The sequence below is a fragment of the Lissotriton vulgaris genome, chromosome 5, assembly GCF_964263255.1.
Source record: "Lissotriton vulgaris chromosome 5, aLisVul1.2, whole genome shotgun sequence".
NCBI classification, from domain to species: domain Eukaryota; kingdom Metazoa; phylum Chordata; class Amphibia; order Caudata; family Salamandridae; genus Lissotriton; species Lissotriton vulgaris.
The window spans coordinates 1,555,601,890-1,555,673,978 of record NC_141693.1 but is presented as its reverse complement, the minus strand read 5'-3'; positions in this window follow the sequence as shown (position 1 = coordinate 1,555,673,978).

Here is a 72,089-nt window from a genome sequence, read left to right as displayed (position 1 = left end):
AGTCACTTTACGTGCAAATCCTTGCTCCATCAAATGTATGAGTGTAATAAACATGCATAACCCAGATATCTTGCTTAGGTGAAAAACCAACACAAAATCTCACATTTGTCGAGGGTAACCATGTCATAGTGGGGTGGATAGACAAAATGACCAACAAAACATAGTTACACTTCAATTATTGCTCATGGAACACTGGTGGACTGTAACACCGTTGACGCAGCGGAAGTGTGTCAGCATGTTTCGGCCATACAACACAATTTCATGGGGCTTTCATCTAGACCGAATTTTTTCCAATAGAATATATGGCAAGAAAACAATACTGCAATATTGAAGCAACACATACCACAGAGGAAAACGACAAACGACAAACGATAGCGCACCTTCCAGAAGAGAACTCTATCACTCATCACACGGCAACAAAAAGAGTTATCCATCTGTTGAGGGGAGTATCACTACAGGGTGCTGTGGAGAAAACATGGCTGCCCTTGCATTCTCAGAGGTGCTCTAACGGAGCAGTGCGGGCCTATGATTGTCATAGTCATTAATATGATGTGCTATTAGTCGCTGCCTTGCCCGGTTTTAAAAACAATGCCTTGAGCACTGAGTGTTTAAACAATGACAGCCCAACTGAGAGCAGAACTAATTGTAATTTATGTAATTATTCAATTTTTCTTAGCCCTGAGGAGTCGCAGGAAGACTGTCCCTTATGCGACGAAACACTTGTCGGCTGGTTCTCATGAACATTAAAGACACCTTTTCCGATGACTGTTTCCAAGAATACCTGTTATTTGTCTCTAAATGAATAGGCTGTTGTCTCTAATGTGTGACTTGTCCATACTGACACTACTGTTTAATCATTAGATTGTGCATTAGTGTATGTCTTGTTTGAACTTTTCAGAGGCGGTGTAATATTACTTTCCTGAGGCATGTCACAATCTGACACCAGGTTCCTGGAGGCACAGTCGGCAGACAATTTCCTCAGAGTCTGATGGTCATTTTCCTTGAGTTTGTCTTGAAGCTCTTGGAATGAGCTGCATTTCTTGCATCAGGTCCCTGAGATGATAACAAAGCATGAATTCAGGTTCTGGAGTGATGCCACTGTCTGCCCACATCTTCCTGTGGTGATTTCACAAGCTGAGTCAGGGTTCTTAGAGTGATGTCTAAGACTGAAACAACAAAGGCAAGCATCAAATGACCTTTGCCCACTCCGCCCAAAATAGAAGGGGAGAAAACAAACCTGTGAAATTTGACCATGAAGAGCATCCTGCAGCTTGTGTTTGTCAGCCCGGGGAATGCCATTCAGGTGGAACATTTCAAGGAAACTGGTTTCTCCGTGTTTTTTTTTTTTTTACAAAATCACATCCCACCAGAAGGTAAAGATGGTCTTCTGCGGTCTCAAAGCACTAACTCTTGGTGATGAAAAAGAGTCTAGGTTGACAGGTCAGATGGGACGATGCAGCAATGGCTTCCTTTTCATAGGTTTTCTTCCAGATTCGTTAAGATCATTTATGTAAACGTGGTTCATTCGTGCAATGCAAAACAGTCCACCTCTTAATTGGTATGTGTCTGATTTGGGGCTGTTATCCCTCCTGCCTGGAAAAGGCTTCCTGCCACGTGACCCCAGTCATTACCTGCAGCTTGGACCTCAGTTGTTACCCTCTATTGCTGCCTCAGGCGAGGCTGACAGGGCCCTTGAGTGTGTGTCAGCGCAGCTGTGCTTGTCTGCTTTGAATGAAAGAAAGCACAGCTACAGCAGGCAGGGACGGGGGTGGGGACTGGTCAAAGACGGCAGGTAAGGTTTTATTTTTTTCACCTTTTGGACAGGGATACAAAACAGAGGGCATGTTACATAATTCTCACCCATGACTCCTCCCCCTGCATAGCAGCTGAAAGCAGCAGCAGATGATTTGGGGGGCAATACTTAACATAAAATTACAGATGTGCAAAAAGTGAAATACAGAGATGATTTTCACTTTGGGGTTCTGAGTGACATCATAGACAACTTGAGCTTTGCTCTTGTTTGTCTATTTGATGTCACTCAGAACCTCTCTGTGAAAAGCATCACCATAATTCTATGTTACCCATCTATAATTCTATATGCTAACCTCAGATAAGGTCAGTAGCCCTCACGACCCCTGGCATACTCTAGTGTTCATCCGCAGTTGGCAGTACTTTTTCCCCACAGATGGACATTTGCATGACTTGGCATGACTACGAACAGCTTTTTCTCTTGACTTATAAAGCTTTCGTTAGCCACAACCATATCCTTTTCTTTGCATGCTAGCCAAGCAAGCAGCAAACTTAAAATTGTATACATCTATATAAACTGAAAAGAACATACAATGTTTCTTCACATGGTAGTTTCTGTGAGGTGGATTTACTCTCAAAGCACTGATACTGAGGAAGGAAATAAACAATGTGGCATTAATAAATATTCTCAGACACTGGCAGTACGTATACAAATCATTATGGTTTGTTCCCTCAAAGATGGCGGGAGCCAAACATTAATGAAACAGAGCTGTCCATCTTTTGTTCACCCTTGTGTGGGTAAATATCACGTGTTACCTCATGATCCCTCCCTCCTTTTAATTCATTGCAGAATGAGGCAGACCTACCTTCCAAAATACCAATTACCAAGTAATTAACTGAGTAAAAAGACTCTCCTATCTCACTTCCTTCTGTTTTGTCTCACCAGAGTACTCGTCAGCCGTGTGCGGAGGTGCAGCTGTTTCTGGCTTTGTTGGTTCAAATTGGTCATATATTGAGGCAGGTGTGCGATGCAAGGGCTTCAGACCACCCACCCCCTGTCATCTGCTGTGGAGTGCACAAGTAGTTGTTGAACTGACCTAGGTTGGGGCTGGTCAGGGGCTGATGACTCAGACTCGTCTCATCTAAAGTACTTTCAGGCCTTCAAAAGACCATTTATTAGTTCAGGGGTCTTTGTGTATTTTAATTGCTACCGACCCCAATGCTATCCCCACTCTTGTTAAGGGTTGTTGCTGCCTAAGTGGGAGAAAAGATTTAATTTGCAATGCAAATGTGGCCAAGTAGCACAATAATATATAGTTCCCAGCCATTGGCCTGGTTTGCCTCTAAGCTCCAAAACAGGGTCTGAGCCCTCTACATGGTATATAATAAATCATTTAAAAATCTACCAAAGACTCACATTTCAAAGGGGTATATTTCTTTAACTCGGAAGCGTTTTGCTTAAATACCCTAAAATTAATTTCTGCATTGACTGACATTTATCAGGATTCATAGTTTCCACATCTACGATGACAAATCAGGGCCACTGGAATTATGCAATTCAATAATTTTTCGGATAAAATCAGATTTGGTGCATCTGCCACATGATACTTTGTCTTGTGCATAGTCTGTAGAGTTTGACAAAAAATATGGTTTCTAGCTCAAACGGATCACAATGTACTAACAACTCGGCAATACGTTATTCTGCGCTCTGTACGGGTTTTTTTGCGGGGTGTGTTTTGTGGAGTTTCATAAAGCGCGAACAAGACCCAAAGGTATCAGAACGCTTTACATGAACACCAGTTGCATTACAGAGGGACACATTCATATTGTTAGGCACAGGGAGATTAAGTGATTTGCCCAGAATCACAGGATGTTGAGCGCCCCAGCCAAGACTCGACCCTGGTTCCCCAGCTTCGAAGTTGACCGCTCTAGTCATTAGGCCACATGCTCTCCCCTCATTGGAACTGAGAAGAAAAAGCAGTGGTCCTTCCCAAAAGTTGACTGTTCATATTTCAGTTGCTTAAAGTTGTATCTAGATGTTAAATTGGAATTAATAACTTTCAATCTTTCAGAGACAGTGTTACCATGTGTAGAAATGACAAACTAATGAGGTAGTACTATCACAAAATGTGCGCATTGTGCCACATAATTTGCCTTTTCTTAAATCATAATTTTGCCAACACTGCTGCATAATTTGAATCCCTTCTGCCACATAATTCCAGTTACCCTGGCTAGAAGTGAACCAAGAGGCAAGTCAGTTGTCATGTGAACCCCCATTAGATTTTTTGAACATATGGCGCAACATTCGTCTATTAAAAGATAAGAAGGTGAAGTTCTGTAAAGAGCTCATGCTAAATTGCGTTTTTTTAAAGTTACTCTCACAAAGGACAATAAAGACTGGGAGGCACAGTAAAATAAGGTAATTGCCCGGGGTAAAACAGATTTTATCTAGCAGGTATACCATGTTTGAAAAAATCGAACACAAAGGAGAGGATGGACGGAGCGCTGAAACATTTCAGACACTGGAATCAAGCTATCATGGCTGAAGAGGGGTGAAACCCTGAAACCGGCCTAGGTTGCTTGGGGAGGACCTGGCTTAGGGAGGACCTGGCTTGGCAGTTCGGGCTGGACTGTTCCCATGAGGCACAGGGTCAAGACTGACTTGCATATGTCTGGGTTCAAACTGGAGTAGCATGGTGAGCAATAAAACAATGGATTGAGACCCAGATCTCTGTACTGTGGTGAATGTATGACATTGTTCTGCATTCTGTCCATCAACTGTTGTTTTTGCATACCGTGTTTGAAACCAGGTATCGGTGCACAATTTAGCTACTGGATAAGGGGGCAGTGTGTTTGTGACTGATATAAGGGTGCGAGTGGCAGAATCCACAAGAAGTCTTGGCCCGAAGTTCCAAGAGGAGTTTTGCCAGAGCTCAGCATCTGGTTCTGGCCTTCAATGACTCTTCCACCTTATGAAAAGTAACTTTAGACATGTCTAAAAGGCTGACATTTTGTTGCAGGATCAGCTTCGATAACCATTGTTCAAATTACATCTGCATTCTCAATTGCCAACTGCCAAGGATAAGATGAATTACTTACTTCTATGGTCAAATCATACTGCATTTACACAGCTCACACTACACTCACATAGGCTCCTGAGTCATCCTTCGCTCACACAGGCTCACCTTTTACTCTTCCCATCCACACACAAGAGCACGCTGGTCACAGGAGGGCATATTTACAAGCCCCTATTGCCACCATAGCGTCACTTTCAGTGATCTTGTGATGGCGACAGGGGCTTCACCTTATTTACAAGGCAGCATTAAGCCACTTAATGTGGCTTAACGCTGCCTTGTAAATAAGGCACCCTTTCACGCTGTAATTAGCGTGAAAGGGGAGGGCAATGGGTGTTGCAGTGAGCGTTCCGCCGCAACACCCATTGATATTGACACTGTCCCCTATTTACAAGGGTAACGTAAACAGGAGGCCGCCAAACAATTAAGACCAGGGAAAACCTTCCTGCACATAAACAATCTTCCTCTCAAGGCAGACACCCTTGCACTATGGTGCAAGGGTGCCTGTGTTGGCGCTAGGCTGCTAAATTTAGCACCGGCGTAGGGGGAAACGCAGGGCTGCACCACATTTTTGTAAATATGGTGCAGCTCTGCGTTTCTGAAGTTGCAGAGTGCGACGTTAAACCAGGAAGGCTAACATACTCCGTCACTTCACTGTAAATATACCACAGTGTTCTCACAAATGCACAGCACTCACTCTGCACTCACACCTCTCACCCTGCACTTACACAAGCATTCCTTTCACCCTACACTCACACTGTTCACCCTGCACTTACACCACTCACCGTCACTCAGCACTTTCATACCAAACCTGTAACACAGCACACATTAAACTACCAAACACTAGTGAACATGCATATGTCTACAAATGTAGTCACAGAATATCTGTCCTTTCCGCAGTTCTAGATGCTTATTCTACAGGTGCCAAGCAAGAGTGTAATAAGACTGTGGGGTGATACAGGAAAGGAGATTGAGCTGGGGCTGTGGGGGATGGTGTGGGAACCGGGATCAGTGTTAGGCTGTGGGGATCAGCTAAGAGGGAGTGGTGAAAGCAGGCAAAGGCAGAAGGACGAAGAGCAACACATAAGACTAAGGATGAAGCACTGCAGCTGTAGCTGCGATCTGGTATGGGAGTTGATTGTTACTGTAGGTTAAGGTTGTAGCGCTAGTGGGGGAAGAATTTACAGCTGAATAGGTACTCGTTGGTCCTACACTGAGCCCCATTGGTATTCATAACAGCCACTGTGAAGAAAGACGGGGATCACCAGTGGCTAGACATGCTGTTTTTGCAGCTTCTGAAGCCTTGATGTAGATCAACATCTGTGAGAAAGTGGCTCTATATATACTGGACCAGAATAAGGTACAGTGTGTATAGAGTCCACAAACCCCGGAGGTATAACAGAGGTGAAAGCCAGGTGTGACCTTACTCTCTAAAGTGGTAGCTTGGTCGAGCAGTAAGGCAGTACCAGAGGACAGTGTAAAGCATTTGTTGTACACAATCAGTCAGCAAAAGGTTTCACACACTCAAGACTGAACTCCAGGCCAATTGTTTTTATATCAAAGATATAGTTGTTTTACTTCTAGAACCAACCGGTATAAAAATATACTGTTCTCAATATGAGAGGTCTCAAATGAGTACTTTGCAGTAAGGCAATAAACTTTGTAAGCACAATAGGTACAGGGGTTGCAGTAGGCATCACAATTCTACACACAATTTAGCATTGAGCGCAATGGATTTTCTTATATAAACACAGTTGATTACTTTGTAGATTACTTTGGTAGTTCCAGGACTGGCTCCTAGATTCAGTCCTGGGGTCTAAGCTGAAAACAGTTTAGTAAAAAAAGGGGGGACACAGCGCACTCACCGGGGTGCAGCGTTGCTGGCGGAAGGGACCGCTTGCAGCCAGGAGCCAGGAAGGAGCTGCGGCGCTCTCTGCCAACGAGCGCCGCCGCCGTCCAGCGGGGAAAAACTACATCCCCCAGAGTGCCTAGCGGGAGGAAGGAGCGGACCACGTTTTGGCCCCAGGCGGCGCATAAAGCCCAGGACTTCCCCCGGCAGAGCGGGGGACACAGCGCACTCACCGGGGTGCAGCGTTGCTGGCGGAAGGGACCGCTTGCAGCCAGGAGCCAGGAAGGAGCCGCGGCGCTCTCTGCCAACGAGCGCCGCCGCCGTCCAGCGGGGAAAAACTACATCCCCCAGAGTGCCTAGCGGGAGGAAGGAGCGGACCACGTTTTGGCGCCAGGCGGCGCATAAAGCCCAGGACTTCCCCCGGCAGAGCGGGGGACACAGCGCACTCACCGGGGTGCAGCGTTGCTGGCGGAAGGGACCGCTTGCAGCCCGGAGCCAGGAAGGAGCCGCGGCGCTCTCTGCCAACGAGCGCCGCCGCCGTCCAGCGGGGAAAAACTACATCCCCCAGAGTGCCTAGCGGGAGGAAGGAGCGGACCACGTTTTGGCGCCAGGCGGCGCATAAAGCCCAGGACTTCCCCCGGCAGAGCGGGGGACACAGCGCACTCACCGGGGTGCAGCGTTGCTGGCGGAAGGGACCGCTTGCAGCCAGGAGCCAGGAAGGAGCCGCGGCGCTCTCTGCCAACGAGCGCCGCCGCCGTCCAGCGGGGAAAAACTACATCCCCCAGAGTGCCTAGCGGGAGGAAGGAGCGGACCACGTTTTGGCGCCAGGCGGCGCATAAAGCCCAGGACTTCCCCCCGCGACGCGGGAGCGCGCGGGAGCGGCCCGGGAGAAGCCCGGGACAAGGGCGGGACAGTCTACGGCAGTCCACGGCAAGACCAGGCAGGGCTGGGCCACCCACCGTACATCTCCTGCAAATATGGGTAAGCGGAAAAGCGGAGCTACCGCAGATGATGGTGGGAAAAAGGCTAAAGTGGCAAAACAATCTGACTCCATCTTGTCCTACCTTACTTCTGCGGTGGGGGCTTTAACTAAAGAAATCGCCACAGCACAGCAAGAACTGGGTATATTAGCTAAGTCCCCTTCCTCATCTATATTACCCGAAGCACAAGCCATTCCTTTAGAGCCTGATGTCATCATAACGAAACCCACTACTGCTACTGTTTCCACCTTACCACAAGCTTGTGCATCCCAAACTTTGCTCCCAACTGTGATTCTGGACCCATTGGGAAATTCAAAATCGTCCTCGAAAAAACGTAAGAAGAGGGAGGCCCCTCCTCGAGTCAGTCATGGGATGGAGGAGTCCCTGAAGGACCTTATTGAGGCTCCTTTTGAGGAACGGATTGAACCCCTTTTAGTGGGAATTGCAAAGGACATAGTAGATACTATGAACACATGTCTCGAAGGCTTGCTAAAAAAATGTGTCTTGATAGATGATATAGCAAAAAAACTTGATAGCTTGTCTTTTGGCGATAAAAAGGTCGTAGATTGTCACAGCGCACAGCAGTTACCTTTACCACTTCTTGAGGCCACTCCCGAGCCCATGGAATCAGATACAGTAGGCCTACAGGCCCCCCAACCACCCATACCTATCACCCAACAGGAGGCCCCCTCAACATCAGGGGAAACTAGTTACTTGGGAAGCAAGATTCATCTAAATCCGCCCCCTGCGGTAGTACCCTACGTAGCTGTTTTTCTAGGGGTGCCCCCGTTAAGGCAAGGCGAGGAGGAGTCGACTCCCGCACTTATAGGAAAAGCAAAAAAATGGTGCGATGATCTAAGTAGCGGAGATTCAAACACATCCTCTAGCATCATAGCTGCAAGAAGGGTAGGATGGGTGGGAAAACGGGCTAAAAATGTGAAAGGTGACTGTGTGGTGATAAACTTTAATAATGACCATTGCCCGATTACCCTGTTCTGGGATGGATCAGATATTAAGGAAAACGACAGTCTCAGGGCGGTTCCATTAGGTTTCTTTTATCCCCCACAGCCCCACTTCAACTCACACAGGATGGCCCCCCAAATATGGTCCCAGCAGTTAATGGGTGGCAAACTGTAACTAGGAAAGCGAGTCGAAATTCATCAACGTACCATAACACAGGCCCTATTATGGACATGGTCAATCGTTTTAATCCCTTAAGTGATTTGAATACAAATGATTGACTACCTACACCCTTAACATCACCTATAATAGCAAAGCCTGAGAGGGTAACTTCCCTACCATGCACATTCATGACCTGGAATGTTGCAGGAATAAGAGCTAAAAGATCGGACCCTACTTGGATACATTATATTTCTAAGCATAAGGTTATAGCTCTCCAAGAAACGTGGGACACCTCACTTTCCTTTTCCCTAGATGGCTTCCTAAGTTTCATAATACCTGCTAGTTCTAGTAACGCGGGGAGAGCAAAAGGGGGGCTTATTACATTGTTTTCTTTAGATTTAGCAGGAACTTTTAATCTATTGAATTCAGGTTCCCCAAACATCCTAGCAATAGAATGGACAGTCTCCCCGAGCTGTATTATACTAATAATTAATTTTTATAACGCCTGGGGTGGACCAAATGAATTTGAACACTTGCATTGTTTGGTGAACTTGTTAAACAAATACAGTCAAAATTCACATACTCCTTTCGAAATTTTTTTAATGGGTGATTTTAATAGCCACAAATGTCAATTGCCCTGTCAACCATTAGATGCAGATCCCCCTGCCGGAGTCTGCATTCCTCACTTTGAACACACCAAAATGGGGGAGTCACTTGACCTATTGTGTGCCAATTTTAATATATATGAATTATACAAAACTGCTACTAATGAGAAGGTCCCCACCTTTAAAGGTACAACTAAGGGGTCGATAATTGATTACATATTTATGTCTGTAGGCTTAATTTTAAAGACAAGAGACTATAAAGTTACTGTCTCACCCCATAGCGATCATAACCCTCTGTCAACTGAAATACACTGGAGTGACTTATGGCGCAGACAGGTGGATCAACCCCGGGTTTGCGCCTTGGCGGTGCCCAGTGATCAGGGCAGACGGCTCAGATGGGGTATGGCCATGGAGGAAAGGTTTATGGAAACCTTACTTCCTAAAATTGAGGGACCGATAGAAACTTGTCTAGATCAAACTGCCTCGAATCTTCAGGTTGTCACTGCTTTTAATTGTATTTGTGCACAAACCGCCAGGGATCTTACAAAACCCAAATCCAAGTACCCCACGAAGCCCCACAAATGGTTTGATAGCAAATGCTCAAGGGCACATAGAGAATTGAAACTGGCCCTTAAGACCAAGGATAGGGATAAAGAATCAATTTCTCACCTGAGACGGGCCTATAAAGCCAATGTGAGGGCAAGGAAAAATGAAATTAAAAACAATGCATGGAACGATCTACTTAATGTAGATGTTCTAAAAAATAGTAAACAGTTCTGGGAAATCATTAACCACTCCTTTTTTACAGGGGAGAACAATCTGAATACAGATTGTGTAATTCCCGACGAGAGATGGGTACAGCATTTTAGCAACATTTATGGGGGTGAACCATCAAACTGCCCAAGTACTACTGAGGTGGTCCACTGTGCAGCCACAGTGGTGTTTACGGAAGAGGAGGTCCTTAAAGCCATTATGGATACCACAAAAAACAAGGCACCAGGCCCGGATGGTGTCCCGGCAGACTTTTTTAAATATTGCCCAGTACTCTGGAGCAAAGTACTGACCAGAGTGTTTAGAGCAGCAACCGAAGGATCCCTACCTCAAACTTGGGCAACATCCATAATAGTTCCCATCTTCAAGAAGGGAAATCGGGAGGACCCCGGGTGTTATCGCCCAATCTCCCTTATCGACTCCACTTTTAAAATCTTAGGTAGAGTCCTTTTGGTTCAATTAAGGGAAAATTTAGAACTGAATGGGGGACTCTCGAACATGCAATACGGCTTTCGTGAGAACAGGGGGACGTTAGAACAATGCTCCAATCTCCACCTTCTAGTCTCCAGGTACACGGTGGCCGGGGAGGGGTCAGTTTATTTGGCCTTTATGGACCTCTCCTCGGCCTTCGACCTGGTGAACAGGAGTAAGTTATGGACTATTTTACTAGAGATAGGCATAGAGGAACCCTTGGTGGCATTCATGGCAAGGTTACACCAAGATCTCAACGCAAAAATAAGAGTTACCAGGGATGGAAGGTGCACGGAAAGTTTTAAATCTGAAAAGGGGGTGCGCCAGGGTTGCATCCTGGCCCCCCTTCTTTTTACTATTTATATAAACGGTCTGGGGAAATACCTAGAAACAGGACTGGCTGATGTTCCCCGTGTAGGAGGATCCCAGATTCCAGCCCTCCTATACGCGGACGATGCCGTCCTAATAGCACGAACAGGGATTAGCCTACAGATTCTTCTGGACCGCTTTGGCTCCTTTATGGAGAATCTAGACTTGAAAATTAATGTTTCCAAGTCCCACACTATGATTATCGGTCGTAGAGTAAATATGTTGCAGAATAAATCTTTTATTTGTAAAGGGGAGATTCTTTCTAGGGTACCAGTTTTTCCTTACCTGGGAGTTCTTTTTGATCAAAGAGGGTCCTGGGTCCCCCAGATTAAAGCAAAGAGCCTTAGCTTAGCACGATCTTCATCCGCCCTGTTGGCCTTTACAAAAAGACTGGGAGCTAAACCAATGGAGGCGGTGATTAAAATATACAACAGTAAGTGTGTTCCAATCGCCATGTATGGGTCTGCGATTTGGGGTTACGCAGATATGGCAAAAATACAGAGGGTAGAAAATGGTATCATTAGGAACATTTTATCTGTCCCTGATTCCACACCCACCTTCTCTATCCATGAGGAAATAGGTTTACCATATATCTCTGATAAATTAAAATTAGCCCCCCTCCTTTTCTGGGCCAAAACATGGCTGAACCCCGAGCTAACGCTAAACCATGCCATCCTTAAGGACGTCACTGCAAGGGATAACGCCATGAGAATTCCCTGGCTAAAATATATTAAATCTGCATTACTCACGCTGGGGAGACCGGAACTTTTTAATGACCCAACCAACATCAGAAGGGAGGATGTCAGATGGATTAAGCAGATGTTTCTGGAGAGGGCTCGTATGGATAGAGAAGAGTTGGAATTGAGGAAACCCATGGTGAGGGCACATATTGTTTTAACGACTTCGCCCACCTTGGAACCATATCTAAAAGTTGTGACTAATCCTCTTCATAGACTCCTACTTACTAAATTCAGGATGAACTTAATTCATTACTCCCTAGGAAATTTCCCGGTGTGGTCAAAACCTGAAGATGGTCCGCCATGCGGATGTGATCAATTTTCAGTTCAAGACACCCTCCACTTTATATTTTTTTGTGGCTTTTATAGCAATGAAAGGAAAAAATACCTATTCCCTGTTTTGAAAGCGGCGGGTTTTACTCAAATAAGGCCAGCCTTAATCGCCCTCCAAATGTTAGCAGATACTCACACCATGTTTAGTGTTGCTTGCTATCTAACCGCTGCATTCAGATCTAGGAAGAAAAGATTACCCCAGATAGACCTGTTTTAATACAAATTTGTTTTTAAAGGAAACTTTTTAATATTTGTAAATAGATCTGTAAATTTTGGTACTTTTGTGTAACAATCTGATGAAATGAAGTCATTAAGTAGACAACTTTTGTAACGAGATCAAGTGATGTTTTTAAAATAATTGTACTTGTATTTGCATTGTGCCTTTTATGATTTTAACAAAAATCGAATAAAGAGTATTTTGACTGACTGACAGTTTAGTAAAAACGTTGTAGGTATTGCAGAGATTTTTCAGGAATATAAAGCTATTTTAAAAGTTCACACTTAGAAAGTTTTCAACAGAAATCTGGCAATGTTATCCAACGGGAGAAAATTCAGGTTGCAGGTAAAGTACAATGTCGTTACTTTGGTAATCCAGTATTGGGCTCCAGGGTCAAACACTGAGGTCTCAACTTAAAACAGGTAAGTAATTTCGTTTCAGTATTTCGTATGATTTTTAAAGAATATTTCAAATTTTCAAAAGTAGACACTTAGAAGAAATTTCATAGAAAAGCAGACAATGGATTCCTAGGGAGAAAATTCAGATTACTAGTAAACCCGGTAAGAATTACTTTTGCTGTTCAGTACTGGGCTACAAGGTACAGTACTAGCTTCTTTCCTGATCACAGGTGAGTACTTCGGAATTCGGTTGATTTTATATGAATATTTTAAGTTTCCAAAACTTCACACTTAAAAGATTTTTCGAGTCAAACCAGTCAATATTATCCAATGGCAGGTAAGTGAGTTACCGGTTTAAAGGTGAGTACTGGACTGGTGAAGTTGTGGTTCTGGGCATAGACTCAGGGGTCCCCCAGGGTCAGGTAGGTACAGTTGGTTCACCCTCAGCGGCGCAGGGGCGGCTGGGTGCAGAGGTAATTATTCCCAATGTTATCCAAGGAGGGACAGGGGGCCTCCGGTTGGTGGCTGCTGGCTAGCTGGCCACACAGCTGTGGGAGCTTGGCTCCTGGTCACTTGCTCAGGGCAAAGGGGGAACCAGGATAAGGCAAAGGTGACACAGTCAGCGGTACTCGGGAGGCTGGGTGCAGAGTGCTTTTAAGCCGTCTGGTGCTCAATGTTATTCAATGAGGAACTTGAAAAGGGAACAGAGGCTGCAGGCTCGGGGACGGAGGATCTTCTGAAGCGACCAACACTTCAAGGGGAAAGTTGGGATCTTGGAGGATAGGTAGGCGCCCAGGAGTTGGGCACAAGGGGCCATGGGGCGCCGGGTGCAGGGGTGTCTTTTGAAGTCGGGAAATCTTACCCCCTGCTGGTCGAGGTCAGAGGGGTCCTTTGTCCTGGAGCTGCAGGCGTCATTGGGGTCATTGAGGAGGGTCTTTGGGCACTGGACTTTGGGTCCCAGTTGCCGGGGGGACGTCCTTGTGGTCCTGGATCACTCGAGCACAGGCCGGGATCAGGGGGTGCAGAAATGTGTTGGTCCGGAGCTTTCTGGCTGGCGTCAGGGGGGTTGTTGCAGCAGAGCCTCTGCTAAAGGAGTCCCAGGCTTTGAGAGGGTCAAGCCAGGCAGGTCCTCTGGGTGTCCCAAGGTTGCTGTCCGCAGGAGTCACCGAGATTAGGCAGTAGCAGGTTCCAGGATCGACAGGCCGGTAGGGCTGGGGACAAGTCAGTTGTTGTCATCCTGTTGTTAGCAGCTGCATGGCGGGTCTTCTTCTTCTTGATCTTCTTTCTTCTTTTCTTATCTGGATCGGAGGAAGAAAGGTTCTGGGACCCCCTAAATACTGAACTTAGGGGCGTTACAGGTAGGGCAAGGGCAGGGACCAATAGGTACCTGTCCAGGGTTGGGTAAACCCCCTGGCCTGCTCCTCTCCTGTGGGAGGGGGGCAGGAGCCTAGCTGTGATTGAGCAGGGCCCCCCATCTTCAAGATGGCCAGAGCCCGAGGTCGTGCTTCACCTCGTCACCCCCACCTGAGGGGTGGGGTTGGTTCAGGCTGGCACCCCCCCTTTCCTGACTTAGTTTTTCCCGCCAGTCTTCCCGCCAGAGTGGGGGTCAGGACTGGTGGGGGCCAGTTGCTGGGTACAGCAAATGGCCAGGAGAAGCTCACAGAGGTGGCATGCCTTTGAAGCTTCCCCCTACCCATCCTGGGGGAGGAGATCTAGCACCTCGCCCAGGATGTGCATTGTTGCACGCCCAGGAGAGCGGGGGCCTCTCCACCCAGGGGTCCATCAACATATCTGCTATGTGGCAGCCTCTGCAGCCACTTAGCCCAACTGTGGATTGTAGGTTAGGTTTTCAGGGGGCATCTCTAAGATGCCCTCTGGTGCATTTTACATTAAATCCCGCACTGGCATCAGTGCGGGTTTAATGTGCTGAGAAGTTTGGTACCAAACTTGTCAGTCTTCAGTGTAGCCATTATGGTGGGCTGGAGTTCGTAATGACAACCTCCGAGCACCATACACTCTCAATGGCATCACTGCACTTACAGTGCCCAAGAATGGCCCTGGGTACTGTAGGGGCACAGGGCTCATGCACCTCTGCCCACACCTCTGGCATAGAGCACCCAGCTAGAGTGGTGACTGAAGTATGCCAGGGCAGTGGGTTCCATGGGCATGGCACACAGGAATGTGTGCCATGTTGACTCTTTGTTTAGTTCTGTACTTAGGCACTCAGCCTGCAAAGGCAGTGTGTGGGTGTCAGGGTACAGGGCCCCTGAGGGTGGCACAATAAGTGCCACAGTCCTCATTGGTCTTCTCTGGTCACCATGCCCTGGGTACCTAGGGTGCCATTTACTAGGGGCTGACAGGTGACCAGAGATGCCAATTGGGTTTTAGGTTCAACACAGTTTTAGGGAAGGAACACAGGCCCTGCGTACCTGGTTGGCAGGAACCCAGGGCACACTGAGTCAAAGCACATCAGCAGTTCAGAAAAAGTGAGGGCATTCCAATGCAAGAAAGGTGGCACTTTCTCACACAACCCCCCCAAACGAAAGGGGATGAGACTAACCTTGCCCTAGGGAGTCTTCATTGTCTAAGTGGAAGAACCTGGAAAGTCCATCTGCATTGGCATGGGCAGTCCCTGGTCGGTGTTCCACTTCAAAGTCGATACCCTGTAGGGAGATGGACCATCTCAATAGTTCTGGATTTTCCCCTTTCATCTACATTAGCCATCTGAGAGGTCTGTGGTCAGTTTGAACCAGGAAGTGAGTTCAAAACAAGTAGGACCTCAACTTCTCCAGGGACCAAACCACAGCAAAGGCCTCCCTCTCAATGGCACTCCAACTCTGCTCTCTGGAGAGTAGCCTCCTGCTTATAAAAGCAACAGGTTGGTCTTGGCCTTCCTCATTGATCTGGGAGAGAACCGCTCCTATCCCCAGCTCTGAGGCATCAGTCTGCACTATGAACTGCTTGGAGTAGTCTGGGGCTTTTAGAATGGGTGCTGAGCACATTGCTTCTTTCAGGGTGTCAAAAGCCCTTTGGCAGCTAACAGTCCAGTTTACTTCCTTGGGCATTTTATTGGATGTGAGTTCTGTGAGGGGAGTCACAATGGACCCATAGCCCTTCACAAACTTCCTGTAGTATCCAGTCAAGCCAAGGAATGCCCTGACTTGGGTCTTGGTGGTTGGAGCTGCCCAGTCCCGGATATTCTGGATCTTGGGTTGTAAGGGTTGGACCTAGCCTCCACCAACAAGGTGGCCCTTGTACACCACAGTGCCCTGCCCTATCTGGCATTTGGATGCCTTGATAGTCAGTCCTGCAGATTGCAAGGCTTGTAGAACCTTCCCAAGGTGGATCAGGTGATCCTGCCAGGTGGAGCTCAAGACAGCAATATCATCAAGATAAGCTGCACTAAAGGACTCCAATCCAGTCAGGACTTGGTTCACCAACCTCTGGAAGGTGACAGGGGCATTTTTTAACCCAAATGGCATTACAGTAAACTGGTCGTGCCCATCAGGGGTGGAGAATGCGGTTTTCTCTTTGGCTCCTGGGGCCACGCCAATTTTCCAGTACCCTGCAGTTAAGTCATAGGTACTGAGGAATTTGGCTGCCCCTAGGTTGCCTATCAACTCATCTGCTCTTGGAATGGGGTGAGCATCTGTCTTGGTGACAGAATTGAGCCCTCTATAGTCCACACAGAATCTCATCTTTCTCTTTCCACCCTGTTGATGAGGTTTGGGGACCAGAACCACTGGGCTAGCCCAGGGGCTCTCAGAGGGTTCAATCACCCCTAGCTCTAGCAACTTGCTGACTTCAGCTTTGATGCTTTCCTTGACTTGGTCTGATTGTCGATAGATGTTGTTTTTGACAGGGTTACTGTCACCAGTGTCCACATCATGGGTACACCAGCTGGTCAGACCAGGGGTCAAGGAAAATATGCTAGCAAACTGTTGCAAGACTTGCTTGCAGTCAGTCTGCTGTTGGGGAGAGAGGGAGTCTGAATAGACCACTCCATCCCCTGACCCATCTTTTGGGCTGTAAGAGAGGAGATCAGGGAGAGGTTCACTCTCTGCTTCCTGTTCCTCATCAGTCACCATCAGCATGGTGAGGTCAACCCTGTCATTGTAGAGTTTAAGGCGGTTCACATGGATAACACTTTTGGGTGTCCTGCTGGTGCCTAGGTCCACTAAGTAAGTGACCTCACTCTTTTTCTCCAGGATAGGGTAAGGGCCACTCCATCTGTCTTGGAGAGCCCTTGGTGCCACTGGCTCCAAAACCCACACCTGTTGTCCTCGTTGAAATTCAACTATGGCAGCTTTTTGGTCATACCAGTGCTTCTGCAGCTTCTAGCTGGCCTCAAGATTCTTGGATGCCTTGTCCATGTACTCAGCCATTCTGGACCTAAGGACGAGCACATAGTCCACAATGTCTTGCTTGGCTTCTTGGAGAGGCCTCTCCCAACCCTCTTTCACCAGACAAAGGGGTCCCCTTACAGGATGACCATCAGAAGTTCAAAGGGTGAAAACCCCACTCCTATCTGTAGCACATCCCCATAAGCGAAAAGCAGGCATGGTAACAGGACATCCCATCTCCTTTTGAGTTTTTCAGGGAGTCCCATGATCATACCTTTCAATGTCTTGTTGAATCTCTCAACAAGGCCATTGGTTTGTGGGTGGTAAACTTGAACTGCACACCACACTCCTTCCACATGTGCTTCAGGTAAGCAGACATGAAGTTGGAACCTCTGTCTGAAACCGTTAAACAGACATAATATTGATTCCAAAATATCGTTTGGACAAAATATCGAGTAAAAAATATAGACTAGCAAAAATATCGACCAGACATAATATAGACTACAAAAATATCGAGTAATATTGATATTAATAGCCAAAATATCGAATCAAAAATATAGACTAGACATAATATCGACTAGACAGAATATAGACACAAAAAAAATCAAAAATAAGATAGTTATTAATAATTTTTATTAATTGTGTAATATAAATCTGTAGCGGGTTGTGGGTTTATAGGGGAATAGGGTGGGAAGTAATTTAATTTTAAATAATTAATTATGTAAATTATTATTAATTGTTAATTAATTAATAATTGGTAAATAATTAAAATGTAATTGGTAAAAATAATAAATAATTAATAAATAATTTTTAGTAAATTATTTTCTGTAGCGGGTTGTGGGTTTATAGGGGAATAGGGTGGGAAGTAATTTTATTATAATTAATTAATTATGTAAATTAATAATAATTGTTAAATCATTATTAATAGGTTATTAATTAAAATATAATTGGTAATTAATTATAAATATTTAATTGATAAATAATTAATATTTAGTAAATTATTTTCTGTAGCGGGTTGTGGGTTTATAGGGGGATAGGGTGGGAAGTAATTTAATAATAATTAATTAATTATGTTAATTAATAATAATTGTTAAATAATTATTAATTGGTAATTAATTAAAATATAATTGGTAAATAATTATAAATATTTAATTGATAAATAAGTAATATTTAGTAAATTAATTTCTGTAGTGGGTTGTGAGTTTATAGGGGGATAGGGTGGAAAGTTATTTAATCATAAATAATTAATTATGTAAATTAATAAAAATTGTTAATTGTTAATTATTTCATAGTCATTTTAACCCCTATGCTATCCAGCGCTTTCCCTACTGTTGCACCCACTGGAGAGGGAATAGTAATTTTAACCCCTACGCTATCCAACGCTTTCCCTACTGTTGCACCCACTGGAGTGGGAGTAGTAATTGTTACCCCTACGCTATCCAACGCTTTCCCTACTGTTGCACCCACTGGAGTGGGAATAGTAATTTTCACCCCTACGCTATCCAACGCTTTCCCTACTGTTGCACCCACTGGAGTGGGAATAGTAATTTTTACCCCTACCCTATCCAACGCTTTCCCTACTGTTGCACCCACTGGAGTGGGAATAGTAATTTTCACCCCTACGCTATCCAACGCTTTCCCTACTGTTGCACCCACTGGAGTGGGAATAGTAATTTTTACCCCTACGCTATCCAACGCTTTCCCTACTGTTGCACCCACTGGAGTGGGAATAGTAATTTTTAAACCTACGCTATCCACCGTTTTTCTACTGTTGAATTCACTATAGTTGTTACACTAAATTTTAAACAATTTGATATGCTACGGTAAAAATATTATATATGTTTAGTTAATAATATGTATTTATATATATATATATATATATATATATATTTATTATTAATATATATTTTTTTAATTTACATGAGTTATTTATTTATATTACATTTATTTAATCCTTTTAACTAAGTTTATATTAAATATATTTATTTTTATATTACTTTCAACTTAATTTAAAGACATATAAAACAAGCATTTACAATGCAACGGTTTCGCCTTTGGAGAAGTTTACATTGCCAATAGTTTAACCTCTCACAAATGTGAGAACTATTGTACCCTACGGACGACCTCAGCATACAGCAATTGCTACCACACACACACACACAGACCCAGCCCCACACACCCAGAGCCAGCCACACCCAAAGCCCCCCCCCCCGACACACACACACTGGAGCAGTCACACACACACACACTGGAGCAGTCACACACACTGGAGCAGTCACACACACACACACACTGGAGCAGTCACACACACACACACACACACACTGGAGCAGTCACACACACACACACACTCTGGAGCAGTCACATACACACGCACATACTCTGGAGCAGTCACATACACTCACACCCAGGAGCAGTCACACACACACACACCCCCAGGTGCAGTCACAATGTGGGTGATGTGTGAGAATCTATTTACAGATATTTTGCAGAAAATGGATTTGCTTCATGCAACATCCATGAAAATGTTTTAAAAATTATTTTTAGATCAAAATAGGACCTCACATATGAGAAATGGGAGGGTGTCCGGGCCCGGACTGGCCGTAGCGGGCACAGGGCCATCCCTCTCTGTTACAATATTGGAAACACGTCACCATCTCTAAATATTAGATGTAAACACATTAAGAATTTGGACAAGTGTGCCTGTGCACTGCCAGTGACCTGGACTGAAAGAGCTGTAACTGGATCATGAATTCAAAGCTCCCCCAAACAGGGGCCCCAAAAATACGTGCCGCTCAAAGAAAGGCACAGATCCCGGAAGGTTGAAGCTGTACACAGCAAACACTTAACTCACTGAGCTATCTCACCAACCTTTTCTATAGCCTGCAGGTTCCAATACTGGCAGAGAGAGTAAGCATGGCTTATTTGTGATTTGGGGGCGGGTGGTGTACAACAGAAGAAAGGGTGCATTCAATGGCCTCTGCGCCCGTGGGCCAGCCCCACCCGTTGAGGGGAGAGTGTGAGCCCAACTGTTTGCACAGATCGCAGCGCAGTTTACCCAAAGAAAGACGTGTCAGCAGATAGCTTGCCTTAATTGCACCCTGCAGCCTCCGTTTGATAAAACACTGCTGTTGTCTCGTGCAGCTGGATAGCAGGCGCGCGCGTCGCTCGGAGAGAGCGCGTGATGTCTCCGTGCGCAGCGTTCTTTCTCTCAGCCCCGCTCTCGCTCTGGTCGCCCCGGGGGTTTCAGGGGCTGCCGTAAATGTTATGATTTCCAAAGTTTACATTCCTGGCGGTCGCCCGCTCTGCTTTCGCTCTCGCTCCCTCCCCTTCCCCGTCCCTCTCACCAGCCTTTAATATCCTCCGGCGCACGAGGGCCTTTTCCCTCACACCTGTCACAGCAGCGAGACCCGCAGCCTGCACGGCATTGTATGCGATAATGCTTTGAAAATAAACATGCTTCCGGTGGCTGACGGGGTATGCCAGCAATGTATTTCCTTTTAAAGGGATCACACTCCGGTCCTCCCCCCGGAGGCGTTTTAAGGCAGCGCGAGCCACCGCTTTTAATATTTGGAAAGATCAAACGCAGAAGCTCGTCATGGTGTTACTCGTTCAGTCATCCCGCCACCGGTGGTCGCTTCGGCGCCCTGCAGTCCCTCTACGCAAAAAATGCATGATATATACCACATTTACCAACCGTGGCGGTCCTGGTCTAAGGGCCGTGTGAAGTGATGTATTCTCTAGTGATCCAACCTCCAATGGGAGTTACTCTTGGAGAACTAAGCACCCAAGGGAGCTCTCCCTACTGGCATCAAGGTGCTTTAGATTTGGTTGCGAGGATTGATGATTGGCCGCGGGATATAAAACAAGTCAGGTCCCGGGCCGCGTTGTGATTGGCTGACATCACGGGGGTGTCCCGGGCCGGCAGCCAATCACAGCGCGGCCCGGGAATGACGTCACGGGGGTGTCCCGGGCCGGCAGCCAATCGATATTTTTGCAATTCGATATTAATGGGCTCGATATTATTTCAGTGATCCGCTGAAACCACCTCCTTAGCGAACCCTACCCTGGTGAAGACACCCAGGAGGGCCTTGGCTACTGCAGGAGCTGTAGTAACCCTAAGGGGAATTGATGCAGGGTACCTAGTAGCATGATCCACTACTACTAGAATAAAGGTATCCCTGAGGCTGTGGGAGGTTCAAGTGGGCCCACAATGTCCACACCTACCCTTTCAAAGGGTACCCCCACCACTGGTAGTGGTATCAGGGGGGCCATTGGTTTGCCACCTGTCTTGCCACTGGCCTGACAAGTAACACAGGAGCTCACAAACTCCTTCACCTTTTGGTTCATCTGGGGCCAGTAGAAGTGACCAACTAGCCTTTCCCAAGTTTTGGTCTGCCCCAGATGTCCAGCTAGGGGGATGTCATGAGCTAAAGTTAAGAGGAACTCCCTGTACTTCTGAGGTTTTACCACCCTCCTGGTACCTCCGGGACTGGGGTTTCTTGCCTCAGCATACAGTAATCCCTCTTCCCAATAAGCTCTGTGGGTACGACTGACGTCTCCCTGTGCTTCTGGAACAGCTTGCTGCCTCAGGCTTTTAAGAGTGGAATAGTCTCGCTGACCCCGGCACAGCTCTTCCCTAGTGGATACCCCTGGGCCCAGAAGTCCAACCTGGTAAGGCTCAAGCTCCATGAGCTCAGTTCCCTCTAGGGTTTCCCAGTCCTCTAACCTGAGGAAAGGGGTCCTGAGAGGCTTGCTGTGTAGAAGCTGGTCCCCCAGTCTTCTGACTTTTTCTCTTGGTTGGTTGGGCCATACTTTCAGGCTCCACACCTACTTGTTCACCCTTCTTTTTGCTCTGTGCTCTGGTTTGCACACACACCAGTCTAGGGATACCCAGCATGGCTGCATGGGTTGCTTGCTCAACCTCAGCCCAGGCTGAGGTTTCCAGGTCATTTCCAAGCAGACAGTCAGCTGGCATTTGTGGAGAGACCACTACCAGTTTCAGGCCAGTAACCTCCCCCCAACCTGATGTCACCTAGCCATAGGGCGTTGGGTGGTAATGCTGTCAGAATTGGTGACTGGGTAGGTTTTCCCAACCAACTATTTCTCTGGGGAAAACAGCATTTCCTTCACCATAGTGATGCTGGCATCTGTATCCCCCAGGGCTTCTACTCTAGTTCCATTAATGGAGGGTTATTGCAAATACTTTTTACAGTTGGGTGGCCAACCAGCTGCAGTGACAAACTACATTTCCCCCAAGGAGACAAGACTAGCTTGAGTGTATTCCCAGATTTTCTCTGGGTACTCCTCTTAGCCCATCTGTAGATTCACTGTCCCTGGAGTAGCTGTATTGGGTGCCTTTGGGGATTTATTGTAGGGCCAGTTTTTGTCTACAGTTAAATGTCCCAACTTTTTACAGCTGTTACAATAGGCCTTGTTAGGATCAAAGTTCTTCCCCCTATAGGGCTGAGGCACATAGGGAGTAGTTTGGGACCCACCCACCTGTACAGGTTTTTGGGGCCCTTTGGAAGACTCAGACTTTTTATCTTGGGGATTCTCGCCACCTTTCCCCTGGGGAGGTTTAGTAACCACCTTCTTTTGGTCACCCCTGTGGCTGTCATGGTCACCCTAGTCTTGACCGAATGGTCTGCCTTCTTTCCCAATACTTGGGGAGAAATTAGACCTAGGTCTACCAAATGCTGATGCAACTTTTCATTTGTGCAATTACTCAAAATGTGTTCCTTCATAAACAAATATAAAGTCCAGTAAAATCATGCACATTGTGTCCAGTTAACCAACCATCCAGTGTCTTTACTGGGTAGTCCACAAAATCTGTCCAGGATTGGGTCTGGGTTTTGTGAGCCCACCTGAACCTAATTCTGTACTCCTCAGTAGTGAGTCCAAATCCCTCAATCAGAGTTTTCTTCATGAGGTCATAATACCCTGCATCTGGCCCAGAGAGGGTCAGAAGCCTGTCTCTGCAGTTGCCAGAGAACAGTTCCCACAGAAGCACCCCTTAGAGGTTTCTTTAGTCTTCTGATATCACAAGCCCTCTCAAAGGCTGTGAACCACTTGGTGATATCATCACCTTCCTCAAATTTAGGGACAATCCCTTTGGGGATTTTAGGATCATAAGATTGCTCTTTAACTTTATTATTGGTATTGCTGCCACCAGAAATGGGGGCTAAGCCCATCTCTTTCCTTTTTTTTTCTAGAGCCAGGAGTCAGGACTCTAGGTCTAATCTCTTGGCCAACTTTGCTAAAAAGTTGTCCTCTTCATTGGGCTCTCCCCAATGTGTTCTCTGGGGCCTAGTCCACCTGTGTGGTACCCTGTCTCCCAGAAGCAGACTCTTGGAGTTAAGGGTGTAGAGACCCTTACTTCCTTAGATATGGGGGGGGGATTGGTATTATCATCCTCCTCCTCCTCCTCCTCTTCTTCCTCTGACCTGGTGTCACCCTGTTCAGAGGGGTGGCCTTTTGCATATTCAGCCAGGATCTCCTGGAGCCCTTTTTTGGTTAGTTGCAGGCCCATGACTATATTTTTAAGTTTACATAGGGACCTCAATTCCTTGAAACTCAAGTGCAAGTAAGGTGTGAGGTCGAGCTCTTCAACCAGGTCCATGATATCTTCACTAATAGCTGGGTTCTGTTGAGACATTCTAACCTGACAGTTCTAACCCTCTTCCCTAACTATAGTGACTCTTATTTTTCAAAATTTCTAATGGGACTTAAGCAAGGCCCTACTAGCTTTTTAGTATTTTGGAAAAAGAAGTATTTCAGAATTCTAAAGGCAATTTATGAGTTCTGTTGTGTGATCAGATGGTAACTAAGTGGTCCATCAAATGCAAGTTTGAATCCCACCGCTGATCCGCCAATGTGAGAAAGTGGCTCTATATGTACTGGACTAGAATATGATACAGTGTGTATAAAGTCCACAAACCCCAGAGGTATAATAGAGGTTAAAGCCAGGTGTGACCTTACTCTCTAAAGTGGTAGCTTGATAGAGCAGTAAGGCAGTCCCAGAGGACAGTGTAAAGCATTTGTTGTACACACTCAGTCAGCAAAAGGTTTCACACACTCAAAGACTGAACTCCAGGCCAATTGTTTTTATATCAAAGAGATAGTTGTTTTATTTCTAGAACCAACAGGTATCAAAATATACTGTTCTCAATATTAGAGATCTCAAATGAGTACTTTGCAGAAAGGCAATAAACTTTGTAAACACAATAGGTACAGGGGTTGCAGTAGGCTACACAATTCTACACACAATTTAGCATTGAGCTCAATGGATTTTCTTATATAAACACAGTTGATTACTTTGTAGATTACTTTGGTAGTTCCAGGACTGGCTCCTAGATTCAGTCCTGGGGTCTAAGCTGAAAACAGTTTAGTAAAAACGTTTTAGGTATTGCAGTGATTTTTCAGGAATATAAAGCTATTTTAAAAGTTCACACTTGGAAACTTTTCAACAAAAATCTGGCAATGCTATCCAACAGGAGAAAATTCAGGTTGCAGGTAAAGTACGATCTTATTGCTTTTGTATTACAGTACTGGGCTCCTGGGTCCAGCACTGGGGTCTCAACTTAAAACAGGTAAGTAATTTTGTTTCAGTATTTCGTATGATTTTTAAAGAATATTTCAAGTTTTCAAAAGTAGACACTTAGAAGAAATTCTAAAGCAGACAATGGATTCCTATGGAGAAAATTCAGGTTACTAGTAAACCCGGTAAGGATTACTTTTGCTGTTCAATACTGGGCTAAAAGGTACAGTACTAGCTTCTCTCCTGATCACAGGTGAGTACTTCGGAATTCGGTTGATTTTATATGAATATTTTTAGTTTCCAAAACTTCACACTTAAAAGATTTTTCGAGTCAAACCAGTCAATGTTATCCAATGGCAGGTAAGTGAGTTACCGGTTTCCAGGTGAGTACTCAACTGGTGAAGTTGTGGTTCTGGGCATAGACTCGGGGGTCCCCCAGGGTCAGGTAGGTACAGTTGGTTCACCGTCAGAGGCGCAGGGGCGGCCGGGTGCAGAGGTAGTTAGGTCCAATGTTATCCAACGAGGGACAGGGGGTCTCCGGTTGGTGGATGCTGGCTAGCAGGCCACGCGGCTGTGGGAGCTGGGCTCCTGGTCACTTGCTCAGGGCAAAGGGGGAAGCAGGATAGGGCAAAGGTGGCACAGCCAGCGGTACTCGGGTGGCTGGGTGCAGGGTGCTTTTGAGCCGTCAGGCACTCAATGTTATTCAATGAGGAACTAAAGGCTGCTGGCTCAGGGACGGAGGATCCTCTGGAGCGACCAACACTTTGAGAGGTAAGTTGGGATCTTGGAGGATAGGTAGGCACCCAGGAGTTGGGCACAGGGGGCCATGGGGCGCCGGGTGCAGGGGTGTCTTTTGAGTTTGGGAAATCTTACCCCCTGCTGGTCGCGGTCAGAGGTGTCCTTTGTCCTGCGGCTGCAGGCATCGTCGGGTCATTGAGCTGGGTCTTTGGGCACTGGACTTCTGGTCCCAGTCACCGGGGGGACGTCCTTGTGGTCCTGGATCACTCGGGTACGGGTAGGGCTCGGCAGGTGCAGAGTGGATTGGTTCAGAGCTTCCTGGCTAGCACCAGGGGGGTTGTTGCAGCAGAGCCTCTGCTGATGGGAGTCTCAGGCTTTGAGAGGGTCAAGGCAGGCAGGTCCTCTCGATGTCCCAAGGTTGGTGTCTGCAGGAGTCACTGGGATTAGGCAGGAGCAGGTTCCAGGATCGACACGCCTGTAGGGCTGGGGCCAAGTCAGTTGTTGTCGTCCTATTGTTAGCAGCTGCACGGTGGGTCTTCTTCTTCTTGATCTTCTTTCTTCTTTTCTTATCGGGATCTGAGAAAGGAAGGTTGAGGGAACCCCTAAATACTGCATTTAGGGGCGTTACAGGTAGGGCAAGGGCAGGGACCAATGGGACCCTGTCCTGGGGTAGGTACACCCCCTAGCCTGCTCCTCTCCTGTGGGGGGGGGGGGGGGGCAGGAGCCTAGCTGTGATTGGGCAGGGCTCCCCATCTTCAAGATGGCCAGAGCCCGGGGTTGTGCTTCACCCCGTCTCCCCCACCTGAGGGGTTGGGTTGGCCCATGCTGGTACACCCCCCTTCCTGACATAGTATTTCCCGCCAGTGTTCCCGCCAGAGTGGGGGTCAGGACTGGTGGGGGCCAGTTGCTGGGTACAGCAAATGGTCTGGAGAAGCTCACAGAGGCGGCATGCCTTTGAAGCTTCCCCCTGCCCATCCTGGGGGAGGAGACCTAGCACCTCGCCCAGGACGTGCATTGTTGCAGGCCCAGGAGAGCGGGGGCTCTCCACCCAGGGATCGAGCAACATGTCTGCTGTATGGTAGCCTCTGCAGCCATTCAGGCCAACCATGGATTGTAGGTTAGGTTTTCAAGGGGCATCTCTAAGATGCCCTTTGGTGCATTTTACATTAAAGCCCACACTGGCATCAGTGCGGGTTTAATGTGCTGAGAAGTTTGGTACCAAACTTGTCAGTCTTCAGTATAGCCATTATGGATGCTATGGAGTTCGTAATGACAACCTCCCAGCACCATATACTCTTAATAGCATCACTGCACTTACAGTGCCCAGGAATGGCCCTGGGTACTGTAGGGGCACAGGGCTCATGCACCTCTGCCCACACCTGTGGCATAGGGCACCTAGCTAGATGGGTGACTGAAGTATGCCAGGGCAGTGAGTTCTGTGGGCATGGCACACAAGGATGTGTGCCATGTCGACTCTTTGTTTAGTTCTGTACTTAGACACTCAGCCTGCAAAAGCAGTGTGTGGGTGTCAGGGTACGGGGCCCCTGAGGGTGGCACAATAAGTGCTGCAGTCCTCGGGGGTCTTCTGTGGTCACCATGCCCTGGGTACCTAGGGTACCATTTACTAGGGGCTGACAGGTGGCCTGAGATGCCAAGTGGGTTTTAGGTTCAACACAGTTTTAGGGAAGGACACAGGCCCTGGGTACCTGGTTGCCAAGAACCCGGGGCCCACTCAGTCAAAGCACATCAGCAGTTCAGAAAAAAGGGGGGCATACCAATGCAAGAAAGATGGCACTTTCTGAGCCCTGTTGACCTGCATAGCAATGAGGCTCTGCATGTGCTGGTATTGGATGGGAGAGCGTGCTGACGCTACAGCTGGTGTGTGCGATGGGAGAAGCTGTGTAGGGGCCAGTGAAGTTGAAGAGAATGAAGTGAGCTATTAGGTTGTTGTAAGAGGAGGGACTGGGATGAGGCTGTTGTGACGCAAGACTGCAGGCTAATGCTGCAGTGAGCAGCACTTTCGGAGTTCAAGGAATGTTGGGCAAAACAAACTTTTGTTTGAATGTCACTAATGTACATGGGGAAGAAAAAGCAAACAGGCTCAGATGCTGCTGCGTCATCACGCTGGACATAGCAACCATTTTCGGTGGCGGACATCCCTTGTTGGGAGGCTATATTCACCAATACTGTTGCAAGTTATAATTCTGTTGGCTCACAGAGTAATATTCTTAGCCAATGCTATCAAATCATTGTGGAGGGTCTTCCTCTTGCACACTGCCACGTTATTGTGCTATAATGGGGTAGCAATGTTGGGTGAGGGAACACCACTCAGGAGTCAATAGAAGTAAAGCAAGCACTGCATACTTTCTCAGCAGCACCTGGAGCGGCCCGTGCAGGTAGGAGCGGTGAGCAGGGCGGGGGGGATTTCGACGGACAACGACGAGGGTACATTTATTATTTATTTTATTTTCCCTCATGGTAGTCTGTCGAATCACCCCCCCCCCCCCACCCCCGCCCCCTCCCCAACCCGGCCACACTGTTCTGGGCCGCACCACACAAGTTCTGCCCAATGAAATGCTGTAATCAAGGTAAACATGTGGAAGGAGTCAAAGTCTCTCTGTACGGTGCTTAAAAACTCACTTCCTAGCACTATACATTAACTTAAGTACATTAATGCTTCAAGAAGAACACAAGGAGTTATGTCATGTGTTGTGGAGTACTTGTGATTATCCAAAACTTGTAAAGTTGTTTTTAAAACAGTATTAGTTTTATCCAAAAATCTCTGTTCTCATTCTTTTGTTTCAAGGGCTTTAGTGCCTCTTGCACCATTCCTACCTGAGTCCATTGTCCCCTTGACTCCCATTGAAAACATAGTATTAAGTGAAGGACACTGACTATATAGACTTAGGTGGCATACACCGTATAGTTGGTCACTCTGAATACATATCCTTTTCTGGCAGAGGACATGTGTCAGATGCAGTTCAGGGGGCATGGGGTAAGCAGGGGCTACTAGGCCTCAGGCACGAGGGAGGTGGTGGCATACCTCGGATGTTCCAGAGTCTGTACTAATTTTGCTTCATAAACTCACCAATGTACAAACTCTTCAGCTTTTGACTCTCAGTGGTAGCACTTTGGAGCATTCACACACTTCTCAGAGAGGTAGCGTAGGGGTATGGAAACTCAGGGCTTAGATCACCCAGCAGAGTAACAGCTGTTTTCACAACACAGTGCTTTTTCATGATAAGAAACATACTTTAATAGACACGCTTAAATTGGTATACTACAGCAGGTACAATAATATACACTTCCACTTAGACTACTGCACCTTCGGATACTGTCTTTACTGTCTTCCACTTCTCTCTTTCACATGAGTTCATCCTCTTGTGAGTCTATGCAGGACATTAATCAAGGCTCAGATGCAGGTACCCCGGTTCAATTATGGTTGTGCACAGTTGAGTACAATCTCTTAGATACAGCTCCAACACAACTCAGGTCCCTATGCATTTCAGCAACTTGTGTCTCTGATCTCAACCACGTCTAGGATGAGGCGGCATGGTTGCAGAAGTGGCCCTCACTTTGAGTAGGCCACAGCAGGATGGGGCAGCCAGAGTTTCAGCCATGAGTTCTTCTGTGAATGCAGGTAATGGCAGACTTCAGACCTGCATCTGCATCAGTGGGCAGCAGATGGACTACCACTTACACGTGTTACAAAAGCATACTAGCAGCAACAGAATGCACTTTGTAAATAATGCAGTGGTGCCTGCATTGTGCACAAGTCTTGGCTACGACTGTGATGTCCACCATGGACATAGTTCTTTACTTCTGTGGAAACCTCAGCAACAGAAACAGCTCTGTGTTTCAGTGGCTACATTCCCCATGGGTACAACTCTTGATTTAAGTAGCAAAGTCAACAGTGATCATTCCTATTGGAAGGTCGGCTATCTGCCTGAGATTCCCTCTTGGAACCGCATTTCTGGAGAGACTGCACCCTACACTACATGGACGATCACACCTCCTGTGGCTTGGGTGTTTTCTTTTCCTTTCTCACAAGAACAATGAGTTGGTAGCAAGGAAAGCTGACTTAAGCCTGTAAAGTTAACACTCCTTGTGACCTGGTAGCTGCCTTGCTCAAGGAAGACCTGCACTATGTATTGGAGAGCCTACATACAGGCTGTAGAGTCGAGAGTAGCCACTAACCCCTAACACAGGGCAGAAGTGTTGAATTGAGAGAGTTGGTGAAAGGCCTTCAGACCTGATGAGAGGCCTCAAGGTCTCAAATGACAGCTCTGCTAGAAGATTTCAGAGGAAAAAGCCATAATACCTGAAGTGGTAGTACTTTAGAACATCCTGATTCTATTGCAGCACATATGAAGGCCTCTTCACCCTTGGACAATTTGGAGGGCAAACCTTATTTACGTCTCACCCACCAATTTCACTCTACTTGAATCCCTTCCCCGTGCTCAAATACAATTCCAGAAGCCTAATATAGTTTACCAGATATCGAAATAGAAAAACATCTTCAGTCAATCACCTTTAATCTCATCAAGGCTTTATCAATCCTTCATCAATGTTGTAAATGCCTGTGAGTCAGCAGAATTACCTGCAGACCCATGCCAATGACTAACTATGAAGTCAATCCAGTCAGAATAGACAGCAACTTATTGAATATACGTATTTTCCCTGAGAAACTCTAAATTCCTTACATAAGACCCTCCCTAAACCAAACAGGCTTTGAGCCAAGAGATCCTTCTAACCACTGGCTAGTTCATTCAACAGGTGTTCTCTATTCCCGTAACCAATGTATACGTATGGGTGTTTATTGTATTTATATTTTCTTTCATACTTTTTTCTAGGATCCCAATTTGGGATGACATTTTAACTTTCCGCTTTGGGTTGACAATTGACAAAGAGTCAACAACCACACAAATATAAGGTAGTTGTTTCTACTGTATTTTCAATGGTTTTGAATACATTCTGTATCAGCCCATTTAAAAAAATGGTTTCTGGGTTTCATAACTCTTACTTTATATTTTTATTTGTTTATTTCGTTCTGCCTCTTATTTATATATTCAAGATTTTTTGATTCAAACACCTCGCCAATATGGGAGGATGGTTACTTTTTAGGGTACTACCGGCTTTTCCTTGGCTTTCCTTTACCACACGGTTGTTCTCTTTTTGTCATTTTTTGGGTGGTGTTTCACAGGTCTACAATGCCACTTAGAATTTTTATTTTTGGGATATAAGGTGATCAAAAACTTTGTTGATCAGTTTTTTGCATCATTTGTATATAATTGATACTGTTTTGAGATATGTATGCGCATGTTAACATCATTTGCAGCCTTGAAGAAGTTACATCAGTAACGAAACACGTGTCGGCTGCTATCTTCATATGCTACCAAAGAAGGTTCAAGAATGGGAACTCTATTTGCCAAATTGTAAACAGTATTACATGATATGAAACAGTTAATGTTATTGTACTATTTGTACATTGTATATATCTATACTACTCTTTGAGTGAAACACTGTTAATAGGAAATAAATAGGAGTTTTTTTGCATGATTGACTCTCTAAATTGATTTTCCTGTGAGTTGTTATAATGATTTTGGATATAGAGATATGGTCTACTATGCATGAATGGAAATGTGTAATTTGAGAGTGCTGAGGTACCATCGTTTTGTTTAGTATAACAGGGGAATTCGCCTGAGCTTCCTTGTGATGACATCCGTAGTAGTGGGGTTTCGTTTTTTTGTTACCTTAAGGGGCACCATTATTAATGAGCTTTCATAGAAAAATATGTATTCAACCATTTCTGTTTTTTAGAATTAATGTGCTACCTTATATACCACCACTACCTCCTGAATATATTGTAAACCACTGGCTAATAACAGACTATTTTTAGTCAAAAGATAGAACAATGAAAAGGTCTGTCTCAAATCATACACTACATTCATAGAAAATAACCCGCTTTAAGATTACCAAAACCGATTCTAGTATGACTGAGGCACAGAAGCAGCAGTGATTTCCACATTGGAGGATTTAAGTCTTTTGTTGCTCATGACGGAATGATTCTGTCATGAGCACCAGTGTTCATGTGCTCATGATGGAATCATTCCGTCATGTGCACAAGCGCACTGAAATCCTCTGCTATAAACAGCAGAGGTATTTCAATAGCCCCTGATCTGCCCCCGGGGTGGGGGGCAAAATGCCCACTAGGCTCCAGGAATTCTTTTTTTTATGTTCAGGGCAGGGAGCTGCCCAGAATGGGCATGCTAATGCCCCCCATAATGACACAGTCTTTCCTTCCCCCCCAGAAGGCAGATGGGACAGTAGCCACTGATCAACCCCCCAAAAGTGCAGAAAGCCCTGTGGGCACCAGAGATGTTTTTAATACATAGGGTATTGCCATAGTCTTTCTTCCACCCCCCTTCACTCCCCAGGTTAACACCAGACCCTGGGCTTCTATGGGAATTTACAAGGGCATATTATCAAGCCCATTATCGCCGCTTTAGCGGCAGTTTACTGCCAATAAAAGCGGCGAAAATTTATTGCCCTTTCTTGATAATATGGCCCTTCATTATTTCGCGGACTCTTGCCCATTTCTCTGAGTCCCCTCCTGTCTACGGCCCTATAGCTCCTGGTCTGTCATGAGCAAAAGGGAGAGAATCACTCACTTTTTCTTATCTTTATTGCTCCATATGAAAACATAATCCATACATATTTCAGACAAATTAATTACACTTTCATTATCTTTTTCTATTAACATATAGGGACCTTCATATATGGGGAGCCCACTGTGGAGGAGATTGGAAACTGAGGGAGAGAAGTGAAACCTATATTCTTATCAAATGAGACTAGAAAAGTTAACAGAGAACCTTCTTAGAAAATGAATTTATCTCCAGCTCAATGGAGAAGAATTTAGAGCACTCGAATAAAAATAACCTCTTGAACAGGATAGTGTATCTCACCAGTCACAGAACTAAATACTACATCTATCAGGTTAATTGTATATCATTAGATGAAGAATCATGATCACGATCATGAGATTAATTCAATCACAGGAGACATTTCATTTACAAATGAAGACACTGTGAAATATATGACATGCATATCAGTAACCATATGTATATCCTGATGAAGGCAATAAGTGATGAACCACATCTTTATGTACAAAGTCGATAATTGTTGAACAATTGATTGGAGGGGAGAAGGGGCTACAGGGTAAAACTCATATTGGTTGGTGTTTTTGTATCCCCTTACAGGACTTACTCAGTAGATGTGTGTGAATGAGAAGGGGTACCTGGATAGTATTTTAGTTTTTGTAGTCTATGTATAGATATGCCTGCTATTAAATGTTATTTGATAGAAAAAGATCATGAAAATGTAAATAATAGGTCACCGTCTTAAATTTGAATGGGTTATAGTTGTATGTGGAGCAATAAAGGTGTAATGACAGCAGTGATTCTCTTTCTTTTAATACTCAAGAGGATGACAGATGTTTACATAATTGAAATTGTCAAGATTAAATCATCAGTTGAGAAGTAATGATGAGAGGGGTATCAATATTGAAATTAAATTTGAAGACGTTTGGCTGGATAATTTCGAGATTCAAAGACCTATCCAATTTTAATAAAAAAAGACCCAGACACTTAACATAGGAACAAAGGGTAGAAAAGGCAGACAGAGTTCATTGGCTCTGTAATGCAAGAGAGAAACACTCATTGTGAGTCCTAAATTAAAGAGACAGATTCTTAGCATGGACAAAAGTCAGGGAGTGATTGTCTCTCAACATTGGCATTTGACACGGTCGACCATGGTATCTTAGTGGACTGCGTCAGAGACGCAGGCATGCAGGGCTTGGCTCTTTGCTCTTAGCTACATTATGTTGTTCCTGGAAGACCGCTCAGAGTTTGTAAGCTTATCCTATTTCACTGCACCTAACATGAGAACAACATGTGGAGTACCTCAGAGTTCCTCTTTATCCCCACACTTGTTCAACTTATACCTTCTCCTACTGATACGATCTTTGAAAGAAAGGAAGGTGTGCACATTTAACTATGCAGACACCTGCAATTAATGTGCACCATTGATAACACATCTGACTCCGTGTCTGAACTCCAAGCCACTATGCTGCACATCCATAACTTGATGAACAGCAACTACTTAAAATTAAACCCGGATAAGACTGAACTTATTCTGACAGGGGGTGTAAGCAATCCGTGGAGCTCACACTTCTGGCCAGCTGAGTTGGTTCTCCACCTACTCCATCCCCCTCATCTAAGAGCCTTGGGGTCGCAATCAACTGTGACCTTGCCTTGAAAACTCAGATCGGATCGGTAATTTCTACTTGCTTCTTTTAGCTAAGGAAGATAAGGAAAATCAGCAGACTCCTCACTAGGGAAGCGCTGGTACAGGTTGTTCTAGCCATGTTTATGTCACACATAGACTATTCCAATGTTCTATACTTCGGTATACCATTATATCTAATCAAAAGATGGCAACTTGTGCAGAACCAGGCTGATGGGCTGACGTTCCAACAGCCCAGATGGCAACATGTTTCCCCCCTCATGAGGAAGCTGCATTGGCTTCCCATACCACAACACTGTGCTTTCAAAGTCAGTTGTCTTATTTTTAAATCCTTTCATGGCACCAGCCCAAATGTTATCTCTAGCCTTGTTCAATGGCATATACCTACCTGCAACCTGCGTTCAGCCCACATGTACCTCTTGGTCACACCCTCCTACAATCTAAAGCGACAAGGCGGATGCAGGTTTGCAGTGCTGGCGCATAGATTCTGGAACACCTTCCACTTGACATCAGATCCTGCACTGACCTCTCGAGATTCAGAAGACAACTCAAGGCATAGTTACTCACCCAGGCATACGATTAAATCAACAGGGCTCCGATTACTCCTAGAAACAGCACCAAGAAACCAATCGGTGTACATGCCCTTTATAAGTGATTCAAACATAACATAACATTGGCTCTATAGGGGAAAAGACAAACCACCAACACACAAAAATCTTACATTTGTTCTGTATATGCAGGGGCTAATATTTTATTTGAGGGTTTTTAGTCTGCATTGTTGAATGTAGAACTGCTTAATACCAAGGCATCATCCCTCTTTCTTCCACCACCCTACTCTCCTTATCACTTTACCTCATCCTTGCAGGCTCATTTTCATTTGCAACCTTCTCCCTTTAAGAGTGCTTTCCTATAAACCTGTGCCAATCCTTTCCTGCCTTTCTCTTTCTCGCTCTGATCGTAAGCTCATGCCATAGAGAACACCATCCAACCGTGCCAAGGATTCTACGACACTCTCTCAGACTACTCTACTTCCACAGTAAGATCACCAACATCTACAACAATATCAACCTCTAACCCTCCACTCTCAACTTCAACGACCTCAGCCAACCAGTGAACATCAGCCAAACAATTACCACCTGGGCTACGTTTTTCGCCCTGATCACCTCAGTCATCATGTCTTCCATCCACTCCGGGGCTTCCACCGATCTCTGCCTCCACCACCTGTACAATCTCACAACAAACCCAATCATCACACAACTCGCCAGAATCCTCAACACCTCCATCTCCACAGCAACCTTCCCGGACAGATGGAAACTCGCAGACATCAGACCCCTCCTAAAGAAAACCTCTGCTGACGCCAGCGATCTCAAAAACTATTGTACTATCTCCCTGCTCCCCTAATCAGCCAAAGTACTCCAGAAAGCTATCAACAAGCAGCTCACCAAATTCCTGGAACAATCCCACATACTGAATGCCTCAAAATCAGGATTCCGTGCCAACCACAGCAGTGAGACCGCACTGATTGCCGCCACAGACGACATTAGAACACTTCTCGACCGCAGAGAAACTGTAGCCGTAATCCTCCTCGACCTCTCTGAGTTGTATGACACAGTCTCCAACAACAACCTCATCAACAGACTCTAGAACATAGGCATACAGCAAGACACCCTCAAGTGAATTGCCTCCTTCCTTACAGGACGCACACAGAGCATCTGACTGCCTCCCTTCACCTCTGCACCCAAAGACATCATATGCGGCGTACCACAAGGATCATTCCTCAGCCCCACCCAGTTCAACATGTACATGACCCCCTTGTAGATGTTGTCAGATCCCACAGAATAAACATAATCTCCTACACAGACAACACTCAACTGATCCTCTCGCTCACCGAGGACCCCTCCAACGTTAAAACCAACTTCTGCAATGCCAGGACCAATGTAGCCAAATGGATGAGAGACAACTGCCTCCAACTCAACTCCAACAAAACTGAAGTACTGATCGTCAGAGAGAACACCTCCACATGGGACCACAGCTGGTGGCCTGCAGAACTCAGACCAACACCCACACAGACCGCCCATGCACACAAACTCGGCATCATCATCAACAGCCAACTGACCATGAAACGACAAGTCAACGCTGTTCCTCCTCCTGCTTCCACACACTTTGCATACTCCGCAGAATCTTCAGATAGATCTCAACCAACACCAGAAAGACTGTCTCTCAGGCCCTCACCAGCCACCTCGACTATGGCAACACCCTCTGTGCCAGCATCTCCACCACAGCTCCTCAGAAGACTCTAGACCATACAGAACGCCACAGCCAGACTCCTCTGGGACATCCCCAAATGAACTCACATCTCCCCCACCTGATAGATCTCCACTGGCTCCCCATCCAAAAGAGATCCTCACACACGCCTACAAAGCCCTCCACGACCTAAGACCTGCCTGCATCAACCATCGACTGAACTTCCACCAAGCCTCTAGACACCTGCACTCCTCTTCACTCACCCCCGCATCCGTCGCAGCCACAGCGGTGGCCGCTCCTTCTCTTATATTACTGCCAAGACCTGGAATGACCTTCCCCTCCAGCTCCGTACAGCCCCTTTGCTGGAAGACTTCAGAAATAGCCTCAAGACCTGGCTCTTTGACTGAGACACCACGCCCAGATACCCTAAGGGATGACAGTGTTGCAATATACAATTGCTGTTTGATAGATTGATTGATGACACAAAAGCTTTGGGTTTCAAAAATGAGTTGTAGTGCCAACTACTGGAAACAAACTACACAAATTAAAAACTGTTTTGACGTTGTGATAAAAGGACAGTGATGTGTTTGGTGAAAACGTATGAAGTGAGCTGCAGACATTAGCACAACAGAGTCAAAAGGCAGAGTGGTGCTGAAAGAGGCAAAAAAAGAAAGGAAAGGTGCATACAATTTGAGTTGTTACATATTGAATTCCAGAGACTTTTCTACCATTTTGTAGCAATGTACTTACCAGGTGTTTTTAATTTCGTGGTCCATATGTATACCACAGAAAGAGGGATAATTGAGTTCAGAATGAAGCCTTTAGGTTATTTCAATACACCCCAGCCAGTGCTTTAAATAGACATGCACTGTGCAGTACTGAGTATCTGCACTTCTTTAATTTGAATGGGAGAGCACCTGCACATTTCAGCACTGCTGCAACACTTTTAATGGGAGAGTACCCACACCTCTCAAAAACAAACAGATACTGTGCATGGGGAGTACCAGCACTTCAAAGCAGTGACCCCAAGCAGACAGCACACTTATCACTGTGCTGTCTTAACTAATTAACTATAGCCCGTAAACACTTTCACACTGGGCCACCATGATTAAGAGTGCGGCCATCCACTATGGGGACAAAGAAATCAGAACTCCCTTGATGGCGCCGACCACTTCCCTTTTGGGGAGGGGGAATACATTTGAACTCTGCTTGGGCTGCTGCATTGTCATTCTGTAGGTGACAATGGGCCAGCCGATAATCTGTGCTAGGTTGGGAGGCACTGCTGCAGCCTCTCCAGTTCAGAGGAGCAGCATTGGCCTGAACATTAATAAAAGTGTGGTGGCGAGGGGCAGTCCACATCTGGCCTGGGACACTGGGCCTCGGGCCCCCGCCGAATGTCCACCTTCTAATCCGACCCTGTCTAAAAGGAGGATTGTGTCCTCTTTGTCATCTGTTGAGGAAGGGCCAGTTCCTGGTAGAAGAAGCAGGTCTATGGGCTCTCTCTCCTTCAACTGGGGGTATGCTGGCATTTATGTCTGTAACAGACGTGGAAGACATGATTGTGGCAGTGGTTACCAAGGCTCTGGCTCAAGAAATGTAACATAGGTCTGGGATGTTTAGAGATACAGTGTCTCCAGCAGATTCTTCAACTTCAGATCTGGCAACTACATTAGAAATGAGGAGGTGCCAGAGATATTGGAGCATATCAGAAGCGAGCTTCAGCCGTTTCCATCTCAAGACGATGAGAAAGAACTGTTTACACAATATGCCAAACCAGCTTTATAGTCCATGTCTATCCTTGGGAGAATCAATAATTGATTTTCAGAGCAGGGAAGGAGGTTTATCGTGCTACTGTGGGAAATTGTATGCACTGGAGGAATCTGAAGAAGGGGTTCTGCACAATCTGAAGGTGGACGTTACCTTGGCAGCTTTTATTGGTTCCTTCGATCATCCTGGAGGATTGTTCTCCATCTGATCCTACAGATAAGAAAGTGGAAAGCATGCTGAAGAAAGCTTTTGCAGCAGAAAATGTATCTCTCAGAGAGGTTACCTACATGGCTTACGCGGCTCAATGGTTATTGAGAGAATTTGCAGTTGGAATTCAAGTGGGTGCTCACTGTTCAGAGATTTTGATGGCAATATAGCAAGAGGCCAAATATATGGCTGATGAGTCCTTAAAGTTCTCAGGTCCATGCCTGGGCAACAGGTTCAGTGATATCAGCAAGAACAACCCTCTGGATGGGACTGGATTGCAGAGGCCTCTGAGAAATCTGCATAGTTAGATTCCTTTTGACGGCAAGGAACTCTTCAGGGAACTATTAGATGCAATGATCACGAAAGCATTCAAAGACAGGAAACATGCTGTGGCTTACAAAAGGAAATGGCATCAATCCTTGAGCGGAAATGTGGTTTACTATATATAGTGTGGTTGTGTGATCTCACCGTAGAATACACTCAAAAAAACCACCTGGGTCCATTCAGGCTCATTTGTTAAACCTTAGCTCAACCCTGGGGAGATGTAGCTTTGAGCAGTTATGAAAAGGAACAAGTATAAAGCATTCAGAAGTACCAAAACAATGAAATTAGTCATGCAACACAAAATAAATTCAAACACATATTTAAAAAATAGATCTTATTTTTATGGATTTTGGACACCAAAATGAACATAATCCACTGAAGGGTTCCAGGATACAGATTTGTAAGTAAAACATAAATCTCAGCCTTTCAATCAAAAGCACAAACATGCATTGGTAGCTGCAAAGTTTGGAAACTTTGTAAAACTTTTAAAGGGTTGTCTTTGGCTACTCCATCCCACTTTGGGTGACCAAACCCGACAGGCGAAAGGTTTGGGGGGAGGAATGAGGAGTAGCAGGATAGTTAACTTGGCACCAAAGCAGTCTCAATCCAGTCCCATGTGTTATGAGTGAACTGCCATAGACTTCAATGCTGTGGTACTGAGGCAAGGAATACAGGATTCTGAAGATGATGTGATATGCTGAGGATGTTGTGTGGTCGATAGGGGTCTTCCTGGGGCTACTCAGCAGTGTGCATCCAGGTGGGGTGACTTTGGCCACAGGGGTCAATGTCCCAAGAAGTCCTCTTTAGTCCAGGAAATGTCTAGTTGCCACTGAAATGCTGGTCTCCGGTAACAGCAAAACCTGTGGTTCCCTTTAGTAAAGGTCAGTGTCCGTCTTGAGCAACCAAACTTCACACTGAGAAGTCTTCCTGGTCCAGAAGACTTAGGTGCAACTTTTCAACACTGTGACGTGGCTCTCCAGGCTGCATGTCGCTGGTCAGTGGTGATCAGGCGATTGTGGCTACTGACTGGTCCGATTAGGCTTCTTCAGCTTTTGTGGCCCGGTTGCCGTAACAGGAAGTCAGCCAACTGACTCTTGGAGTTCAACTCTTTTGCCTGGGCCTCAGGCGACTTTCTAACAGACAGGCACCACAGGCACAATCCTCTCTTTGCGAGATCAAGGATCAGCAGTAGCAGTCCAATCTTCGGTGCAGCCTCTCTGCACCTGGTCCAGAGATCAGCAGGAGAGTACTTATTGGTCCTCTCTCCAGTCCAAATTGGGTCTAAAGTCTGGGTGCCAGGAGTGCCATATTTATGCCTAAAATGTGCCCTCTGAAGAGCTAGTGGTTATTAGCCAAAGGGCTACTACGACCCTCCCCGCTTGATGATGACTTTCTGTGACGTGTGGCATCTAGCTATCCCAGAGTGCACTACTCTGCCCACTCCAAAGACAGCACAACACCTCTATCAATGTATGAAGCTTGGTAGCCCACCCTAGAAGTGTAGTTACAGGAGGACTACACGCCCACGGCAAAACAGGTTTGGCACTGGTCTCCCCTCTCTGTCTCCAATGCCAACCCTTCTACCTCAACAAAAGAACAGCCCCTCTCATGTGAGTTCACCATTTGCCCATCAAAAGGAGCTTCCCCTGTGAAGCTCGTCTTATGGCTCCCGCCCTTTGTGGCTTCCAGCTAAGGAGAGGTGACACCTCTCTCAATGGCAGGTGTCTATTTTTATTACTGGGAGCCATTTATAATTCTCCCCAGCAGGTCAGAAGGCCATCTTGTGGCCAACCTCTGCGAGTGGCCACAGGAAGACCTGGGCAACAGAGCAGCAACTTTCTAAAAGTTGCATTTCTAAAAACGTTACATTAAGTTTGACTTGGGCATCACACTGTGTTTAATGCAACAATCATGTTGATACCTCAAGTATCAACCATAGTAGTCCCATTCAGATGTTAGCAAAGCTGAGTTGTTAGCATGTAACTCTGTACTTGCCAATAGGGCTATTAACGTTTCCACAGCAAAAGTGAAAATTTGGGGTACATATGGTGACTTATATATGTTAAAGAGGGGGGTTGGGCTTTGCCATTAGTTTAAATGGCAAAGTCCAGGTCACAGTGTAAAACTGCTCTGTTAGTCTGCAGTGGCAGAGTGGGAAACATGTTTTCATGCTCTCACATCCAGGGAGTTATAGGAAACAAGGGAACCCAAAGGTAGTACACTAGGGACCTTGGACGTTTAACTTATTACAAAAAACAGTGGACCCTAGTAGTTTGGGGGATCAGGGTAAGAATAGACACAAACTGGAATAGTATTTATGTCCTTTGTCCAGCCGGACAGGACTTTATTTGGCGATGCACACAATCAGAAAGTAATGTCAAGGGGGCACAGCCCGTGACCTACAGTGAACAAGACAAAACAACAAGTATAGGCAAGAGCGAGCAAATCGATCTGTATACTTATAATCAGTGAACAGACTTGATTGTAGTTTGAGCGACCATTGTACATAGCATTCACAAGCATATTCAGTACACATGATCCTATTGTGTCGACGACGTTTCGATGGCGAAAAACAAGATAAATGGCATCATCTTCAGGACAAATATATAAATCATGTTTGTCTTGGAATTATAAACTATTGCCTTTCATGCTACATACAATTGACATAAGTGGGAAAGAAATGAGAGAGAGAAGGGAAAAAAAATAATGTGAATACGAGGCCAGGCATGTTTGAAACAAAAAACACATAGTGGTGCATTTTACTGTTCGCACTTCAAGGACTGTTCTTTGCTGGCATGCTTAGTGCTGGAGCAACGATGTGATACTGTGCTCTTAAACATCGGTGCAGTGATTTTGGATAGCGAAGTCTGCTCGGCGCAGACGGCGAAAATGAAAGGAGAAGTGACGCGCAGTGCGAAATGGTGTTGGAATTAAATGCCCGAGTTCAAATTGGGAACCAGTTCAGAGAAAGGGCAAGTAAAAAACCAAACGTTACATATGCCGCAATGCGAGACAGTATCCAGAATAGGAGTGAGAGGGTCCAGAGTGACTGGTGCACTATCGATGACTACACAGTGTTGGATACAAGGTTGACTATACAGTGAGCAGTTTTGTGTATCCGGCATGGTGACATATGAAGGTATTATCACGGCAGATCTTAACCAGGTATACAATTGTCCATACAGTGAGCAGTTTTGTGTGAACGGCGCGGTGGCATTCGGGGAGAAAGTCAATATCAAGGCTAATCCTTAAGGCGGGGACAATTATCTCTACAGTGAGCAATTTTGTGTAAACAGCGCAGTGATATTAGAGGAGAAGGGTATTACCAAGGCAGATCCTTAGGCGGGTAGGTAGTACAGGTCGAGAGGAGTGGTACAATTAGGACCTATGGAGAAGGTGGCCTTGATAAGTATTGTGCACAAATTTACCACTTCTGGAAATTCACAAACATTGGCAGTAGTAGGCTTGGAAATCCACTCTTAAGATCCCATGCATAGTACTGGCAACAAAACAAAGGTTCATTTATTTTTATTTTATTTATAAAGTTCTATATAACGCTAGCTAGACCCGGGGGTATCAGAGCTCTTTACATACACAAGAAAAGAAGAAGTTGGACTACATCATAGAACATGAGGAATCATACAATATATAAGGAAAGATATCACACTAAAATATACATTGGGGGAGTGAAGAACGCAGGTGGTTGGAACAGTCAGATGCCCCCATCCTAGAAAAAGTCAGAGTGAGAGGGGACAGCATTAGTCTATAGATGCCTGGGATGGTTGACTTGGTCAGGGAAGTATTGGTTGAGGAGCAGTAGTTTCAGGTCTTTTTTTAAGCGAGGGAAGGAGGGGTTGCATCTGAGGTCAGTAGGGAGTGTGTTCCATATCCTGGGAACATTACCAGAGAAGGAACGGCACTAGGTCACTTTTCTTTTCAGTTTCGGGGGGATGAGAAGAAGTGAGTTGGTGCTTCTCAGAGGTCTTGATTTTCCTGCTTAACCAGTTTGTTGTTCAGGTAATTGGGGGATTGGGTGTGAAGGGCCTTGTGAGTGATGCCGACCAGTTTGTAAATACATCTGCCTTCCATGGGGAGCCAGTTGAGAGATTTGAGGGTAGATGTGATGTGTTCAAATCTTTTTCCACCAGTTATGAGTCGAGCCGCCATATTAAGGACTGACCTTAGTGGGGCAAGGTGAGCTTTTGGTGCACCTGTTAGGATGGCGTTACCGTAGTCTAGTTTAGAAAGGACTAGGATTGTACAAATGTCTTAAGATCATCCTGGGGAATGAAAGGTTTAATTTTCTTGAGGTGTTTTAGAGAGTAAAGTGCACCTTGTGCAGAGTTCTTGATGTGGTCTTTCATTGACAGGTTTTTATCCAGGGTAATGCCTAGAGATTTTACTGAATCCGATAGGACAAAGGAGCAGTTTAGAGCATTAGGATTCTTGAGCCAGCCTTGGATAGGTCGGTGGTTACTTTCCGGAGAGAACAGTATTAAATCCATTTTGTCCGGGTTCAGCTTTAAATGGTTTGTGTTAAACCAGGATTGGATCTTGGTAAGCGTGGTATTGAGGTGTTGGATATCATTAGGTGATTTGATTTTGTGGTGTATTTGAGTGTCATTGGCTTAGAGGTGGTATTGAACCCCTGCTTGCTTCAGAATATTTTCAAGAGGTTCCATGAAGAGATTGAAGAGGGATGGTGAGACAATCGATCCTTGCAGGACTCCAAGTTTGACACGTGATGGTGCAGAGAGGCAGGAGTTGATTTTAATTTGTTGCGAACTGTGCTGAAGGAAGGAAGTGAACCATTTAATTACTGTGCCATTAATGCCAGAGCGTTTCTTCAGAGTCTCAAGTAAAGCTGTGTGGTTTATTGTGTCAAATGCCGCTGATAAGTCAATAAGGATGAGGAGAAAGGCCTCACCTTCATCTAAGGCTCTGTGGATATCATCTGAGATATTGAGCATCACTGTTTCAGTGCTACAACCTTTCATGAAACCCGATTGAAAGGTGTCCAGCAGGTTGAAGTCGTCCATATGTTTGTTGAGTTGTTGGAGAACGCATTTCTCTAATGTTTTAGCTAGGAACGGTAGGTTGGAGATAGGTCTGAGGTTGTTGAGCTCGTTGGGGTCAGCCCCTGGTTTCTTGAGTATGGGGGTGATTTGCCCTAATTGTAGGGAGTCTGGGACACAACCTGATGCGAGAGATGAGTTAAGGATTTCTGTACAGAAATGGGTAATGATGTGGTTGAGATTTTTTACTAATGAGGATTGGAGGGGGTCCAAAGTGTGAGAAGATGGGTTTAAGCTGGGAATTATGTTGAAGACTTCAATTTCTGACATAAGTTTGTGCCATTCTTCAGTTGGAAGCAGGCCTGGTTGTCAGTGGTAAGATTTTGATCTGTTTGGTCAGGAGTGGTTAAAAGGGGGCAGGTTGTGGGGGAGGGAGGCTTTGGGGTTTGGATGAAGGATTGCTCAATTTTTGTGACTTTATCTGTGAAGAAGCTGGCGATTTCTTCGCATCGATTTCTTGTGGCTGAGGAAATCCAAAATCTTCATTCTCAGGGGTCCTACTAATATCAATAAAGAACTGAACAGAAGCTGAAATATGTAAAGACATCTTTATTAAATTTAATAAGTGAGGCCACGTCACACAGAAGCCGTAGCAAATGAATTAGGTAGTCTGAGGAATACAGAGAACAGAGGCCTTATATATGTTTTAGGGTTACAAAAACTCAGCATAAAAGAAAGGGGGCAGTCCTAGCTTTTGCAAGCATGCAAAAAACCCAACATTCTTTCTTACACAAGCTGGACAAACCCATAATAAAATACCACAACCCATATCGTAAACCGGTCATAAAAAGAAGGAACAGAAACAGATGAGAGGTAGGATAAGGGGTGTGTATGTGTATACCAAACTTTACAATCTCCTGTGCTCTGATCCTTAATCTTGATCAGTTACTGGGCAAGGAACTTGTCTAACAAGGTCAGCTTCAGGCAACAGGGTCAGTTCACTCAGGTCATCCAGCAGTCAGCTAAAGCCATCAGCCTATGTGAGGGCAACTACAAAATGGCTGCCATGCACACAATGGAACACATGGTTCAGAACGAAGTCTTCAAATACACAGTGAATCCATTGGTGTAACATGATGAAAACACTCATACTTGCTGAACTCACTGTTTACGGTTCGCTGTTACCAAATTCATAACAGAACCACGACCTTTATGACCCAGGTTCAGAATTCACGGAACCTCAGACCCTCCTTTTGCCCTCACATAGGCAATAACCTAAACTCATGTCAATCTGAATCCAGGTCTATATTCATCAGATCATCAAGATGTTGCTGTAGCATAATCCTATTACTTAGCAACTCTCTTGGGACAGGTCTCCTTACACATGTAGTAGCACAAAGGCCACATATGGCAGGACAAAATAGGGAATACCTCTATCTGTAGTAGGTGGCATAAGATCACACACCCAACAATTAGTGATGTTCACTACTAACTGGTGTTGATGCAGAAGCTGTACAAAAGAATTGTTTACGAATTCTGATCTTCTAACCTGCTCATGTTCAGGAAAAGGGTGAAAAGAATGCAAAGAAGCAGTAGTAGGAAAAGACATAGATTGGGAAGTGGGTGCAGAATTCAATTGAGTAGAAAAAACAATCCCACCCATAAATGACAACGTCATGTTTAAAAAACACTAGAAAACACGTTATTAAGAACATATAGACAACAGGAGAAAGTAGTGACCACTATTACAAACGAAATTATAATTTTTCACAACCCTAAGCAGAAAGCAAATCCTAAAATTATCTAGTTACGTTTTATGGCTCCTATGCATTTCAGTAACTTATTCTATGTTCAGGTGAAACGGTGGTGATCCTCATCAATGCTCTGAGGTGAAAAAGGGGATACTTTTCCATAGAAAATTGACTTTATTCTGCTTTTACTAAACAGAATAGTATTTTAAAATAATGCCAGCAAAACAATAACAATCAGTCTCCTAACACCTAGTCTATACAATCACACGGAAACCTCTTGTGAAACCAACTATGCCCAGAGTCCGTTCAAAAGCCTCTCTGGCAGGCTTCTATTGTCCATCAAATCTTCTTTTGTTGTTTTCTTCCGCATGGGCCTCTTCATTCAGGCCTTTCATGTAAATGGGTCTTCTCAGTATCCGTTGGAGTGCCCTCCTGGCAAACACTCATAGTTCACTTAAAAGTCTCAATGTCTCAATGCAGTGCACCAGTATCTTTCCTCTGCGGCAGACACTACAGATATTGTGCTCTTCATTGGTCATGGGCACAGATCATCTCGTGCAAACCCGGGAACATTCTCAGGCTCCAACACTCATCATTCAGTGTCAGAGGACGCTCAGGCTGCTCTTTCATGGGCACCAGAATGTAGTGTCTTTTGCCAATCTTGGATCCGCCGGTGCACTGCACTTCCGTTGGAGCAAAGGAAAAGGGGGGTGCGTGTGGCCAAAACTCAGGCCAAGGGGCTCAAGGGACTGCACACTGTCAGAGGTTACCAGCACATGACAGGCGCTCTTTTGCACTGAAATTATGGCTCTGTGATGTCCAATGCCATCTGATGGAGCAAGTGCGATGCTCTAAACAGTTCATTGTATAACAAGGGGACTGCAAACAGGTTGCCTGCGATCTTCAAAGATGTGGCCACACACCATGGGACAATTCTGGTCTAGAATACACTGTCATTTTCAAAAAGCAATACAAATAAAAAGGCAATAGGCAAAACAGTGCCTCTAGGCTTTTCAATTGGGTTTCCGTGTGAGAGCATATCCTCCATCATCTAAGGGTAGATAGCGACATGAGAATTCTATCTAAATGAATGTCCTTACACATAGTGGCATCGTCTAATGGGGTAAACACATTTTTCTCTCTCTGATTACATGTAGGTGTTCCCTAATTCCTTATCTACAACACCTCAAAAGAGAAATCGCATAATACATATTATCAGGGACATGTAGATACCTCACTTTAATAATTGTGCATCAGGTGGACTATACAATACAAAATCTAATGATCAAAATGTTCCATGATTTGGAACACATCTAATCCACCAAAAATTAAAGCAGCGGAAAAAAGGAACTAAAAACCAATTTAGAATAGGCATTGAGTTTGTCATATTGCAAAAAAAATCAAACTTAAGGTGTCTCCTATTGAGGTGGAAAACTTATCTTACTATAGTATTGAGTCAGTTAACCAGTCCATCACTACCCTGACAGTTAGACTGGGAAACATCAAAGTAGGCCTAAAGAAAATTCTTTAAAAACTGCCTGGTCATACAAAAGGGAATTATACATAATATGGGGGTCTCTGGTACATTACTGAAATCTGGAAGTGTGAACCTGAACAATACATCAATAATAATAAAAAAGCTGACTAGTGAAAGAAATATGGAAAAGAGAAATGGGACTAGGTCACAGCTAAAATCCCCAACAACTAGGCATGATGCGACATCGGTGAAACCTGGTTTCCTTTATGGTACAAAGCCATACACTACTTAGGAAGCAGAACAAAACTGAGTAATGTAATATAGAAATTAGGTCACCATGTACAAGAGTCACAGATCTATAATTTTATCCTTACGTCCAATCAGGATACATAAATTTAGGGCTGCCTGTTCCTTTAAGGGAAGAGGGGGCAAGTGACACATTTTGATCCTGTATATCTCTTTTAATTTTCTTGAATATTATTTATAGCCAAATTTGACATACACTGGTGAAGTGTGGTCTGTGTCGTGTTCACAAAAATGAAAATATCATGTTTGTGAACTGTAGTGTAGTGATACACATCGTCATGTATATCCCTTCACAACACAGGTAAACTTGTAATAGTATCAAAAGCAGCAACATAAAACAAAAACATGCATAACGCACATGTCAAGCCATCAGATATACTTGCTGTATATCAAGCACGAAAAGCATAGACAAAACAATAGCATATGTGAATGAGCGGTGACGCACAATACCATGTCCCAAAACCCAATATTCAGGCCATTCGGGCCTTCTTAATTTGTCAGGTTTAAAATCCTTACCCTCCTTTTGACAGTAGATCACCAGTTAGCGGACATCTGCTGTCAAATACAACTTTCTAACATGCAGGACCAGCAAGAACAATTTATGATAGGACCACATACACAAACATAAAAAACACATGAACATTTCTTTCCAAAGGAGTTACGCAAAAACACATATCCTTTCAACCAACCAAACTCACGTCTCTTGACTTTCTTAAAATCACCCAGAAAAATCCATGAATGATCTGTAGGCAGAAACAAAAAAAACATACACAACACACAAAAGAGAGACATTTCTCATAACAAACAAATATCAATTATAACTTTTAATCAGAAGGCAAAACCTGATACACATTAACAAACACAAAAATTAATTTCCATTACTTAACTGTTACCATCTTGTCAGTCAGCTTGCAACATTGCTTGCAACATTAAGCCACCTGAGTTTTGCCTTTTTAAAAGTAACATTGTTACACTGACACCCCAGATTAATTTGGCACCTACAATTTCCCACTGTAAAAAATAATTCTTAATTGGCAAATCGTTCTCACTTAGGCATGTAGCCTTCATAATTTTAGTAAAGGGCTGCATCTTATTTTTTTGTCTAACACTTAATGCAACACTTCGTTTTCTGTCAAATAAAAGCAACTAGCAGACATTCTTTTTTTTCAGAGCAGAGACACGTGTATCAGTTCTGCAGAGCATTTAACATGATGTTGGGACTTTCAAAGAAACCTTGTTTTATATATTCCCTTTGGAATTAAGTTCTTTAATTGTATTGATGTTCTTATGGAGAAACCAGAAACCCCACTTTTCAGAGGCCTGTTTAGCATGGTCATTCTGCATTCCACAGAGGCAAGGCCCTAATTTAAAAAGTCACAAATGTTAACATGAGAGCCTCCTTCCATTGCTTACAGGAAAACTAAAGATAGCATCTCAGCGTGACTTCACAGAACCTTAATAACACACATACCAGTTTTTAGCACAAATGCTTGTTGCAGAGGTACTCATTTCATTTACCTTAAATGGATCTCACTGGGTCATTAAAAAGGAAAATCCAAATGGGGACAGCCTGCAAATTTGTATTATACCTACATGTATGCTTTTACTGAAGCCTAAAGCACTTTAAAGCTATTAAAAATGGCAAGAATGCTGTTTTAAATGGTCTATTTTACCCAAATTCGACTCTGCTATTAGGGGTCCTTAAAAATAAATATCCTATAATTGTTTTACATATTAATCGTCCTCATAATGTTCTCTACAAATTGCAGAGATTGGACATTACACATATCTCATGTAAATCCTTAGAAAAATGAGTTTTGTACGCCTGCGCTAAGTGAAATTCCATATGCTAATGTCCTCATTATGCAGGATAGCCCAACTTAAATTAAATTATAATGCTAGGAGGTCACAGTATGAGCATTAAGCTTCATGAATAGTAAAAAACGAATTTTGTAGCACTTATTTTTAATAATTATTTTTCAAAATGTATTAATTATTTTTAATAAACCCAATCATTTTTGATAATTCCACATATAAAAGCGAGCTGCATCCCTTGCCTATCATTTTAGACGCATTCATTTATAAGCCTAAGCACAGACGCCTAACTTATAACATGACAAAATGTTTGCGCCACTTTAAAAGGACAATTTTTAATTAGCAACAGACCCAAGAATATGCTTACAGAAATGCTTAAAGGAGAGGAAACTCTCAATTGAAATACCTTCCTGTAATACAAAATAATGAACCTTAGTTTTGGAACCTTTTTAAAACAACATTCTGAAATGCAAAGATTCACCCGTGCAACTAAGGGCAAAGTCCTGGTTGAATAAATATTCCTGTTTATCTAGCTTGTCTCTCAATGTTTTATAACATAAGAATGGTGGCTGTCTATTTAAAACTAAAACTAAAACATTTCAAGTTTCAAAATGCATGTGCAATACAGCAAGGTCCAATGTATTCAGATGTTGTGTTTGCCTGTTAATATCTAATACAATGTATCTAAGGAAAATGCTATAAGTTTATTTTTCTACATAACACAAAATTATCGTTTTTGAGGCTTATTTCATTCCTAGTGAATTTGAATTTGAATTTTATGTTTTTAAGTATTTAGCCATTTTGCTTAATAGACTGAAAACATCAAGAAAACCACGAACAGACATTGAGCTCATTTCAGACATAAACAGAAAGGGGTCAAAACACTTAGGACACACAATACAGTGCGCTTTAGCCATGTATTTTCGTGAATAGCGCCATCGCTATTCACTTACAGAAGTTGCACTAATGGGAAAACCACATAGACATTTAAACACACATTTGACCCACAAATCAATACTCAGGACAGAAACGAAGAACAGCCCACAGACTGTACTTGAGCCAAACCATTTGCAAATACTAGTTGTAAGTCATATTTACAAGAAGCGCTTCTCAATAGTGTTCCAAAAGACTGCAAAAACAGCCCAACAGACTGATGTATGTCCAAGAAGCGAGAATACACTCACTCCATTAGCTCTGGCTAGCATAGCACCAAACAAAATAGTTCTGCATATCTTCATTCATAAAACTGCGCAGAACAAAGGATCCTTGTTTTGTATTATGTCATATTTTAATTCCCTGGGGATACAAAATCACCAAGGAAGAAATATGTTTTTAAATCTAACCTATTTAGATATTCCCTTTAGGGGAAGCCGGCTAATTTACTTCACATCATACTATGGTACCTTCCAAAAAAGCAACACATTTTTCCATGTGAGCTTAAAAAAAAACAGGCATGCCAAAAATACTGCGGAATACGCAAGTATTATCCTAAAGACCAAATAGAGAAAACTCTCCTCATTACCTGTCTACACAAATTGCAATTCGCATATCCAAACCTATACAAACCAAAAGTTGGCCAACACAAATTCCAAAGTTCCAAAGCTACATTTCCACATTTGCTAAGATCAGGCATCTTATAGCTCACTAATCTAGCTTCAAACTTCAAGGTGTTATCTCTACCAATACACTCGCAAATATACGAGCCCCTCGGGTATGGTAATTGCAATGACCAAATCAAAAACCAAGAACCCAACCCCTGGCTTTGGTAATTACAATAACCAAATCAAAGACCAAAAACTAAGGACTGGGAGCGACCCACATATACTTAACTTTTACTAATCAAAAGGTTATTCAAATTCTAACTGTCAAGTTCTACATGACCTAACGGTCTTTTTAGAATACTCACGCCAAAAAGGTTCTCAGTCAGGAGTGACATCATGTGGAGGATCAAAATCAGGAAGATCAGAAATATACTGGGCTGCAGAAACAAAGAATCTCCAGAATCCCTGTGCACAGAGTACCTTCTTAGTAGAATCCTGTTCTGTCCTCCTCAGTAGATTTCAGTCTCCTGACAAGATCACTCCCACAGAAAGTCACTTCTCTGATGAGCCCCACGTGGGCGCCATTTGAGGAAATCCAAAATCTTCATTCTCAGGGGTCTTACTAATATCAATAAAGAACTTGGCACAGAAGCTGAAATATGAAAAGACATCTTTATTAAATTTAATAAGTAAGGCCACGTCACACAGAAGCCGTAGCAAATGAATGAGGTAGTCTGAAGGAATACAGAGAACAAAGGCCTTATATATGTTTTAGGGTTACAAAAACTCAGCATAAAAGAAAGGGAGCAGTCCTAGCTTTTGCAAGCATGCAAAAAAAAAAACATTCCTTCTTACACAAGCTGGACAAACCCATAATAAAAGACCACAACCCATATTGTAAACAGGTCATAAAAAGAAGGAACAGAAACAGATGAGAGGTAGGATAAGGGGTGTGTATGTGTATACCAAACTTTACAATCTCCTGTGCTCTGATCCTTAATCTTGATCAGCTACTGGGCAGGAACTGGTCTAACAAGGTCAGCTTCAGGCAACAGGGTCAGTTCACTCAGGTCATCCAGCAGGCAGCTAAAGTCATCAGCCTATGTGAGGGCAACTACAAAATGGCTGCCATGCACAAAATGGAACCCATGGTTCAGAACGAAATCTTTAAATACACAGTAAATCCATCGGTGTAACATGATGAAAACACTCATACTTGCTGAACTCACTGTTTACGGTTCGCTGTTACCAAATTTGTAACAGAACCACGATCTTTATGACCCAGGTTCAGAATTCACGGAACCTCATGGCGGTGTGACGTTAGTTTGAATTTTTACAATTGTGTAGAGTTCTCTAGGTCATTTCTTTGCCTGGTCTAGTTGGGTGCGAAGAACGAGGCCTTTTCTCTAAAGATGTGTTTCTTATATGCCAGCCGGGTAGACCTAAGTTGTGCTAGGTGGAGTGTCGAAGGGTTTAGTCTCCAAGTCCTTTCCGATTGTCTGAGTTGTCGCCTTTCATTATTAAGATCAAGATTGAACCAGGATTTTGATTTGGTAGATCTCACATTTTTTAGTTTGAGTGGAGCTACTTGATTTAACACCTCTGTCATTGTGGAATTAAAGTGTGCTGTAAGGTCATCAGCCGTCATGTTGAAGGGCTGGGGTAGTAGCTGGGCCTGAATCCTGGATTCTACGTCGGTTATGGGGACTCCTTTGATGTTCCTGGTCCAGTGCTTAGGTTTGACAGGACGTATAGAATGGTTTCTGACATGTTAGACAATATTAAACAATATGAGGTGGTGATCGGACCAGTCAATGGGAGAAATCGATCTCAGAGAGACCAGCTCAATCTTGGTGATGATCGTATCCAGTATAGCTCCTTTGATGTGTGTTGGTCCATTGCAAAGTTGTTTGAGGGTGTTTATTTCAAGCAGGCTGGAGAGGACCTGTGTAGTGGTGTCTTCTGGGTTGTTCCAGTGAATATTGAAGTCACCCAGGAACACGTCTTCTGTGTCTCTTAGGGAGAAGTGAGATATTATGTCGGTTAGCTCTTCAGTGAAAATTGCACGTTCACCGGGAGGATGATAGATGGTGTGAAATTTGATTGACATGGTGCCTTTGATTGCAAGTTCAACACCTAGGTACTCCAGAGTTTGGTATTCTGTGGCTTTTAATCTGGTAAATTGTATTCCTTCTTCTTAAATAATAGCTAGGCTGCCACCTGCTTTGATCTGTCTGTCGTGTCTGATGATGTTGTAGACTGGGGGAGTGAGAAGGTCAAGGATGGGGGTAGAACGGTCATTGAGCCATGATTCTGTGAGGAATGCGATGTCTAATTCCTCCGCGAGTAAAACTTCAGCAATATCTGTGGCATGTTGAACTGCTGATCTGCAGTTGAGGAGCATGCACACTAGGGAACGGGGGGCCTCAGTGTTTGTGTGTTCTGTATGTATAGACGTGTATAGAGCAGGGGGTCTTGGCGAGCTGACAGGTCTAGGGATTCTGATTGTGCTCACTAAAATAGGCATAGCAGAAGGGGCTGAGTTCTGGCTTATTGCGAGGTACGAGTTGTTGATCTCCTCTGCTTCTTGTGCTGAGATAGGGTGGAGAGTCCGGCTAGGTCGATGGGCCTGCTTCCTCATAGGATTGGTGGGCCAAGGTGTACCAAGCAGGGTCATGGACGAGGTTGTAAGGCTACCCTGATTGTGTGAGCAAGGTGGTTTAATCTGATAGGCGAGGTCTTGTTGTAGGTGTAGGATATCTGCCGCTAGGGAGTCTATTTTCTGTTCTATTCGAGTAAGTAAGTGGGTAAGTGAGCTGCAAGGGCATAATGCCTTCATCTGTAGTAGTGTATGACTAGAGTCAGTGGAAGGAGAGAGTAGACGGTTGTGAGATTAAGAGGCATCATTGGGATTAGGGGTGGGGATAGATTGGACGACAGGAGTAGGGTCATTGTCGCTCGGGGTAACATTCCAGCCTATTGTTTTTCTCCTAGTGTACCAATCTAGACAAAGGCCCATCTAATACAAATCAGTTCTGACCCTGTTTCTCTTGGAAATAGACCATCCTGAACATTGGCAATTTCACCTCTCCATCCTATAAGATGCAGCTTTTTTAGTTCGGAAATTTAAGATTCACCCCCTCAGAACCTCACTGACTAAGCTACGCTGCTGGTGACCATTTCTTGTCTTCTTCTTTCTTATCATGTAATATTGCCATCTGAAAATTCTGAAAAGAAAGTAACGGTTCCTTATAGGTTTCTTTCATTACTTTTCAAAAGGAGGAATATTAAAGCCCATGAACTTCTCCTAGCAGTGCATTCTCCACACAGCCGCCCCTCCACAGAAAGAGCCTCACGGCCCACCGGGCCTTACGCTCCTAGTAGCTGGTGACCCAATGTAGATTCGCTACGTTACCTTCTCTGAATGAAGTCTCTCCAACATGTCCAATGTCCTCTACAACTATATCTGAAAAGACCACAAGGTGGCAGTATTTACAAAAAAAAAGGTGCTCCTGGCTGCAAAATTTTACTCGAAGGCTGCCTGAGTACTACGCTTGCACGTGACATAGCCCAAGTCGTCCCTGTGGAGTGGCTAGTGAATACTACTGCAACACCACTAGGTATGTAATACACCCTTCTCCACTGGCAGTCTATCAGTATTCCTGTTACTTATCCCTTGACAGATCTAATCAGCCTCAACATTTAATTACTCTCATTTACTGTACTGAGAAAGCTACAGGAATAACAATCTGTTACTAGGACGCCTCACACTCTCCCTGCTTATACGTAACTATAAGCAAGTGTCGGTACCTTACAATAACTGGGTGGGGGATTGTGTCTGGAAGGGTCAAAAAGAGATGGAGCTGGAGGATGCTACGATCCTAAAAGCTCCTTAAGGGTTGGGGTAGGGAGCAAAGACATGAATATGGAGCAAACCAGGAGCAGAGAAAAGAGATAGACAATAGAGTCCCCAGGCCTAAGCAAAGGGCTGACCGGAAGTCCACTCTGAGTATATGTAAAATATTGGAAACAGAAACAGCAGGCCTCCAACAGACAGCTTAAGGCAGCTATCTGTAGCCTGACTGACCAATGACTGTCCTTTAAAGCTTGAGATGGCCTCCTCTAAGACCTGCACAGCGAAGGATGTCATTTTAAGACTACACTGTTGTGGGGCGTTTAAGATCCGAGGGAAATTTCCCGATTCATTCCCTTATATAGGTACAATACACATTGCCCTTTGTTAAACCTGGCACCTTGGCGTGAGTCTCCCTTCCACTTTTTGCTGATGTGCCTCAGATGTTTTTTCTGGTGTTCGATGCTCAGGGCACTGCGCCACGGCCAACCCGTGTCGCAGTGCAAGTGCTCCCTATATAAAGTGTATCTGTAATTGATTTCCATGATTGGCTTATTTGGTTTACTGTCAGTCCCCAGTAACATGCATCAGGAGTGCCGGGGCTTTTAGATACAAATGCCGCTAGTGGGCCTGCAGCGCTGGTTGCGCCACCCACCGAAGTGTCCTCATAAAAGATGTCTCGGGTCCGCCATTGCAGACCCTGCGTACAGTCTGGTACTGTCACGCTGACAGTGCGAGTGCCCACACTTTCCAGTCCATAAACCTTCCCTAACCTTCATATCAGTCACCCCTATGGTAAGCCCACGGGCAGGGTGCATTGTAAGCGTAAGGTAGGACAAGCCCTGATGTGTGTGGCATGTCCTAGTAGTGAATTACCGCCCTTTTTCGTTCTTCACTATTGAAGGGCTGCCTGTTCTCTTAGGCCAAGGTGAGCGGCTGGAACTATTACACGCTATAGTACCGGCCAGCTCAGGGAACACGGTGGCATATCGAGTTTAGTATGCCTGAACTCAGAATATTAAAATACTTCCTTTAGCAAGGTTTATTTTAATATCCTGTGTTTGCAACTGCTACTTTTGGAAAGTTAGCATTTGCTCGCCTGACTATTTCAGCCCGCCTCTGCCAGGATGTGTATCTGTTGTCTGGGTTTGTGTGAGTGACAGGGCTGGGGAATTCTCGGGGACAGTCGGGGTTACCAGATGGTGAATAGGGTGCTTACACCAGGATGGGTGGGCGGAGTAGTCCTTGACTCTGAATAGGGTTGTGCTCCACCACCACAATGCTGGCTCCACCTGCTGCGGAGCGTCTGATGTCCCTGCTCTGCACCCTGAGAGAAGACGGCAGCGTCCTGTCAACAGAGTACTCCAAAACCGGGTTGAACCAGACTCAGGCCCCCTGGCCTGCCAAGACAAAAGAAACTTAGTATAAAGGTAGGAGCCCTGCTCCTTAGAAATTAGATCCAGTTTTGACCACGACAAACCTCTGCCCGACTAGAAGGACCAAGAGAAGCTGGGGAGAAGGAAACCTGCAGTGGTGCCTTGCTGAGGACGGAGAGGAAAAGACCAGAAAGGACTTTGAAGACTTATGCCTGAAACTATCTCCAAGGGCTTGATCACGAGCTTGCCCCCTGAACGGAACCCCAGGACCATTGGGTTCTATTCTGCCTGTGCCCGTTTGCTGTTGGGCCTTTAGTTCTTATTCCCTCGCCGGAGTTGTGACTCGGGTGCCTTCGCCCTCCAAGGTCGTGACAGCTCGGAGCCTGGCCGCCCCCCGCAGAGAGCCCCGCTCAGAGTCGTCTCCGCTTCAGTGCCGGGCCGCCCGCTCTCCTGTCACCTCGCCTGTTACAGAGCACGCTGTGCGCCTCTCATCTTCTCCGGCCGGAATCTGCACGGAGCGCATCTGATAGCCTCGGACGGTCCGTACGTCGTAACGTACTCGACTGTCTCGCTTTCCCCTCCTGCATACCAAGGCCGTGCCACACCTCAGGAAAGCCTTCCATACTGTGGTACCGAAGGCCCAGTGCTGCACCCGTCGGCCTGAGAACGCGACGACCCACACAGATCCACAGGTACGACCTGGTGTGCTAAGAAGTAGTACACCCCGCAGGCCTGAACGGCGCCTCGCCCCGTGAGCTGCATCAGATCCCGGATCACCACAACCCTCCACACCATCCCGCTCACCCGCCTCGCACCTCGAGGGGGCTCTGAGCCGGATAGATCCTTTGGAGTACCGTTGGCCTCGTCCAGGATCCGCCCTCACCAGTAGCCGCGCCTGAAATGCCTCGGGCACTCATCGCAAGGTACATTGGAACTCTATCCCGAGTTTGCATCTGATCCAGGGTTCGCAACGTTTGTTTTCCCTGTCATCGTACCTTGCTAACCAAGAACACTTAAGAACAATCATCGCCTATTTAAATCTGGTGGCCTTCATTCGCTAAACGTTATATGGTCTTGGGATAATTCTGCATATATTTTTACATAAAGTCTACGTATTTTTTATACAATCCTACGACTTGTGTCCGTTTGTGGTGGGTCAGTGGGTTTCCTGTATGTGATCATAAATGCTTAACTAACTATCGCCCTGAAGAGTAGCCTTGTCTGCTCGTGCCACACTACCTAGAGGGTGAGCAAGGGTTATTTCTAAAGAAGTAGTTCTCTTACCCTGACTAGAGGAGAGGGTCCCTGTTTGTCACAAGTGGATACCTGTGCCAACCAGAGACCCCCGATTCTAACATTGGTGGCAGCGGTGTGATTTCGAATTTGCATTTATGATTTATGTACAGTAAATTACTGATCACCAAGTAGTAAAAGCAGACCTATAACGAAGCAACAGATTTATTACCTTGCCGAGAGATCTCGTATCGTCAAACCATGCCTGGTTCACTCCCCGTGAGAGCACCCTCTGTCATCTCTGGACTAGATGACGTCGACTGGGAAGGGCTTGAAAATTACAAAGTGGAGCAGCTGAAAAATATCTGCCTGAAGTTCAGAGTTGCCCAAACCGGGTGCAAAAACAAAGCCCAAATCATCAAGGCACTGAAAGCCTGGAAAGTATTGAGAGAGCCAGAGAATCAGCTGGTGGTGGATCCACCAGATAGCCTTGTCGAGGTGCATGGAGGCCTGTCACCAGAGGAGCTGGCGGACATGGCCGCGACCAGAGCGCATGAAGTTGAGATGGCAAGATTAACCGGACAGATGGCAATGGAGGAGAAGAGACTCTAGCTAGAGCATGAGATACGACTTAAAGAATTGGAGCTGAAAGCAAAAAGTTTGGACACAGCTCCTGGTGGCAGCACAACTCCAGTGCAGGTAGAGTCAAGGGTCTACGTACCGAAGGATGTGGTGAAGGAATACTTTAAGGGGGATGACATAGGGCAGTGGTTTCGGGCCTATGAGGTAGCCATGTCCTCCCACCGGATCCCTGAGAAGGATTGGGGTGCGGCGTTGTGGGGGCGGTTCCTGACCGAGGTGGGGGACACCCTGCTAGATCTCCCTTCCGAGGTATATAATTCCTATCCCCACATGAAAGATGCCTTAATGACCAGGTTTGGGTTAACCCCGGAGATGTACCAACAGAGCTTTAGGGGTTATACTAAGATTCCTGGGAGTACGTATGTGGAGTATGTGACCTTTTTCTGCAGAGCGCTGGATGGTTGGGTGAAGGGTAGCAAAGTGGATAATTTTCAAGGGCTGCTTGATTTAGTAGCATGGGAGCACTTGTCCGCTAATTGTTTTCCTGAGCTACGCCAGCACCTGATCGATAGCAAGCTGTCCAACCCGAGGAAGCTTGCTGAGGAAGCGGACCGCTGGCTCAGCACCAGGGTCCACAAGGGTCCAGTGGGAGACTCAGCCAAAGGTGGGCAGGGTCCCCAGCAGAAGAGTGGGGGGGACAGGGGAAAACAGAAAGGGTTCCAAAAAGGTCCCCAAAGTAATCACCAAGGGAACCAAGGGAAAGGTTCTCAGCCTCATCCACCCCTGAAGCAAAACGGGGCCTGACAGGTAAACCTGTTCAAAGAGGGCCCATCGCCTGTTTAAGGTGCGGCGACCAGGGTCACATTGCCACTGATCCTAAGTGTCGCTTATATGGAAAACCCGCACCCACTGGTGCTCCCCCCCCCCGGCAAATAGCTAGCGTTAACTTTGGGGGAGAAGTAACAGTCCCAGAGGGTGGGAATCCCGTACAGATGACCCTAGTCTCGCTAGGAGACAGTGAGATGGTCCCCGAGAACTGCCTCCCCAGTAACACTAAAAAATATGGGCAGGAAGTGACCATCAACGGTAAGAAGGTGGAGGCTCTTCGAGACACAGGAGCCAGTGTGACTGCCATCCGGCAGCATTTGGTGTCTCAAGAGCAGGTGGTACCACACGCCTACTGAAGGGTTGTCAATGCTGACAATTCTGAGAGCCAGTGTCCGATGGTTCAGGTTCCCTTTGAGTGGGGGGGTCTCTGGTACTCTGCAAGTCGTTGTGAGGACCTCCATGCCTGTAGATTGTCTGCCAGGGAACGATTTGGAGAACTCCCCTTGGAAAAAGGTGGAGAAAACGACTCATCTGCAGATGGTGAGTCTACCCGACTGGGCATGCGTGACTACCAGGTCCATGGCAGCCAGTAGGGGTGTTGAAGAAGTCCTGGAGCCTGAAGGAGAGGCCCAGGAACCGGCCTTAGAGAGAAGGCTCATGGGGTGCGGACAGCTGGCCCCAACTGTTCCCACAGCCCAGGAGGAAGTGGAACTCGAGGGGGATGCTCTGGAGCCTACCAGGGAACAGATTGCCGAACTGGGAGACCTGCCTGAGCTGACCCATTGGCAGCAAGAAGGAGGTCCCTCCAGGGAGGAATTCTGCAAGGAGCAGAGAGAGTGTCCTTCTCTCGTGGGTATGCGGCAGCAGGCTACAGACCAGGCCAATGGTGTTCAGTCCGGAAAACACTTGGTCTACTCGGAGAACGATCTCCTGTATTCAGAGCCTAAGGCTGCTGAACCTGGGTCAGCCCGTGTGCTGGTGGTACCCCAGAAGTTCAGAGCCTTCCTACTGAGGCTGACTCACGATGTACCGTTAGCAGGACATTTGGGGATGGACGAGACCTATAGCAGGCTTGTCACCCACTTCTATTGGCCCCAAATGCACAGAAGTTCAGATGCGCACTGTAGTATTTGCCAAACTTGCCAGGCAAGTGGTAACTGTGGAGGGAAGAACAAGGCTCCCCTCCAGTCATTCCCCGTCATCAGTACCCCATTCCAGTGAGTGGGAATTAACATTGTGGGGCCTATGGACTCCAAGACAGCCATGGGCAACAGGTTCATCCTAGTCTTGGTGGACCACGCCACCCGGTACCCGGAAGCCATCCCTCTGAGGACAGTGACGGCCCCCTTGGTGGGACAAGCACTGATGGGAATTTTCTCCTGAGTGGGATTCCCTCTAGAGGTGGTGTCTGACCGGGGTACCAATTTCATATCGAAATATATGAAGTCCGTTTGGCAAGAGTGTGGTGTACCCTACAAGTTCACCACCCCTTACCACCCCCAAGGAAACTGGTTGATTGAGAGATTCAACCGAACCCTGAAAGGCATGATCATGGGCCTAGAAGGACCAATGAGGCGTAAGTGGGACGTCCTCTTACCATGCCTACTCTTTGCGTACCGAGAGGTGCCACAGAAGTCGCTCGGGTTCAGTCCCTTCGAACTTTTGTACGGTCACCCGGTCCGAGGACCTCTGAGTCTGGTTAGGGAAGGCTGGGAGCAATCTCCCAGGAAACCTCCCCAGAATGTATACAGTTACATGCTGGCCTTCTAAAACCAGAACAGGCGATTCAGACAACTTGCTGATGCAAATCTGGAAGTCAGCCAGGAAGAGATGAAGCAGTGGTATGACCAGAATGCCACTCTGGTAGAGCTTCAACCTGGACAAAAGGTGTGGGTCTTGGCCCCAGTGGAGCCTTGTGCACTTCAGGATAAGTGGACAGGTCCATTTGAGGTTGTGGAGTGCAAGAGCCCCGTCACCTACCTGGTGAACTTGCAAACTCCCTGGAACCCTTTGAGGGTCCTACATGTTAACCGCCTTAAGCCCCACTTGGAGAGGTCCGAAGTGGCATGCTCTTGGCAACCGCTGACGGAATGGAGGAGGAGACCGAACCTCTTCCGGACCTCTTGGTAGCATCTGAGAAAGATGGGTCAGTGGATGGAGTTAACCTCTCACACTCCCTGACCCCTGAACAACAGAGTGACTGCCGCCAGCTGCTGGGGCAGTTTCCTGATCTGTTCTCCCTAGTTTCCGGTGTCACAGATTAGTGCGTCCATGATGTGGACACGGGAGACAGTTTGCCGGTAAAGCACAAGGCTTACCGCATGACTGACAGGGTAAGAGCCTGCATCAAGGAGGAAGTCTCGAAGATGTTTGCTCTCGGGGTGATTGAGTCCTCCAGCAGTCCTTGGGCCAGGCCAGTGGTCTTGGTCACGAAGGCTGCAACGCCGGGAGCCACACCCGAACTCCGGTTCTGTGTGGACTATCAAGGACTCAATTCAGTCACAAAGACTGACGCGCACCCCATCCCCAGAGCGGATGAGCTCATCGATCGGTTGGGGGCTGCTCGGTATCTCAGCACGTTTGACTTAACGTCTGGGTACTGTCTGATCGCCTCAACTGGCGGGGCCAAAGAGAGGTCAGCATTCTCAACCCCAGAAGGGCATTTCCAGTTCCGGGTTATGCCATTTGGGATGAAGAAAGCCCCTGCCACCTTCCAGAGGTTGGTCAACCGGGTGTTGGTTGGACTGGACGCGTTCAGTGCCGCCTACCTGGACGACATCGCAGTGTTCAGCGGCACATGATAAGAACACTTGTGACACCTATGGGAAGTGTTGTTGGCACTGCGCCAGGCAGGCCTCATGATCAAGGCAAGCAAATGTCAGATCGGGCAGGGTTCCGTGGTGTACTTGGGACACCAAGTTGGTAGCGGCCAGGTGGCGCCCCTTCAACCCAAGATTGAGACCATCCTGAAAATGGAACCCCCCAAGACCCAAACGGAGGTGAGGGCCTTCCTCGGACTCACCGGGTACTACAGGAGGTTTGTCAAGGGGTATGGCAGCATCGTTGCTCCCTTGGCAGAGTTGACTTCGAAGAACACTGTAAATATTTTAAACTGATGCACTTTTACATGTGATTGAGACCTCTCTGCTTGACCTGACGAGATTCCTTCGTCACAGGGGTCCTTGCTCTCTTTCCCCCGGCGCAGCCGTGCAAAGCGCTCTCGCCGGCCGGGAGAACATGGAACCGCCATCTTGGGGGGAGGCAGGGTAGTGCTCCAGCTCCTGGACGCCTCCCACCCTCCTCCCACCCTTCGACGGACATGGATAAAAGCAAAGGGTCATCCCGCCCGCGCAGCGGGCGGGCGCAGCGGGCGCGCCAATGGCGTGCCTAAGGTTAGCCCGTCTGCGCCCGTCCGCGCCGGACCCGCGCCCAGCGCCAGACCCCCTGCATCTCGCACCCCAACAATCTCCTGGACCTCTGATCAACTTTTATACCTACGTCAAGGCGCTTGTAACCCCGCAACTTGTTGTAACCCCCAAAGCCTGGAAACTATCACATATTCTTGCTCACGATGTAACATCTCCATCCCTGCTTTTATCAAACCGTATCTTCAGTCTATGAATGTTGTACATCGCCAGCCCCTGGTTACCTTAAAAGCAGCCTTAATTAATTGCAGATCTCTACCTGCACACACCTCTGATATTTGGCTGTCGCTAGACATTCACAAATGGGACCTATTATTCCTCACAGAAACTTGGCTCAAACACTCGTCCAAACCGGACATTAACCTGGCCATTCCCCCTGGCTACCGACTATTAGGTATTAATCGAGATAATTCCAAACCAGGTGGGGGTCTCGCTGTAATTGCGAAATCCCACCTAATACTGAATATCACAAAAATTCCTAATCTTGGCCTTATTGAAGCCATGCATCTCACGATCATGGACTCCGCAAGCATTATCTTTGCCGGTATCCTGGTCTACAATCCCCCCTCAGCCACCGCCTCTTCTCTCAATGCCCTGATGCACTCAATCGCGGACTTCTCACTTAAACACTCCCACTTTACAGTGCTGGGAGACTTCAATCTCCATATTGATAATCCGTCCTGTGCACAAGCTTCCTCTCTTCTGGAAACCCTACAAGGACTTACCTTGTCGCAATTAGTTAAAGGCCCCACTCACAAAGCAGGCCACACACTTGATCTTATTTTCACAAATCATCCTGGTATCTCTGCCCTTCCTCCCCTCTCCCTTACCTGGTCAGACCATTTCCTTCTTCCCTTTGTTATCACTATTCCATCCCCTCCCCCCCCTTCTTCCCTCAACAGAGACAGTGGTCGCAAATGGACCAAAGTCACCTGTGAGTCCATTGATTCCCGTTTTCAGTTTCAATTTAATCAGTCGGAAGATCTTGACAAGGAAACGGTAAGATATAACTCTGCCCTTACCTCTGCTCTGGATTCCATTGCCCCTTTAGCCCCTCTGGCTTCCTCCAGATCTCGCCCCTCTGCCCCCTGGTTCTCCCCCTTGCTACGTGAGGAAAAGAGTAGGTGCAAACAGTTGGAACGCAAATGGCGCCAGGATTATGACCCCATGGCCAAACTGGCCTACAAAATCTGCCCTAAACAAATTCCAAAAACTTAAACGTTCCTCGATGAGAGCTTATTTTTCAAAACTCATCCAACAGGCGCAGAATTCCTCCAAAACTCTCTTCACCATTGTGAAGGATTTTGTGAATCCCCCTGCCATGAAAACCCAATGCGTTCCCACTCAAGACCTGTGCAATGGACTTTCTGACTTTTTTCAGGAAAAAATCATCAAACTTTCTTCCTCCTTTGACTCCGTCTCACCCAACCCCCAATCTGATGTTTCACATCCCTCACACTGCTCTTTTAATTCTTTCAGTGAATTAACCCCCGACTCAGCCCTGTCGTTGCTCTATAAAGTCAAGTCTGGCTCGCCTTTAGATCCAGTCCCTGCCAAAGTAATGGGCAATCTCGCCCCTGTTTTAATTAACCCTCTCCTTTCCATCTGGAATTCCTCCTTGACCCGTGGTCAATTTCCCTCAGTTTGGAAACATGCTAGGCTACTTCCCTTCCTGAAGAAACCCGATGCTGACCCCTCACAATTCTGCAACTATCGACCCATTTCACTCCTGCCTAAACCTGCCAAAGTGCTGGAGAAAGTGGTTCAGAATCAACTGGCTCAGTATCTAGAAACAAATCAGTTGCTGCACGATTCTCAGTCCGGTTTTAGAACCGGCTTCAGCACCGAGACTGCGCTGCTGGAAGTATCCGAGATTATTAGGGAATCAGTGGATAGGGGCGAGGAGGCCATGCTGGTCCTCCTCGACCTGTCCGCTGCATTCGACACTGTATCACACGACATACTTACAGCCCGTCTACAACAGTTGGGGATTGGTGGTACAGTCCTGGCATGGATCAAATCTTTTCTGTCCAGACGGTCCCAAAGGGTACTGCTGCACCCATTTGAATCAGAGGACAACCCCTCGTGTTCGGTGTGCCTCAGGGCTCCGCCTTAAGTCCTCTATTATTTAACGCATACCTGGCCCCGCTTGCCAAGGTAGTTGAGTCTTGGGGGGTCAGGGTGGTCTCATATGCTGATGACACTCAGCTTGTTTTTTCATTCAGAGACCATTCTGACTCCCTCTTCTCCAACTTCAGAAACTGCCTTGGCAATATCTGCGCATGGATGGCTGCCAATCATCTGGCCCTAAATACGGACAAAACTGAGGTTCTCTTTTCTAGCCAGAAATCGACTCCTCCTGCAACCTTATGGTGGCCTACCGTCCTGAATCCTCCGCCCATACCAGTGCAGTCTGCCCGCAACCTTGGCTTCCTATTTGATAACACCTTGTCCTGTAAAGCCCAGGTCAATAAAGTTACGGCGGCCTGTTTTAATAAGTTGCGTATGATCAGGAAGATTTTTCCCTACCTCCCCCAGACATCCCGCAAAACGGTTGTCCAGGCACTTATCACGGCACATCTTGATTACGCCAATAGCCTATATGCCGGCGCCCCCCTTTATCTTATAGACCAACTACAAATCATTCAGAACGCGGCAGCAAGGCTTATTGAAAATATCCCCGCCCGCAACTCGGTCAGAGCATATCGGGATGTGCTACATTGGCTTCCCATAGCTCGACACATTGATTTCAAAATCCTGAACCTTGCCTTCCGAGCAATTCATGGAACTGGCCCGGCCTATCTGAGTAAAAGACTCAAGATATCATCCTCAGTAAGACATCTGAGATCTAACAGCCTTCGCTTACTGAACGTCCCCAGATTCAGGCTTACCCGAAGTGGTGGCAGAACTTTCACCGTTACAGCTGCCAAGCTCTGGAACAGCCTACCTCTGGACCTTAGGTTCATCGAGTCTGAGCAAGCCTTCCGACGCAAACTAAAAACCTGGCTGTTTACCAAATGCTAATTAAGAGCTCCTCTGCAGCCCTTGGTTTTCTTTTCGGATGGACATGAACTAGGCAATCCTCTCTTGTGATAAACCTGTAATCTTAGCGCCGGGACACCCCCGCTGGAGGTAGCCGCGCGCTTTATAAGCTTCGTAAAAAAAAAAAAAAAGAAGCAGCCCCGGAAAGTGATCTGGACTAACGCCTGTCAGGAAGCATTCGACACCCTGAAAGCGGCCATGTGCAGGGCGCCTGTGCTCCTGGCTCCTGATTTCTCCAAAGAGTTCCTAGTGCAGACAGATGCTTCAGAGCATGGGGTAGGGGCTGTTCTTTCACAAATGACTGAGGAGGGCTGGGACCACCCTGAATCCTTCATCAGTCGGAGGTTACTTCCACGGGAGCGTAGGTGGAGTGCGATTGAGAGAGAAGCTTTTGCTGTGGTCTGGGCCTTGAAGAAGCTAAGACCCTACTTGTTTGGGTCTCACTTCCGAGTTCAGACAGACCACAGGCCCCTCAGATGGTTGATGCAGATGAGGGGTGAGAACCCGAAACTGTTGAGGTGGTCCATCTCCCTACAGGGTATGGACTTTACGGTGGAAAACCGCCCTGACATAGACCACTCCAATGCTGATGGTATGTCCAGGTTTTTCCGCGTTGGTGATGAGGAACTCCCTGGGGAAGGGTAGTTCTCCTCACCTTTCAGCTGGAGGGGACACGTGTTAGACCTTGCACTTTGGCGTGAGTCTCCCTTCCACTTTTTGCTGATGTGCCTCAGATGTTTTTGCTGGTGTTCGATGCTCAGGGTACTGCGCCATGGCCAACCCGTGCCGCAGTGCAAGTGCTCCCTATATAAAGTGTATCCGTAATTGATTTCCATGATTGGCTTATTTGGTTTGCAGTCAGTCCCCAGTAACGTGCATCAGGAGTGCCGGGGCTTGAAGATACAAATGCCGCTAGTGGGCCTGCTGCTCTGGTTGCGCCACTCACCGAAACGGCCTAGTAAAAGATGTCTCAGGTCCACCATTGCAGACCCTGCGTACAGTCTGGTACTGTCACGCTGACTGTGTGAGTGCCCACACTTGCCAGTCCCTAAACCTTCCCTGACCTAGGCATGGGCGGAAAATCCGTTCAGCTCGCGGATTTTGCGGATTTTCGGGAAATCCGCAATCCGCGAGATTTGCGAATCTCCCGCAAAATCCGCAAATCCGCGAGCAGCGGATTTTGCTCGCACTGCTCGCACTGTTCGCGTGAGTTCGCGTGAGTTCGCGCCCCGCGAATAAGTGCAAAATTGCAGAAATACGATCTTAGCAAAACTGAAAGTAACTACTTACCAGGTTCAAAAGTTCAGGCTCATCATTAGTAGCCATTTCCTGTAGTGCTTCCTGAGGGGCCCCTCCAGAGTTCAGTTGCCAGTTGAAACTATTATGTGACCCTGCTCTGAACCTCAGAATAGTTACACATATGCCACAAAGGTCCTGAATTACAGCTAAGGGAGACAAGCAGGAGCCAGGCTGGAAGTTAAAATCCATTAATCAGCCCCTAATTCATTATTGTCAGTTGGGGCAGGGCAGGTGTTGTAACTAATTTTGCAACAATGAAAGCACTTAGCAAGTGCAAAAGATCACTAATCAGGGCGCACTAAGGAAGCAGGTGCCAGCTAAAAAAATATTCTGTGACACATTAATCAGCCCCAAATTAATTCAGGTCACTTGAGGCAGGGAAGGTGTGCTTTGCTTTGCCGAAAATAATGTACACTGGACAACCAGAGGGTGTGGTGATGAAACAGAGGGTGGCATGGGTGGGCCAGAGGGTGGCATGAGTAGTCAGAGAGTGGCAGTGGTGACAGAGAGTAGCAGTGATGAAGAAGAGTGTCCCAAACAGGCTGGACACGTAGAAACAACAAGTTCGCGAAACTTGCGACCCAACAGGTAAGTTCGCAATTTGCGAAAGTGTACAAAACCCTCGCGAACTGGCAGAAACACGGGCGAACACAAAAAAAAAAAATTCGCGGGAATTCGCGGATTTTGCGGATTGCGAATCCGCAAATCCGCAAAATTCGCGAACGCGAGATCCGCAAAATTCGCTCATGCTTACCCTGACCTTCATATCAGTCACCCCTATGGTAGGCCCACGGGCAGGGTGCATTGTAAGCGTACGGTAGGACAAGCCCTAATGTGTGTGGCATGTCCTAGTAGTGAATTACCGCCCTTTTTCGTTCTTCACTATTGAAGGGCTGCCTGTTCTCTTAGGCCAAGGTGAGCGGCTGGAACTGTTACACGCTATAGTCCCGGCCAGCTCAGGGAACACGGTGGCATATCGAGTTTGGTATTCCTGAACTCAGAATAATAAAATGCTTCCTTTAGCAAGGTTTATTTTAATATCCTGTGTTTGCAACTGCTACTTTTAGAAAGTTAGCATTTGCTCGCCTGACTATTTCGGCCCGCCTCTGCCAGGATGTGTATCTGATGTCTGGGTTTGTGTGAGTGACAGGGCTGGGGAATTCCCGGGGACAGTCGGGGTTACCAGGTGGTGAATAGGGTGCTTACACCAGGATGAGTGGGCGGAGTAACTACATAGACATACCCTATGCACACACTCAGTGTTTTTGTACACGTAGGTGGTGGTACATAAAATTCATAGTAACGCAAAACAAGCAGAGAAGCAGTTAATATTCACAAAAAATGGAAAAGAATAGTGTGACAAGGGATGATCCTTTTGTCCTTATTTAATATTCAAGGTTTAAAAACAGCCAGCCGACACGTGTTTCATCGCATCACGCGAATCTTCAGGGCTCTAGGTAGCTGTGTTTGAGCCAAAGGTCGCTCTGCCGGTGATAATTCCGACCCGGTGGGGCCCAAGACCGTCTTGAAATTCCAATATAGAAGAGGACATGGACTTGAAGCGAAGTGCGCTTCCTGTTTATACCCGGGAACTGAAGTTCTTATCTATAGGGAGCCAGTCGCTCCGATATCTTAGGGTCCAATGATGCGTTGAGTAACGATGGAGCAACAGAGGTTGCTCTGTGCCTTCGTAGTAAACAAATGTTAATATTGTGTAAAATCCAGAGGAGCTGTTCCTGGGTCGCCGTGTTCCTGGTAGTGCACCACAAACTACTGTTCATCGGTGCTTCCATACAGGCAGTGCGCCCAGTGCTAGATTGACCTCTAAAAACCATTCTCTATTTTTCTTCGTTGAGTGGGCGGAGTAGTCCTTGACTCTAATTAGGGTTGTGCTCCACCACCACAATGCTGGCTCCACCTCCTAAGGTGCGTCTGATGTTCCTGCTCTGCACCCTGAGAGAAGACGGCAGCGTCCTGTCAACAGAGTACTCCAACACCGGTTGAACCAGGCTCATGCCCCCTGGCCTGCCAAGACAAAAGAAACCGAGTATAAAGGTAGGAGCCCTGCTCCTAAGAAATTAGATCCAGTTTTGACCAAGACGAACCTCTGCCCGACTAGAAGGACCAAGAGAAGCTAAGGAGAACAAAACCTGCAGTGGTGCCTTGCTGAGGACGGAGAGGAAAAGACCAGAAAGGACTTTGAAGACTTGTGCCTGAAACTATCTCCAAGGGCTTGCCCCCTGAACGGAACCCCAGGACCATTGGGTTCTATTCTGCCTGTGCCCGTTTGCTGTTGGGCCTTTAGTTCTTATTCCCTCGCCGGAGTTGTGACTTGGGTGCCTTCGCCCTCCAAGGTCGTGACAGCTCGGGGCCTGGCCGCCCCGCCGCAGAGAGCCCCGCTCAAGCTTGAGTCACACTCTGCTTCAGTGCCGGGCCGCCCGCTCTCCTGTCACCTCGCCTATTACGGAGCACGCTGTGCACCTCTCATCTTCTTCGGCCGGAATCTACACGGAGCGCATCTGATAGCCTCGGACGGTCCGTACGTCGTAACATACTCGACTGTCTCGCTTTGCCCTCCTGCATACCAAGGCCATGCCGCACCTCAAGAAAGCCTTCCGTACTGTGGTACCGAAGGCCCAGTGCTACACCCGTCAGCCTGAGAACGCGACGCCCCACACAGATCCACAGGTACGACCTGGTGTGCTAAGAAGTAGTACGCCCGTAGGGCTGAACGGCGCCTCGCCCCATGAGCTGCATCAGATCCTGGATCGCCACAACCCTCCACACTGTCCCGCTTACCCGCCTCGCACCTTGAGGGGGCTCCGAACCGGATAGATCCTTTGGAGACCGTTGGCCTCGTCCAGGATCCGCCCTCACCAGTAGCCACGCCTGAAACGCCTCGAACACTCATCGCAAGGTACATTGGAACTCTATCCCGAGTTTGCATCGGATCCAGGGTCCGCAACATTTGTTTTCCCTGTCATCGTACCTTGCTAACCAAGAACACTTAAGAACAATCGCCTATTTAACTCTGGTGACCTTCATTCGCTAAACGTTATATGGTCTTGTGATAATTCTGCATATATTTTTACATCAAGTCTATGTGTTTTTGATACAATCCTACGACTGGTGTCCGTTTGTGGTGGGTCAGTGGGTTTCCTGTATGTGATCATAAATGCTTAACTAACTATCGCCCTGAAGGATAGCCTTGTCTGCTCGCGCCACACTACCTAGAGGGTGAGCAAGGGTTATTTCTAAAGGAGTAGTTCTCTCACCATGACTAGAGGAGAGGGTCCCTGTTTGTCACAAGTGCATACCTGTGCCAACCAGAGACCTCCGATTCTAACACCCTTATATAGGCATAGAAATCAAGCCCTTATTTAGGCATAGCCAATGCTACCCAAATACAGGCATGGCTACTTCCACCCGTACCAAACGTCACAACTACTTCTTGGAAAACCAGCTTAAGCAGTCAGGGACTTCCCCTTGCTTGAATATTGATTTGTCCAAGAACTCAGTTACTTTACAAAGAACAACTATTCCCTAAGGGGTTCTTTCCTGACTTTCATATGCTTGACTTTATGTCAAACTATGGCATTCCGAAACACCTTCAAGGTATAAATATACCTTCACTTGCTCTAGCAAGATACGGTGGTTCGGAGCAGTTTGAAGTCCTACTTGCCCGACGCAGCTCGCTACAGCAAGTGCAGAAGGAAGCCAACTCTCCAGCTGACGCACTGATTAGGAAGCTGCCTTTCTCCTGCCGAGAATCCAGCTCCAGTGTTTACGGCTCCCCTTGCGGGGTGTTGGGAAATCGAGTCCCGAGACAGAGATACCAGACCTACTTCATTCTAACAAGGTATGGAGATGATTAGAACCTAGAGAAACCTTTGGTAGATTCTTGGCAAAAAAATAACTATGCTACACAATACTTACTTCTTCCTTTGTACTAGACTTAGGTTACATACATTGAGGAAGGCGTATTTTAGAAGTTTAGAAGCACCAGTTGAGTATTTTAGTCAATATTATTTATGTATGTATTTTTATATGGCTTAGAAAGCATACAATGCTCTTACAGTATTATTGCATATTACAGTTTACGCTGTACGCATTAAACTTTGCAGTCTGCATAACAATTGTAGCAGTTCACTTCTCTTGATTGAGAAAGAAGACTGTTCAATAAACCCTTTTTATTGAAAACGTCCGTTTCTCTATTTCTCTGCCACTCTGTAGAAACGAAGCATGCACGATTGACTGAGTGAAATACTTATCTATTGTTTCCGCGACTCTGCGAGAAATATTTGTATTCTTGGGAAACAAAGTTGTCATGTTTATGCGGTTGTCAGAAACGAATCCCTTCTTGTGTATTCGAGAAAGTTTCTAGTGACCTCTGAGTTAGCTGGCACACACACAATTAAGTTTAGTATATTCGATAGAGACCTAGTTGACCTCAGTCCTATGTCAAATCTATAGGATATATTATTCCAATGCGCAGAGCCTATTGGGAATTTAGGAACTACACTGCAACACTACTTACAGCAAAAAAGTAAGCACCAAACGGCACCCCTTTAATAAAGGAGAACTCCTCAGCCTTCTGCGACGTGTACCAAAAACTACTGGACAAACACATGAAATATGGCTAATGTCTCTAACTGCATCTCACATAGAAGGCCCCATTCACCTTTGTTTCTAAAGGTAATTTCATGAGGATCTGAGCTCCAGTAATGGTAACAACAGACATTGAATTCGCAACAAATGGCACTTCATCATCTGTGGTGGGCCTTTTATTCGCTGAGATTTCCCTATACAACATAAGTTTTAAAGTGTTCTCCTGCGCCAGATGCAATGGATATCAAAATTAAATGTGTAAATGTTGTGTGTTACTGGGAAAACTGCAGGATAGTAAATTACAGCATTCACTTTGATGCTGTTACTGCCCAATTCGGTTTAATGTCGGGAACTGCCAATTATTGTCCAGCTGTCTAAGGGCACAAACTACTGTACAAACTTTTGGATTTAATCAGGGCAGAGGTTCTAAAAAAAGAAGTGGAGCTACTAACCTAGGGGCCGATCATGATTGCGGATAATCCGCATCCTCCGGGCCGACAGAAGCCACCCCCGGCCCGGAGGATGCGGATTATCCGCTGCGGACTGGAAAAAGATCTGGACCCAGATTAGGATGGCTGGGGGATCTATTTTCCGGCCGCCGTTTTTCTACCGCGGTCGCCTTCCGACCACGGCGGAAAAGCTCTAACATGGCTGGCGGTGTCTATCAGACAACGCCAGCCATATTAGGATAGCTGCGGTCCTATGCCTTTCAACGGCGGCATTTCTGCCGTGGAAAGGCATACGGTGTTGTCTTTGGGGGCCCGTTGTGGGTCCCCAAGAGTGAAGGGGGGGTGGGGGGTGCACATATTTTACAAATAGGATAGAAGCCTCACAGAGCAATCAAAAGGAAATTTTTCGTATTGTTAAAAGTTTTCGAAATCCAAAAATTCTATCTCAGGATATACCACCGTCACAGACTTTCTGCAATGAGATTGCAAATTACTTTGAACAAAAGATTGTTAACATTACGAAAAATTTTCCAGCTATCCCTCTAAATGATGAAAACATCGTACAAGAGTATAACCCCGGGACAACCAGATGGAACACTTTTGCCATGATCGATCAGGCAGAAATGTTACAAACCATGTCAAAAATTAAATCGGGTTCGCCACTCGACCCATGTCCCCCCTCACTGGTTCACACAATCAAAGAAGAGGTGAACCCCATGATTAATGCTATTATCAACGCATTGCTCCAATCTGGAGAAGTCCCCAGTACATGGAAGACTGCGATTGTAAAACCATTACAAAAAAAGACTTTACATGATCCCTCTGTCCTAACTAATCTGCGACCTATTTCTCAACTCCCCGCTCTATGTAAATGTGCTGAAACCCTGGTTAACAAACAGCTTTCAACATTCTTGGAGGTAAACAAAATCCTACACCCAAACCAGGCAGGTTTCAGAGCAAACCACTCTACAGAATCAGCACTACTATCCACAACAGAAACCATAAGAGCTGCACTAGATCAAGGGAGGAAGGCAGTCCTAATCCTCCTTGATCTATCTGCAGCATTCGACACGGTGTCCCATGCCATTCTCTTACATCGCCTAGTTGAGGCTGGCATAGAGGGCACCATGTTGAACTGGTTCAAAAACTTTCTGTTACATAGAAAACAGATAATCATGTTAGGACAATATCATTCGGAGGAGAAGGAGATTGGCTCAGGGGTGCCTCAGGGCTCAAGTTTGAGCCCCACTCTATTCAATCTGTATATGGCACCCCTGATCAACCTAATTGCTTCCTATAATGTGAGCACGGTTGCATACGCCAACGACACTCAATTGGTCCTGGTTC